The 72,089-nt window shown below is 39.7% G+C and overlaps 1 protein-coding gene and 2 long non-coding RNA genes across 6 annotated transcripts; 1 reads left to right on the top strand and 2 right to left on the bottom strand.

Moving 5' to 3' along the window:
* Positions 1-11,575: 11,575 nt before the first annotated feature.
* LOC135316407 (uncharacterized) lies at positions 11,576-26,916 on the bottom strand. Its single transcript, XR_010375760.1, has 3 exons — positions 26,834-26,916; positions 15,863-15,946; positions 11,576-11,812 (listed from the first exon to the last, which is right to left on the bottom strand). It is a non-coding gene; the product is annotated as an uncharacterized LOC135316407 (long non-coding RNA).
* A 989-nt stretch (positions 26,917-27,905) lies between these two features.
* Positions 27,906-30,640, bottom strand: NR0B1 (nuclear receptor subfamily 0 group B member 1). The gene is made up of 2 exons (XM_064473840.1): positions 29,756-30,640; positions 27,906-28,439 (listed from the first exon to the last, which is right to left on the bottom strand). The coding sequence occupies exons 1-2, from the start codon at positions 30,345-30,347 to the stop codon at positions 28,195-28,197; spliced, it is 837 nt and encodes a 278-aa protein (XP_064329910.1). The 5' UTR covers positions 30,348-30,640; the 3' UTR covers positions 27,906-28,194.
* A 7,557-nt stretch (positions 30,641-38,197) lies between these two features.
* Positions 38,198-70,615, top strand: LOC135317566 (uncharacterized). Of its 4 annotated transcripts, XR_010376380.1 has the most exons (5): positions 38,198-38,281; positions 38,370-38,574; positions 52,325-52,511; positions 65,126-65,435; positions 67,235-70,615. It is a non-coding gene; the product is annotated as an uncharacterized LOC135317566 (long non-coding RNA). The 4 variants fall into 4 exon arrangements; XR_010376379.1 differs by having other exon boundaries at positions 38,370-38,562; positions 65,126-70,615; XR_010376378.1 differs by having other exon boundaries at positions 65,126-70,615.
* Positions 70,616-72,089: the final 1,474 nt, after the last annotated feature.

The following is a 72,089-nucleotide window of genomic DNA, read 5'->3' as shown; positions in this document are numbered from 1 at the left end:
CTTCCTTGTCCAATTTACTTGCTAGCTCTGTATCTCCAGTGAAATTCTGATCAAACATAGGCTGCTGGTTGAAGTAGGGCACATTTGTTTACTTTTATTTCTTTTTCATGTGTGTGTAAATTTATTACTTCATTAATTCATCTATTTGCTCATCAATTGAAAGATTATTTTTATTTTTCTTAAAGAAACACTCAAGTCTTCCTGCTACTGCAAGGTCTGTAAGTTTTTAAAGTGGGGTCCAACAAGCCTTTTTTTTTTAAGAAACAAAGGAATTCCACACTAAATTGGACAGAAAGCAAGGGCTTTAGTCCATTGAACCAGGAAGAGCAATTTTATGAAAACTGTATGAGCAGTCTGATGCAAAAGGTAAGTGAAACATGGCCCATACTGGTCTTTAAAGGTTTAGCAGGATTTTCATTTCTAATACCACATTGAAGGAGAGCTCATTTTTTCTGTTTGTGGCTCAGGATGCGCAAAGTAAACATGTCCCTAGGAGAAAAAATAATGTCTTTAGTACAAACCGGGAGTCATAGCTCACTTGAAAAGAGCACTAGTGAGGGAGCAGTGCCATCTACAGGCTACGTTCCTGTATCCCTGAACAGGGCTAGTTATCACGGTCGTCTCCTTCGGGCACAGCCATGTATAGCTAAAACAGCGTCTCTCAGCAGCCTGCAGTATGTATCTGAATACCTGTTGGGGATGCGCAGAATAAATTTGGTATTTTCCATTATTTTTTCTGGCTATGGGTTCTTTCTAGCATGCCCGACAATCTGAGGGTTTCTCTGAAGGAGTATTTCATTTTGCATTTTTCAATTGAAATCTCTGAAGGGCTGCACAGTGCTCTGAGAGCAAGAGTTTTCCATGTTGAAAAGAAAATAATTCTTTCTGTAATAGAAATTTAAAAAAATATCTTCAGTGGTGAGGAGACTTCAAATCAGTAACATATATCCATGATTTACTACCAGGAGAGAAAAATGTCCCTGTTAGGCACCAAAGAAATTATTACAAAGAGTATTTAAATAAACAAAAAGCACAACTGATTTGTGGAACTTACTGCCAGAGGCTACTGTGGAGCCAGGGTTATATGGGTTCAGAAAGGAGTTAGACCACTGCACAGATGGGAGCAGTTGGTCTCAAACACTATTAAAAAGGGTAGTCTGGATGCAATTTTTTTAAGGAAATCCCTAAATTTCCGAGCTCCATTGTGAATTCTTGTGCACTGTTTCTTGTACACATTCTCTAGACATCTGTATTTGCTGCTAATAGGGATGTGATAACCAAGTACAGTGGACTTTCTCCTGACTCAGTGCACCCATTACACCTGTACTTGTAGAAAAAGTGAGCATGCCTGCAGGAACTAATTCTAACACAATACTAAAATCTCAAATGCAAAGGAATAAATAAAGCCCAACAAAGGTCTAGTAAACCATAATTAGTGTTAAGCAAAATAATGGGCTATGCACAGAATTTTCTCCACCGTAATGTGCAGAAACAGTTTAACTTCCTAGATGTTTCCCAAAAAAAACCCCAAAAGATAGGCATGCAGGCCTGGAGGCTGAGAAGACTGCCACAATAGAAGATATCAGAACATGAGTAAAAAGATTTTTCAGTCACTCTGAATTTATATTGCACAGTGATAAAAGGAATTGATAAACATGATTGCATGAATGAGTCTATTACCTTTTTTTGGGGAACACCCAAATAGATGTCCCTACATATACCCCAACTCTTTGAAGTTGTGAGGAGTCTGTAATTGGCTTTATAAGAGACAGAAATGTAGACACTCCCTCTCACCAAAGTTGTTGGATAGGATTTCTGTATTTTCTTTTATTTCGTTTTATGCCTAAAAGCTAATTCTCATTGTTACTCATGCAATACGTCAGCACAACTCATCATAAAAGTGACTTCATGTTTTTCTCTTATTCAGCTCAGGAATCTTCCATATTCTGAACAGCCACGTGTGTGCTGCCCACCACCAGTGTTTTCCACTTTCTTTTGCTTCTTACTATTACATTTTCCTTTGACCTTTAGAATGGCAGCAGCCCTGAAGTGGTTAGTGACCATCAGATAAGCTGCATGAGATTCGCATGTACCGGTCTGAAGCTATTCCTTTTTCTGCCTTCAAAGGAATGAGAGACCTGATAGCTTCCATTTAAAATATGTTCATTTAAAGGCTATCACATTCCCTCTGGAGTTCTCATACAACTTCCCCTTTTCTCAGATATAATCAGAGGAGACTTACAATGTTAATCCCAGCTCTCTTAATCAAAAGAATGCAAATTTTACTGCCCTATCTCAGTTTGACATCAGCAGGACTGATTACTACTTAGGGACAAGGGTTATGCTAAGCTTGTTCTTCCAGGGTAGAAATATTTTATAGCTTTATGCTGTTTGTAAGATGCCACCCTATCTCCTTTCCTCATTATTATCATCACTGATAATGTTCATGTTTGACTCAACATTATTAGACTGCAAAGTCATAGTACTGAATGACCGTTTTTATTGCAAAGACTATATATATATATATCTCTCTCCTTTTCCCTAACTGTTTTGTCCCCGCTAGGGACTTTAGGAGCAAATTGAAATTTAATGCAAGGTATGTTTTGTATTGTGAACTACATATATCTGGTCTGGAAGTGTTAATCAATAAAGATGATGTGCCACATTGTTCACTGTGTACGGGCTTGTTCAATTCTTGATGTGTGTTTCTGGTTACTTAAAAAGTAACACTGCTTTTTGAGGAAGATATTCTGCCTATATTCTGTTTAGGACCATATCTGCATTTCCTGCTGCTGTCCTTAATATGGTTCACATAGTCTCTTGCTGCTATGAATGGGAGCATAGCAACCATTCTGCATGGGAATGCTAAGTGAAGACAGCTAAAACATGGAGATATGCAAGAGAATCAGCTCTTCAGAAATCAGAATGTGGGGGCAGAATTAGAGGATTAATAGTCTACTGAATTTGACCAAAGTAAAGCTCAGTGTTTTCCTTTATTATTACTTAGACCTTTCCATGTTCATAGTACCATTAGTAGCACCATAAGTAGTCGGTATTATGCAAAGGTAAATCCCTAATATTAGAACTGACAGTAAATAACTTGCGTAAACTCAACTTTTTGTTGATGAATCAGGGGTGTGTTTCAGTGTACTGCAGGAATAAAAATCTGAAATATAACAGGAGCTGTGAATGGATATTCCATTATCTTCAAGTTGACAAATATGCCAGCCACTTTCAAATATGATAGAACCTACTTTATGGGAAGTTTTTACTTATCTAGTAATCTCATCCATGGTGGGACACGCTGGCTCTCATGCAAATTATTCTTTAGAAATACATGATCCACAGACTCAAATTTTAAAGTAAAATTGTTAGAAGAAGTAAAGCGCCCCACCACCTAGTCCATCTAAAAATATGCATGTTTTGAAAAGTCAAATTTCAGAGCAATGGTAGGAGGGAGTTGAACAGACAGCAGGGCTTTGGTTTGGGTATGTTTTAGTTCTATTTTTATTTTTATTAAACAAGAGCAAAAACCAAACCCTATTTCAAAGTTCTGATAGGTTTGTACTGGAACTGAAACTAAAACTGTTGCAGTCACAATTGAACCCAAACTGGAATGGAGAAAAACTGTTTGTTATATAAGCCCCACTTCACAGATGCTGAAGACCAAGAATGTAATCCCAAGAGATTATATATTCACTGATGTTCTGGTCATTTTGTTCTTGTCATTCTCATCTGTCTAATACCTTTCCTTTGACTAGTCCATTTTTATTTTTTTTCCTATAATTTTTTCCTACTAAATTAACTGTAATACCCATTCCTGTGTATGTAAAATTTGCATGAGTGAACTATGAGATGCTAAACTACAGCAGAAGAGAAAATCAATGGAAAAAAAATCGTAGAAAATTTACAGAGTTTACCATCCTCCTGCTGCACTTTTCAGAAAAGCTAACACTAGCCGAAATTACCCTACCCATAAATATTTCATTTTATAATCTCTGTCAGGCTAGAGATAACAGCACTGGATCTGCCTCAGAAAACATTAAAATTTAGAAGTTGGTTCTGCCCCTTTTGAGCCTTTGCAGCACAAGGTGTCATTCAGGGAAGCTCGGATTGAAAGAAAACCCGAGCGTATGGAAGCTGCCTACAGTCAGCTGAAAAAGCCTTGGACAGCCTTCCTTTGAACCTCTTTGGGAATGAGTGGAAGAGTGGGGGAAGAGTGAGAAGAATCACACCAAGTGTTGCAGGACAATTTAAGCTTTTTTGAGGCCTGATTTCTGTCCTGAAATACTTGCTTGGTGCTGTAATTTAGTCAGATGGTTTGTCAGAACAAGAAGCAGAACCTGAAAGTCATGAATTTTATACAATCCTTTATGCTGGTAGATCCAATACGGCCTTTCTCAATAAAATATTTAGAAAAATGCACTTTTACATTGTCACAAACCTTTTAGTTTTAGTCTTTCTGTCACTCCTTTTAATCTGGGTGTGTTTATCAGCATCCTTCTATCATATAATGAATTCTGATCGCATAATGTCTATTCATCTATAATGCTGTTGAGTCAGTTATAGTCATATTTGAACATTTGGTAGTTTAACCTTGAAATAAATGGTAGCTGAATATCCTTTCACCACACTCAAATATGTCCCTGACTATTCATCAGTTTTTACTTCCATTCCCGTGTCATTATTATTACTTCATTTTTACAGCAGAAAATCCCTCTCTTTAAAATGTTGTTCATTATCCAGAAACAAATGACACCATCATCATGCTTAATATACAATAGTTTTGGGAAGGGTGTTTGCAGTGTGTGTGTGGGTCAATGCATGTTCCTTCTGAAATTTTACCTGAACGTTAAGCAGAAAATCTGCTTTTGGTTGCAGACAGGAATGCAGCTGCATTCCTAAGGGAAATAGGGAGCCTAAGAGCTGGCCCTGATGGAGCAAAAGCAGAACAGCTATTTGGCTTCAGCAGCATCAGGATTTTGCCCTCCTTGCACTGGAAACATAAAGATACGAAGGACTGAACAAAGAACTCTTTGTATTTTACAAGGCATATTGTGAATATGGGGTTATACAACTCAATGTTATCTGTCAGTAATTACCTACACCTAGTAGGAACTCAGCGCCATTTTTAGGAAGAACACTTAGGATGAACTCCTAGGAACTACAACTAGTAGGAACACATTCAGAAACACATGATGACTATCCTCACCATCCTTTCTTCTCAAAGGGATGCAGTGGTGCCTCATGTAACCAAGCCCTGTATAAGAGAGCTGAGGAAAGCAGACTGTTCAAAAAGTAGGTTTTAGCCCCCACCTAAGCAGTGGATAATTATTCCCTGGCATGTGCCTATACATCACTTGAAAGTGGAAACTAGGCAGGGGTTAAAGGGTGCAGTTTCACAAGCTCACTATGGTTCACAGGCTAGAAGCTGGGTCATTCTGAATCAGAAAGTAGTGTGAACCCCTGCCAGCCACGAAGAGGTTTTAAATGCACCAGGGAGATGTGCATAAAAAATTGACTGAAGATGAAATTTAAAAAGTACAGGGTCACAGAGACAGGAGTTCCCCTTATTATTACATATCTTTATTGTTAAATTACATATTCCTACACAGCAGTCTTTCCGGATAGCTTAGTAGACTATAATTTATACTTTTTCAATCTACAATAAATTTATATTGCTGATATTGTTCCTTTCTTTTTTTCTCTTTTCTCTTTTTTTTTTTTTTTTGGTAATTTACTATATGAAAAGACTTACCAATGAATCCTGTAAGCCTTTATAATAGGTCAACTGGCAAATAGAGGTCTTGTTATTATAATGATATATACAGTGCAGGCTGTTTATGTTTCTTCTTCAGAAGATTAGGTATTTGACAGTAATTTGCCAAAGGATAGTGGACTTATAAAACTGAAAAGCTAGAGTATCTACAGTTGCCAAAAGACAAGAATTCATTAAATATATGGAGCAATAGGTAATGAAAATCTTTTGTGCGCTGCAGTCTATACAAACAATACAATTGCAATTAACCAATAGTAAAATATTCAGGAACAAAAGTTCAAAGTTCAGATGATGAAAGAAATGTTAATTTTCTTTACAAATCTGTTGTTACTGGGGAAAAAACATAAACTTCCTATTATAAGATTCAGTTTTATTTAGGTCTGTTGCTTATCATATTTCTTCAAATATGCTATCAAACTTTCAGACTTGTCTGTGTAGGTCCCCAGGATCATAGCTACGATTGATTAAATCAGGCTTTTAATTACTTATAGTAAATTATATATAGATATGATTTTTTTAATTATTGAATTTTAATTAATTACAATGGAGTAAATTATTTTGCAAAGTCTTTCAAATGGTCTGTTAAGATTCTTGCAGAAACAAGAAAATTAATCCAATTTTATTATGTATTTGAGTAGATACAGTATTTAAGTAGGGGGTTTTTTTATGCTATATTTGAGCATATTGTGGAGTAGGAAAGGACTCTGAATGAAAAACTCTTTAGCTGAATGACAGTTTCATATACTAAAGCAAGGGACTTACTATACTACTAAATTTTAAGTTCAAAAAAGTTGTTTAAAATAATGTGTATTTTATTACCACACAACCATAATAGCACCTAGAAGCAAAGTGACAGAATCATGTCAATGTTTTCAATTTGTCAGATTGTCTCTGCCCCAGTAACATCTCCTTTATTAGTTTTCCCTGCAGGTATCACTGAATGTTTCAGTATGGCTTTGCATTCTGACAGGGATTTTTCCAGCGTGCTTTTCTCATTGGTGTCTCTTAAATCTAGCATCTAGCAAGGTGATTGCCTTGTGTCATTGCTGTAGGTTGGGTTGCTTCTCTTTCCTTCTAAACGGTAAGCTATTTTTAAGTTTCTGTTACATTTTGACATTTTCCCTCGTTGCTCTGAAGTGCTTGCTTACTGCATTCTGAAAATGTTCCTGGAATGTGCAAGTTCTTTTTTTTGTTTGTTTAAATAAAAATCATAGGCTTAGAAAGTAGATATGGAAACAATATTATCTCAGGGGAAGGAGAGCTTACTAGTATAAACAGGATCACTTTGAGGTAAAGTAATAGAAGTATTCAGCTACCCTAAAAAAATTATAAGGAAGACAATAAAATTACTTGTAATAATTTGCAATAACTGTTTCTTGGAAAATCTGTAAAAAATTATGAGATTAATTAATCAAATGGAAAAAAAAAATACTGAGGATTTAGGAAGCTAATACAAAGCAAAAATTGTCCTGCCTACCCTACAAAATAGATTAAAGCCAGTAATGAGCATAAAATCTGGAGAGTTACCTGTAAGCAGCCAAATATTTTACTGATGCTTGACAAATAATAGCACCTGAATACTATTATATATACTAAATAACATCTTTAAGTCTTAAGATTGGAAAGTCAAAGAGGTGTTTTGTATCCTTCTGAGCATACAGAACTGTTATTTATTGCTGTAGTAAGCCATCTAAAAACATTGAGGAAGGTGAACAGATGAGGTGATGGACAAACAATCCATTTATTAATACCATTTACTGCTGCTGTTGTTCCCATGTGTCTGCAAAATTCTCATTTCCATATGCTAATGAGCATTTCTTGTCAGTCCCCAGTAATTTTCATGTTTCAGGATATATTTGTTTACATCTTTATTTGTTTATCTCAAAATTGTACTTACAGGGCCTTCAAGTACAGTCAAAAGTTGGTACTGCAAATCCTCCCACTCCTTGCCCTGCATTCCAATATTTTAGCAGCACCTCATTGACTCTTTCACCTGCTCAGTTTTCAAAGCACTGCCTAAGGTACAAAATCTGCTTTTTGCCACTTTCACATTTCACATCTGCCACACCGAAGCAGAGGAGAAGAAAATCTGTTTAATTGTTCTCCCCAAAAGCAGTGATCTGTTCTCTCCCCTGCCACCTTCTAATGCGTTTTGTTTTCTTTACTACAAGTGCAGCAAAGATCACTGTACTTTCTCAGTAGGCTACAGATAGCTTACAAGAAAATTAGTGTCTTAAAAGTGGCTTAGTGGTATATTAGTGTCTGAAATTTGGCAAGAAGGCAAAACAATGGAATTTAGATCTGGGATTTGAGAGCACAGTGTCTCATAAGCAGGGAGGCTTTGATAATGATATTAAATGGATGCCAAAGAAGAATGAGTCCTCAGATAGTTTAGGCATAGATTTCAAAGGCATTCTCCAACCACCCCCTCTAACCCCTTCCCATGCACACACAATAAAGTACCCTGCTCCTCAGCAGCTTGTCTGCAGGGAGGTGCCATTCGACAGACCCTTACCAGAACTATGTAGTAAAACTGTGTTACAAAGCCATGGTATTCTACCCTTCTGGTAAATTTGAACACAAACGCCTGTATACATTCAGCTCATTTATACATTTTTGTGAGACCCTCCTGGCTGTGTAAGGCAGCCCCTTTATTCAGAGTAAGACATGAATCAAAATTTTGGATGTGGGTGTACAAAATGAGTGGCTTCGGTTTCCCAAAGCAGGAGATAAGTAAGTTTTGCTCTAGTTTTACTTGCAGAGTAAGTGTTCGGTGACATTATCCTGCATCACCATTTCACAGAACTAAAATGTACGTGATGATCCAGTAAGAAATCAAAGCCAAATTGACACTGCAGCTAAAAGAGAGGTCTCAGACCTTGAAGAGAGTGAGTGGACAGGACCTGGCATATCCTCAGCAATTAAAAGAGGCATGCAGGATGCGCTGCAGTTATACTCCTGTGAGGGGCCAGACCTTCTCATCACAGTGCAGCAGCATGTGGTCAGGGCTGCAAAAGCCAAAACAAGAAGCTCAGCTATTTTACTGTTCCTGCTAGTTACTGTTTCTATGGTATTAGACTCCAAACTGAGTCTGGAATAAAAAGTAACTGCAAGAGTATCATATAAATGTAAATATATGCAAACACATAACTTTATATAAATGTATCTTAATACAGCTATATTTACATAAATTAATTACATATTTGTATTTACAAAAATAAAATAAGTATATAAATATAAATGCTTATCCTGAAATAACTGAACTTTCAGATCTATGTTTTCCATCTACTTTAAAAAAACCAGTACTCCAGAGGACACTTACCAAATGAACTGTATTTGAGGTATTTCCCTGTACTAGAAGCAGGCATGAAAGAACTATTTCATATCTGGTTTGGGCAATTTACAACAGGATAGACAATTAAAACGGAAGTATTCCTAATTCAGGTATGCAGTTTGATTCATTATGTCTTTCACGCCTTTTGTGGTCCACACATCATCATTGGAATAAAAAGAAACATTTCAAGATTTTTTTTATCACAGCGGAAGACTCATACTCCTTATTCCTTTACCAATTAAAAACACAAGTTTTATTTCAAAAATTGAAAGTATTTACTTTAAAAGAAACTATTACAAGCTCTTTGGTTTGCTTATTTTTCTGAAACAGACTGAAGTGCACATTGTCTAATATTTCACTGGAAAGGAAAAGACACACTTCTATGAAATTTAGTGTTCCACTGAAGTAAGGGAAACAGCAGATGTGAAATACTGCATGAGAAAACAGAATAAAAAGTTAAACTCCCTTGGGACAAATTACATTGCTTGAGGAGAAGCCATGCTCATATTGGTTTAAACCCCAACAGCAAAATACCACAAATTTCCTCTGAGGGCAGTGATTGTGTTTAACAAGATGCTCCTCATTTCTTCTGTATCTTTTGATGGCAGCAGCGTATCTTCTTTCACTTACAGGAATATGCCTAATATTCTAAGAAGAGTATATGCAATACAGGGAACCGCTGGATTTATGCATAACTATCAAAACAAAAGAGTTTTCAAAAGGTTTGGGGTTTTTTTTTCACTTCTCCTAGGACATTTAGCCTCAGTGTGCCATACAAAATAGAATCATAGAATCATAGGATGGTTTGGGTTGGAAGTGACATTTAAAGGTCATCTCGTCCAACCCTACTGCAGTGAGCAGGGACATCTTCAACTAGATCAGGTTGCTCAGAGTCCTGTCCAACCTGACCTTGAATGTTTCTAGGGGTGGGGCCTCCACAACCTCCACAACCTCTGGGCAACCAGTTCCAGTGTTTCACCACCCTCATTGTAAAGATTTCATCCTTATATCCAGTCTAACTCTACCCTCCTTTACTTTAAAACCATTACCCCTTGTCCTGTCACAACAGGCCTGGCTAAAGGGATTGCCTCCATCCTTCCTACAGTCCCTCTTTAAATACTGAAAGGCTGCAATAAGGTCTCCCCGCAGCCTTCTCTTCCCCAGGCTGAACAACCCCAACTCTCTCAGCCTGTCCTTATAGGGGAGGTGCTCCAGCCCTCTGATCATTTTTGTGGCCCTCCTCTGGACCAGCTCCAACAGGTCCACGTCCTTTCTGTGCTGAAGGCTCCAGAGCTGGGCGCAGCACTCCCGGTGGGGTCTCACCAGAGCAGAGCAGAGAAGCAGAATCACCTCCCTCGACCTGCTGGCCACGCTTCTTTTGATGCAGCCTAAGTTACGGGTGGCTTTCTGGGCTGCAAGTGCACATTGTTGGCTCATGTCCAGCTTTTTGTTCACCAGTACTCCCAAGTCCTTCTCTGCAAGGATGTTCTTAACCCCTCATCCCCCAGCCTGTATTGATACCGGGGGATACTCCAACCCAGGTGCAGGACCTTGCACTTGGCCTTGTTGAACCTCACGACGTTCTCACAGGCCCAGCTCTCCATCTTGTCTAGGTCTCTCTGGATGACATCCCATCCTTCTGCCATGTCAACTGCACCACTCAGCTTGGTGTCATCTGCAAACTTGCTGAGGGTGCGCTCGATCCCACTGTCTATGTCATCGATGAAGATATTAAACAGTACTGGTCCCAGGACCCTTGAGGGACACCACCCATCACCAGTCTCCATCTGGACATCAAGCCATTGACCACTACCCTCTGGACACGACCATCCAACCAGTTCCTTATCCACTGAACAGTCCACCCACCACATCCAAATCTCCCCTGTTTAGAGAGAAGGATACTGTAGGACACTGTGTCAAAGGCCTTACAGAAGTCCAGATAGATGACATTCTTTGCTGTTCCCTTGTCCACTGATGCAGTCACTCCATCATGGAAGGCCTCTAGGTTGGTCAGGCAGGACTTGCCTTTGGTGAAGCCACGCTGGCTGCCTTGAATCACCTCCTTGTCCTCCACGTGCCTTAGCATAGCTTCTAGGAGTATCTGTTCCATGATCTTCCCAGGCACCGAGGTGAGGCTGACAGGACGGTAGGTCCCCAGGTCCTCCTTTCTACCCTTTTTAAAGATGGTCACAATGTTTCCCTTCTTCCAGTCCCCAGGGACTTCACCTGACTGCCATGACTTTTCAAATATCATGGAGAGTGTCCTGGCAACTATGTCAGCCAATTCCCTCAGGACTCTGAGATGCATCTCATCACTTTCCATTCATCTTGGAGACTGAGTGACCTTCAGTGGACCTCCCAGAGAGGGAATCACTGTGACTCAGCCACTCTGGCTAACGTGGGGTGATCTGCAGGTGACCACTGGCCTTGTCCACATCCATGCCTGCCCTGTAACCCCCAGAACTGGTGGTGCTCAGTTACCAAAAGCTGGGTTCCCTTCCCTCCTTTCCCCAGGACATCCCAGGTTTCCAGGTCACATACCTTATTTATGTATTTCCTGTAGCCCGTAGTTATCTCTTTTAATTTCTTATGGTAATCATGGAAATGTAGATGTCATCTCTTTATGCAGACTTTGTAGTTGCGTTTCCCTGTGGAAGCGTTGGTTTGTTAGTTGGAAGCGTCACCTTCCATCCATCAGGCTAAGATAACAAAATGGAGGAGATCATACCTACACTAAAGGATCAAATTTGCAAGTGCTTTGACCCAGCCTGTTTATAAAGCCAGATGGACCATAGCGTTGTGAAGATTATTCATGGTATCAACCGCAAGATTTGTTCAGTGCATGCACTCTGAGAAGGCAATAGGAAAAGAGAGGGGCAAAGAGTGTCTTCCCTTTCTCACAAAATGGGCATAAGCAAGATCAAAGGATATTTCATTCTCCTTTTCCTTGGTATGGCATCAAAATCAAAGCTGAGAGAGGGAAATAATCTCTACAACCAATGAGTATGTGAAATGTTAGCTTTTCCAAAACGGACTTAGTAAAGCATTAACTTAACCAATTATCACCAGGTTTGGTTTTGTTTGGTTTTCTCCACCAGCTTTCTAGGATTATTGCTGGGGATGGCTGACAAGAGTGTGTCAGGAGAGAACAAAGGCTCCAGGACTGCAGCAAAGCCTGCTTGTTGTAGAAACTAAGACACAGCAGGGTCAAAGACCAAGCCTACACCAGAAGTAGAGCGGCACAGGAGGAACTGTAGAGTGAAACATTGTGCTGAAGAAAGAGCTATTATTCATGCTATAGGCCTTAAAGATATTTTGCTTTGAACTAACTCTAGCCTAGTCCCATGAACTGGATGCCTTCAAGCAGCTGGACCTCACCTCCTGGATTAGTTTAATCTGGAGGGAATCCAGCTCCTGCTCCTCAAGATCAGTCCACAGTGTGAGCCAAGGCATGGTAAATGGGAGTGATTGGAAAATTCACTTCAAAAGTACACTCCCAACAAATGATACTGCTAATGTTGACCACTCTTATGCTGTTTGAAGGCACAGGGACACTTAGATAAAGTTTGGTTTTTTTTTAAATAGGACTGCACATCCAGCACCTCATTGAGAGAAACAGATTTTTAGGTGCAAAGGAAAATGACATCTTTCTTGCATTATCACTTTAGAAACTGCAGATATTTTAAACTAGTCTGAGGATGGACTGAGGGAGGACTTTGTTTGGGTAGGGTATGTCTATATATATGAATTCCACATATCTAATTTAATCCTCCTTTAGGCCTAAAAAATCCAGGAGCTTTGAGTGAAATATGTATGTCATCTGTCTATGTGTTGCCTGGCTCAAGTCAATTCTGTTGGTTCCCAACTTTCCCCCTACCTCCCATCTTTAAAAAAAAAATCAGATCATAACCTAAGAAGGGTTTTTTCCATTACTGATTTTTAAATTAATTAAAAAAAATACTTGGAAGAAAAGAATACAATATACCTGTATAATCACAAAAGCTACAACTTTGTTGTCATTATCTTCTTGTATTTAATTTTGAAGTAAATAAATTTTACACAGGTTACAATGCTGAAGGGGAAAAGAATATGTGCATGTAACAACAACTTTTATTTCTGTTGTGAATATACCTTAAACAGCAGTAAACATTCTAGTGAAATAGCAGCTGAAGCAGTAGAGCATAAAATTAATATGCATCAAATGACAAAAAGGAGATGATCAGTTGATAGGATGTTCCATAAAGTTTGCATGCATAATTCAAATGATGTTTAGCAATTCATGGATCTCAGTTATAGCCCTTTTTTATTGCCAAGTCACAAAGTGTATTTGTTCAGGTAATAATATCACTTTTTTTCATGGCAAAGTTTAAACAGTTCAGATGTCAAGTGCTTTACAAGTGGGGGGTAGGGCTGGGGGGAAATGAGCATAGCAAAGATTTTACTGAATACAAAGACAACAGAGCAACTGCTCACTTCTTTTTTATTCTTGCAATACAACTTCAGCATAACTTCAGCTTATACTAAAACTGAGAAGTATTCCAGTTTTCAAGTCCGTTACTTGAATATTACTGAGACATAAATGCCTGCAAGAGTTGGAAAGTATTGAGATACAATATAGAAAGATTTTATATTTAGTAATGGAGAAAAAGTCTGACATATTCTGCTGTTTGCATTTGATATGCAGACAGGAACTAAATGTTTTTCTTAATATACAAAATCTTGAGTTTTAGTGCTTTGAGCCTAAGAATTATAATACAGGCATAAAGTGATTCTGGCCCTTGAGTCTTCAGGAACAGTCAGCAATGAAATGGCACGGAAATGTAACAGCAACAAAGATATCAAGAAATGGATGTGTTCCTATTATATATCTGAGAATATGGATGGATCTTTAAAAGAGGGAAATGAATGTAACAAAAAAGAGGCATACAGCAGGTTGTTACACAGCCATGCAGTTGTCTGCTAGTCAGTGTAAACAAAGCACTGAAATTATTTAGAGAATTTAGATTTCACTAACAATTTCTTTTTTTATAAATCAGCTGGGTTATTAAATTGAAAATAGCACAGTCAGATGGACTATGAAGAGACAATATAAAGATGGTTATTATTATTTAAGTATTAATACGCCATTGGAAACCTTACCATCATGGGTTTTAAACTAAATAATTTCTCTTGCTGTGGGACTTTGAGGAGTCTCTTCCAAGATCAGAATGCATGAGAGAGGCCAAGGTAAGGTCATATGTAGACTAGGTGGAGAATCATTAGCCAGGAAAGGATATCCAACAGGAAATACTTTCCAAATGTGTCCAAACACAAATTAATGTCACCTGACATTAATTAAAGAGAAATCTAATTATAAAGCTGTACAAAATATGGAAAGTCTGTTTCACAGAGAATTTCAAAGTTGTCCTTATTTTGAATAGCAATGAAACACAGCATTTTTTTACACAATCTGCAAAAGAGCTCATTGAGGGGGGAGGGGAAGAATGCTGTCTGTCAATCAAACCTACTTCTTGCTATTTCATATTGGTGCTCATCAGAGTTAAAATGTAAAGTTACAGACAAAACTAGACAAGCAGTTTGAAAACAAAAATGGATCTTGTTTCAGTGATTTGAGAAGGATGTTTGACTTTCAAAAAAAATCATGGATTTCTTTTCAAATAAAATTACTGCCGAATGCATGCAATTCTTGAAACTTTAATATTGATAGAACTGCACGTTCTCAGAGGATTTATCTCTTCTGACTGAGAAGCTCCATCTTAAGAAAGGTAGCCACTAGGGCCCATATATCAGGAAAAAGCAAAAGTATCAGCTGAGTCACAGGCCTGTGCTGCCTATAGCCGCAGACTGCAGAAGACTTCATGCAGCTGGATTGCTGAATGGGTCCCCTAGAGACATTCTACTCTGGGTAGCCCTGAAAAATACAGTAGATATAGATCATATTTTTTAATCTATTCTCCCTCTCTAGATGCAGGCTATGATTTACATAGTGCTCCAAGTTATGAGTAAGAAAATGTATTAAACTTATTTGGAATTCTTTTTGGACATTTTTAGTCACTTGGGATGAAATCCTAGATATGCTGAATTTGCTGGGAGGCTCAATCATGATTTTGAAGTAGTCATGATTTCTTTCACCTGTTAGTGTCTATTTCAGCATTGCAAACTTGCATGTAGCCTTCTTAGTCATTCAGATTCTCCCCTACCGACTAGAAGAGAATGATTTAATATTGTGAGGATAAAAGTGGAGATCCCAAAGCATTATATAATTTTTTCTTTGATTATGTGCTCTCATTTTCTTGCAATTTTATCCCTTTATCCTCTCCTATTTGATTTTCTTGCTAAGAATCCATTGTAATAAAGTGCCACGTTCAATGGAGTTGCAGTGAGCGATTTAAATAATAGCAGGTATAGATGTGTAGGAATTTTGATTGTAATGCGCTACTGTGAAGAACTCATGCATTTATAGTGCAGTATATTTCTGAAACCATTATGGCAATAAGCCAATCAGCCTGAATGCGCCAGGGGCACTGCTGCAAACCTATAGAGTTGATGGAATTAATTTCAGTCACTTATTCTTGAGGTAGGATTAGAGGAAATTTTGATCAGCTCATGCATCTCCAATTTGGCCTGTAGCTTTGAGCTCTGGCTACAGCAGAGCTCTCAAGCTGAGCACAGATGGGGCTGGATAGTATCTGGGTGAGAAGCTTCCAAAAAAATCTGAATGCTGCAGTGTGTAGGTGTTGGTAACTCACCAGGCAGTATGCTTCCCTCGGATCTGCTCCTTACATCCATGCCTTTCACCACGGTAGCAAATGCTAGCTTGCTAGAGGTATTTCCTTTGAAGACAAGAGATAAGATCAAGTTCCTTATCAGTTGAAAATCCTATTATATGTTCTCCAGTACTAGCCTTGATATCCTGTCTAGCTTCCAGCTCAAGCAATTCCATTATACTCTGCCTGCTTTTTCCCATTTCATTTTCAAAAGGAGCAAATTAGAACTGCTGTCAATGTAAAACAGCCATGACTGCATTTTGCAGAGAATAAGATGAGGCTATCTGCATTAGAAGAGAGGGGGTTTTGTTCTGGGTACTAATCATGACTACATGTCTACTACATGAATACTAGTCATTCACTGCAGCTGGGAACACTTTCAGCATGTTATGTAGGTAAATATAACATGATTTACAGTTTACTATTCTATGAAGCGTTTGCACACCCTCTAGACACAGTGTTGAACAAGAACTAATACGGACTGCTCTGGAGCAGAGTAGAAAAGGCCATTTTTGAGGTCCTTGACAGCATGTCTTACCCATTGCTTTTAACATTACTTTGCAATCTGGGGTAGGTGTCTCTCAGATCCACTTCCAACACATTTGCCACTTAGGAAACTCTGTTAATCTCTTCAAACATGAAGGAGGTTTTTACTGAGTTCTCTCACACCACAGCTGTGCACGGAAGCTGGAAAGTGAGTTTGGTGCTCAGAAGCTATGCTGAAACACACTGAGGATGGGGGGTAGGTGATGTGGAACCATGGCTGTGTGAAATGTTGGTCACGCTGTGGGCCAAGTTCTGCTCAAGTTACTTCCCCTGCCTGTAGAAAAATCAGTGAGTTGCATGAATGTATACTAAGGGTCTCGTCTTAGCCTGAATTTGCTAACCTACTGACAGTGCTTTGAAATTACACAGTGGATCATTGAATTTTTTCTGCTTCACATTGTCTGCTGGTGAAATGAATTGGACAAAGTACAATGGAGGAGGTAAGAATGACACTGAAGTTACATGGAGGAACATACTTTTATGAAGTGCTTAGGAATCAAAAGCTGCCTTTGCACACATTGACACACCATCATCACATCTCCTTAGTAACTCGCCCCCAAAACTAACAAATGTAGACAGGATGATAACTGATGTAATTTTGGTGATTAAATTATCTATGATTTACCAAAATTTATTCAAGAGATGTTGTCATCCTGCACTCTTGCAAAGAAACACAGGAAAAAAATATTTTCTGTAGTGATGGGAGTGCATTTTGAAAGACAGGAGATAATGCAAATTTTATCTTTAATAGAATGGCCATAGCTATCGTATACCACTAAAATAAAAGCATGTGGCTATCAAATTTGTCTCAGAAGGCAGGTGTTTAGGATAGGCTAGCTCTTTTATCCTCTTGCAGATGATGTATTTTTTCAGTCTTACTGAGTTTCTAGTCACTGTTGTTACAAGACAAACTGAATGTGTTAGGTTATCTGATAAAAGCTCATCTGCACACCCGCAGAAGTGCTCAGAGAGACAATGGATCTGGGGAGCCAAAATAATATCCTGCCCAGCCACTGCCAGGCCCATCCCAGGAGCCATCAACCATCGACGCCTAGAGGAGCACAGGGGCACAACAGCAGCCATGGGGAAACCCAAACTGAAGTCTCAAAGGGAAGGGCACCCTGCTTATGTCACTCCGGTGTCCAGGTGTGAAACCCATCACCATGAGTCATGGGGAGCAGCTCTGTGGATCACTTTTTGGACTAAGGGCGGTTGCTGTCTGTGGGAGGGACGCATGATGGGATGCAGGGGAAGAACATTTTAGGATTGCTTTAGGATACTATGGCATGTTTAAGGGAGGAATCAAAGCTGAGAAAAAGGGAGGGATTTAGGCAATCTGGGGAGGAACAAATGGAGAGGTAAGGGAGTAAAAGGGTCCATGTAAGCCAGGGCTGGTGAGTGCAGCTGTCTGGCCCTGCCCTGCACTTGATCATCACAGTCTGCCTATCTCCTTATTAAAGTCCACCTTTAACTGATTTCTAGTAAGGGTCTCTTTACCCTCTGTGTGTGTGTGTCTGTGTCTGGAGTTCTGTGGTGCCAGCAACTGGAGAGGAGCTGCAGGCTTGGGAGCTCATGTGTCCAGGTGCCATCAGCTGGGGAGACTGAGTAAGACTAGTTGCTGAATGGATCCACCTTGTGTGTATGTATATGCACTCCCACTAATGGTCCTCTGTCCTGCCCAGCCAGAGGGGGGACCACGACAAGGCTGTTGGTGCTGTCCCTCTTTTGTGAACGCCCTGAGTGTCCGTCTGTGACCTGCACGGCCAGCTGTCTGTCTGTATATGCATACGTGTGGTGCATGCGTGTGCTCTGTGCGCAGGTACCTGCTGGGAATACATTTTCAGCTTCACTACTAGTTGAACGTGGGAACACAGAGTGGCAGCAGCCTTGCCTCCCTTGAGCTGTCAGATCAGGCATGGTATACTTTATCATGATATATTCGGAACTTCCAATTCATTCCTAACAGAACGAACACCAGTTTTTAACAAGTCTGAGCAGGCCTGCTGCTTAGCTTCCTGAATGCAGTCCTTTCTGTTGACAGGACAGATTTATTTCACTTGTCAGAAGTAATGTCTGCCCCACAAGTCCATTGGTCACCATGATAGCCATGAGATCCTCAATCAGTGCTGGCAACCATAATGTGCAGATTTTAAATTCCCCATTAAAACTACTGAAATACCACCATACATCTTAATACATCCTGCCGCTAAAGTGTTAATTATGAAAGGTCAGACAGAGCTCAGTTACAAACGGAAGGAGGTTCTTCAAGGGGCAAAGACTGCCTTGTATGTCTACCTTTCAAAACTCCATGTGTAAGTAGTGATTGCTCTTCTAAATTAATAGCTAGGCACATTAATGAGGACTTGCTTAGATACACAAAATTTATGTGATTGCATGTGCATATGATAGTACTGGAAAGTGTTGTTCAGCAGGAGTCATTGCATTATATTAATATTCATATGCAAAATACTTTGAGGGAGAAAACTGTTTAAATGAAGAAAAAATAATACATCAACAGAGATCAAAAAAAAGAATCAGATTTCAAGGAATACTAAAGGATGTCACAGAACATAATAGATAAAAATGCTGACTTTCAGGAAGCAGCACTGTAAGATATAGAAGACGATTACTATTCATGGTGCAGATTATTGGAAAAAATCCATAGATATTTAAAAACCTTAAATGGTTATTCCAGTCTCAAGAGAAAGGGAAAATAAGCCTGTTATTGAAAAGTGCATGAGCAAGAAAGAAAGCTTTTGAAAATGTCAGCATGGATCCCAATCACTCTTTCACAGGCACAAGCTGAATATTGATTAGTGTAATTTCCTTGCCTTTTGGGCTATGATTTTTTATATTTCTGTAAGGAAGTTCTGAAACAGGCTTCAGTTGGGGTTTGTTTTCTCATTTCATAGGATGCATACGAACAGTATCGGCTTTCTTCCCCAGCAATAGCAATGATATGCTACTACTGCCTTAGTTTTAACTGGTTTAATGTGCAGAAAAGCAGAGTGTTGCACGATGTCAGCAATTCTGCGGAGCAAAATGTTGATGGAAATGGCAGGCTGCTGTTAGAGGCAGTGATGGGATTACAGGAAGACCAGACTCTCTGTGAAAGGAGTCAGTGAGGGTCTCTGGGAAAATATGGAGCAGCAACATCTGTGTTTCACTGAGCCCTCACGAGAGAAAGCATTCTGGCTGCTTTTTATTACAGGCTTTTGATGAAACTGAGATGGCACCATTTAATGTTTCCAAGATTAGAAATGTTAACATTTCCTTCACCACATTTGGGAGCTGCTTTTGACAGAGTATGGCATAGCAGACACGGAGGGACCTGCTGTGCTGCAGATTTTGCCAGGCTCTATAGCAGCCGTCATATGCTCCTTTAATCTTTCTGCTTTCTTTTTATTTTATTTCATTTTTCCTTTTCTCTAGCAAAATTTCTGATGCACAAAAGCCTGTGTTATTTGTGAAGTAAAAGGTCTGCAGTAATGATAGTGTTTAACTTCTGATGTAAAGCATTCTTCTTTGGGCACGTTGCAAATGACATTAGCTGTTTTCCTTTCATATTCCCTGCATACTAATTCCAGCAGAACTGCTACATTACACAACCACTTGGTTCCCTTTCTCCTTTTCTTTCCCTTCTATTGTTTAAGACAGTTTAAAGAAGTAAATTAAAATACACTGTTAAGTGGAACCTGTTTCTCTCAGGAAAACATAATAACGGTCATTGAGACAATGGCACATACTGATATTGTAATGAACTGATGTCAGGAGCTGCATTTCATAGGCTCAAGGCAATTAGGCACTGAAAATTACCCATCCACCGAGTTTACCCACCCACACTGACAGTTTAAGAACAGTCCCTCTAGGGTATTTCTAAGTGTTTTGACCAGTCTAGTTTTTAAATTTCACAAGTGTCAAGACCACTTTGGGAAAAAAAAATCCAAGAGATATTTCAAATCCATTTCCCTTTAACATCAAATAGTACAACCATGAGGTTAGAAAAGTGTTCTCTTTTACCAAAATGCAATGCGTATCTATGCAGAATGTTTAGAACTGCAGCTGGAAAATATGTTTTAACCCTAGTTATTGACTATCAGAAAGTGCTAGACTGGTACAAAAGAAATGAGTATAAAAATATTATCTATAAAGGATTCACTGTGCTTTTTAAAATATTACGACAAAATAGTGTAAATGAATTGTAAAATAATATAATTCATAAGTTTCTTTTTTTTCCATTCCGATAGAAAATCTATAAGTTGTAGTTCAGGAATGGTATTGGCCAAATGGGTGTCCAGAGGAGGTAAGAGTTCTATGAAACAGGGGTGGTTGAAAGAATCCAGGCAAGTAGCTTTCCACAAAATTCTGTTTAAGATTAATATATTCAAATATGCAAGGATCTTCTGCCATAAAGTTTATCCGTCTGGTTGGTGAATAAGTTAGGAAAACAGGGGATTATGTTACAATACAGAGGGTCAGCTTAGATGCCTTAGGTGCCTGGGCAACTTTTGAATTTTAAGGGTAGTGACACAGAAATAGACTGAATGGGGGTGTCTTAGAGACCCCATCACTGAAACTTTTAAAGACAGGTTAGGCAAGCTCTTGTCAGGTATGACATGTTATATAATTCATCCTTTCAGGGCAGGAGGATGGATTAGAAGACTACTCGAAATCCCTTCCAGCCATATGACTATTTAGAAGAACAGAGTATACACCCACTATAATTTATAGCCTGTTTCAGCTTTACTGCTTCTCTTCATTTTTTTTTTTCTTGTCACCTTTACTGTTCTGTAATAAAATAACTGATAGAAAAGGGGTTTCTTTGTTGAATTACCCTTCTACAGTTTATATTAAGGAAACATTGAGAGCATACCAAGTCCACGCATACTGAGTTCTTTGGGAGCCAGGCAAAACTTTAAGTGCCTACTTTGTGCTATCAGTAACTGCTTTGCATTTATAAAGGCTCCAGGTCTGTCCCATAAATAAGGTAGCAAATACTTTCAAATATTTGTCCCAATATGTGAGGAAGTGACGAAAAGGGAAAGATATGGATAACAGAATCATGTATCACTCAGTACTGAAAAGAGCAGCCATCTGCCCCTTCCACAACGCAACCCGAGTAAGCGGTGCAAGCTGCACCATGTTCCAACGGTCTAGTTTCCCGGCTGTCCAGCTCAGCAACCTAACTGGAAGGAGTCACAACTTACTTTTGGCCCACACATTTGTTGTCCATCCTACAAAAAACACTGTCAGGTAGGGAGGAGGACAGACAGAACTGAAAGAGGAAACTGCTAGCACACATGCTGTGGTTTCACCCCGGAGCAGAGCTGGGCTGTAGTCAGGGTGTGCATCCAGGCACAGGAGCCCAGACACATTCCCCACTCTTCTGACTGCGCTGAAGGCCTAATGTCTGAGCTCTTTCTGAACAGAATTTCTAGATATAACAAGTGGTTCTAGCAGATTCCCATTAAGTATCACGAAGTTCAGTTGGATGATCCACTTACCCCTATGTAAAGAATTACTGCATGTTAACTGGGCTGTATATTTCCTATACTTCCATAGCAAATGACAGTGAAAGTTTTCTGTTTGCAAGTCAGATATCACAGAAGTGATAGACAGAAGCTCTTGCAAATCAGCTTAAAAGTGGCAACTTCTTGAGCTTTGGAACCTCTTTATCAGAGCCTGCTCAGCCATCATTCTTACATCCCTCAATTTCTGCGCAGTTTAGCTTGCCTGGAAATTGGATGGAAATAACTTAGTGCAGGTCATAAAGGCTTCCTCACTCATTTCACCTTGTTTGAGAACAGCTGATGTTCCCAGCCCAGAACAGCTCAGATCCTACCTGCAACAGGATTTTGCTCTCCTTACCTTATTTGAGAGTCAGCTGATAGAGAAGGAGGGTTTCACCCTAATCATTCCAGACATTAGAAATGCAATGCTGCTCCTCAGCTTCCCAGAAGCCCTCCCTAAAGATCACCCCCAGCTCTGGTTCATCAGGACACCAGAGTCCTTGACAAAGGAGTAGCATACCGGATGGCGGCTGCCTGCTACATTGCAACATTTTGAACACAGACTTGTATGTCTTCCTATGGCTTCCTGACCTGGTAAAGATAAGATAGGAAAGGGAAAAAAAAAAAAAAAAAACCCAGAAAAAAAGAAAAAGTGAAAAAAAGCATCCTCACTCCAGTACTGATCATTTTGGTCATTTGGTGACTCAGTCCTAACTGATTATTCCAGTTTCAAAAATAAGAAAAAGATCTATTAACTGAGATGAAAAAAAAAAAAGGATTCTCTCTCTCTTTGAGACATGAATGAATTTTGTTTACCTAATTTTTATTTAAAGTTGGCAGGTATTAGTCTTCTATTTAAAACCTGGAACAGTAGGCCTGCTAGCTCCTGGCATGAATGTGGTTACATACAAGAAAATTCCCTTTCCAAATACCAATCTCTTCTACTTTTTCAGGCTTTACTGACATTTTTGTTATTTCTCTTATCCCAGCCCCACTAGAAAAAGAAGATATGAATTGTCCTGCTATATTTTGCACTGTATGTGTGTGCATACATAGACACCTGTGTATGTGAGAAGCTGGACTACAGCAGCAGCTGAAAGAAGGCGGCTAATGCTTTTCCAGAACTGAGGGTGACTCCAAAGGTTCCAAGTCTCACTTTGCCAAACTGCAGTGACAGACAGTTCATTGTATAACCTGAATCTAGCCATATTCTGCCAAGTACGAACAGCAACTCCACCCTACAAATAGGTATGCTGGGATGAAACGCCACCTGGAGGTCTCTGTGCCTCTCCATTCGCTCCAGACGGAGCCTAGCTGTCGGGACTAGACTGGATATCAAATTTTCAGTCTCCTCAGTTTAAGCGAGGTGAAATTCATCCTATGTGACAAAATAGTGAGTGGTAATATAAAATGAAAGGACAGATTCTTCTTTCTGAAACTAGTTTAATTTTCCTTATATAAAATAAGTAAATAACCTAAGTATAAACAGGTGTCTGTATATCATGAGTGCTTGCATTAACAGCTGTGCAGTTATTTACCTACATCTAGACATGGTGTGAATATCTAAAAGAAGCTGGGCCAATCTGATTGCTGACATAAGCAGTGAAATGACTACTGATTTATATCAACAACATGAATGATTTGTGGATTTGCACACAGTACCATCTAATAAGTTATAGCCCTGTGTCTTCACAGTGCTTGTTGATTTAAGGACATTTTTGTCAAAGTTCCTCTGCCAGTTTCTAGTGGTTTCAGCTATTGAATCTCGCTTGTGTACATTTCAGTTTTAAAATACTAGACTTCCACAATTTAAAATAAATGGTAAGAGTGCTAAGGCAATATGTGCATGCAGATCTCAAGCTGCATCTCAAAATTTCAAAACATCTCCATACAATATTTGCTTACACTGTTTGGGACTTTTTTTCAATGAAGGGAAAACAGCACCAACTGGCTTTCTGACATTTTGTTTTAATTTATTTTATTTTAATTTCTGCCATATATTGCAATGCCCACAAGGTCCACTAGAGGAGTAAGTTCTGTCTGAAGAGAAATTAAAATGACTGACAGTGTAATAAATTCAAGCCAGTATATGAGGCCACTTCAAAACAAGAAAATTTAAGTTGCAGAACCACACCTTTGGGAGCAGAGTTACTGCTTATTAGACATTAACAGCATTCAGAGTCTATCCACAACAGCAAACTGCTGCAAAGTTTAAGATAAACTGTTAGAAAGATTACCCAAGCAAAGGTTATATATTAAATTAGAAAAGTAAGGTTATAAATAAATGCCATGCTTCTTCTTATCTAAAAGAAACACACATAACCATAATAACTAAAAATGAAAGTGGGTTTCTAAATTATCCTTTCTCAGATCTCTCCGGTGAAAAGGATATCACGCAGCAGTAACCTCTGCCGAATGGTGCTTTGTGATTGGAAGCCGGTGTCTGGACTGCTGATGTTGCAGTCCTGACCACAAGCAATAGGCATCTCCGCTGAGGTGGGTGGGAATGGCTTTTCATACAGCACTGCTTCTATCGAGCTGAGACAGTCACTGTGGGGATTACAGGATTAAATTGCCTGGGAGGCTGCTTTTAGTTAAAATGCCTCTAACACCCTGGAGGGCTGAAAAAAACCCAAACCATGCTCATGAGAAGATTCATGCCCAGAACACCAGGGATAGAGAGCAAACAGAGAGAATGCTTAAAAATCATCAGAAATCATGTTAATATCTGAACTGGAAAGCAGACTTTACTGGTACTTTTAAGAGCACGAGGAGAAATGTTATGCTGCGTCTAACAGCGCAGAGCTGACAGCACAGTGCAGCACTGCTCAGCAGAAGACGGGCTGGAAGCAGGCTTTTACCTCCACAGGAGTCCAAAGTAGCTGACAGAGGTCTCATACACTACTCCTTTGGGCACCTGAAGCCGTGGGAGGGTCTCAACCCCCGCTCCTCCTAGTAAAGGCTACATTACCATGGGTGCACCCTTCTCCTATGCCCAGCCTTCCCTTCTCCCCTGCCTGCCTGAGGCCTCCAGCAGGTTGTCCTACCCCTGCTGCCAGGGATGTCCAGAGAGGTCACCTCTTGTGTCAGAGCAGCAGCCATGGCCATGTAGGCTATCCAATTCAGAGTTCACCTACCCTGCACAGGGTAGAGTAGGGGCAGAAAAGGATCTAGCCCAGTACTTCTAGGCAGTGGAAAACTGTGCCGTAGGGCACCCAGGGTCAAAAGTCTGGGGCAACAGAGTAGTTTTGCTTACTTCTGCGAGCGCCATAAGCTCACAAAGGCTGAGCAGCTTGCTCTTTGCGCTTGCACAGCTGCCGCTATCGACCCTTCTTCAGCTGATGCACCAGTGGAGGAGAGAACAAGCCATCCAGCCCCGTCAGGTTGGTGAGGATGCCTGTGTCCTCCTCTGCGTCAGCTTCTGGGGTAGGTTCTTTCCTGCTCTGCAATATTTTCTGGACTTGACACAAAGTACTCCCACAGGCACCGTTTTGCTCAAGCTCTGGCTTGTCCTGTGAGTTACAATCTCTCTCCACCTGCTTCCAGTCAGCTCTTGGCACATTGTCCCCACACTAAAATCAGACCCTTCCCCACCCTGTTCCAGAACCATACTAGTCCCGTTCCTGTGTGGATGTCCAAGTCTTCAGCTTGGTTCTTCCTACAAGTCTCTTTAATTTCTTGCTTTGTCATTCCTGTTCCTGTGACCTATGAAGAGACACTATTTTTGGTAGTTCCCCGCAGAAAGCCTTGATAAATCAGTTTTCCCATTCAGATTTCCAAGTTACTGTACCCAAGTGCTTCCGATTGAGTAGACAACTGCAAAATTACTAACAGTATTGCAGGTCTAAAAGAATATGATGGAGTACAGCAAGTTCAAGGTGGATTCATTGTACACAGAAGCAATACTTTTCATGACAACTTCAGAAAATTGAGCAGAATACAGAACTGGTTCAGAGGGGGATATTCCTGCTTATCAAACCTGGAGATGTAAGCAGGTCCACCTGAGTCAAGAAAACTTTTGTATTCAGTGGCACAATAGATCCAAACTCTCTCAAGGTGACTGCTCAGCTGAAAATCCTCGCCTGTGACCAAGGTTCAGCTACTACAATTCATTGTCAGCATACTGCCAACAAGCCTCTTCTGCCACTCAGCAGAAAAGTCTGAACACTAGCGTGCATATTAACAAATCCGCAGTGGCGATGAAGTTGCTTTAACCTAAGGCTTCCCTAAGATTCACCTTCCACCAGTAACCACTATTTAAATATTTTATCATTGTTCTTTGTACTTTTGTGAAGAGATTTCTTTGTCAGGCATCCTTGAAAACTAACCGCTGTAAGTTCATATGCTGTTTACAGAGAAAGAGCAAAACATATACATATATTTATGTTACCAAGATGTTAGATAAACTCAGAAGCTATTGTAAACTCACAGAACATTTATACATACTCAGTAAATAGTCTCCATATGTATGTTTATATTTGCTATATACGTTTACATGCTTGTGTGTGTACATACAAAAGCATAAAGACTAAGCTTGCTCTACCATGGTCTCAGCTGGTCTGAAGTCTGAACTGGTGGTGAAGAGCACTTTACTGATGCACTTTCTGTTCTCTGGAATTTTTGAGGAGTTCCTCAGGGCACACAACTCTATCCAGTTATGTGAGCACCTGAAGAGTGTGCATTTAAGCTACACCATTGCTTTGCAGGAGGGAGGTTGTGTTTCTTGCTTTGTTTTGTTTGCTTAGTGGCAGTACCCTAGTCCATGATGAGATTCTTTTTGCCACGGCGATTCAGACCTCCGTGATACTACTTATGGATGAACTTGCCCCCCTAGAAAGGTTTGGCTACCTCTCCAAAGGTAGGGTAGGTACAAGACGAGAGTCCCCCCGCTCCTTACCTGAGTGTAGGAGCTGTAATTATCCTTTGCGCAAGGTGGCAGCAGGAGAAAGCTCTTCAAACTCGTTCCTCTCTCCTCTCCACACCTCCTGTTAAGGAAAGTAACTGCCTCAACTTTACTAATTGTGTTTTAAAAAACACCTATTATTGCTAGTGGTTAATATGTATGTGAACGATACATAGAGTTACTGATATCTTTTACTTCGGGAACACTGTCACACTTCCATGCTTTTACCAATATTCCCCAGGGGAACGACTAGAAAACTGCACACAGAAAACGGAACACCATGAAACAAATTCCCTTAAATCACCGATTTTCCCTTTTAAAAGAGCTTTCTTTTTTTTCCCCCGAAATCCCAACTCCTTTGGGAGAAAGCATCAAGTCCAAGACAAAAAAAAAAAAAACAACAAACCACCAAAATCCAATATGTAAGCTTTATCCTTAATTAAGACACCTTCATGTCAGCTGACAAATCCTGATGGATGTACCAAAAGTACACCATGGTTCAGCATAATTTTGTATTTCTATAGGAATAAGTAGCCTGAAAAATCTGGCTTTTGAAATCCTAGCTAGCAATTACCTAAATGAAAAGCAAAGAAAAGTATGGAGTGCACCGCAGTTCTCCTGACCCTATCCAGCATTTGCTGTTTGGATATTTTTAGAGGTTTTTGTTTGCATGTTGTTACTTTATTCTCCTGGAGCCCAACATGTGTTGAACGGAATGTTTTACCCCAAGTCTTAAGAGTTGACCAAGCTACTTTCATTCTCAAAATATTCCTAACACATCTTCCCCCTATGGAAGAAAATCTTAGGTGAATATTTTCTTTAATAGTCTTTACAGAATTCAACTCTGTTAAGGTCAATAGACGTAGCTTGCTGACTGCAGTAAGCCTTTGATAGTTCAAATAATAGCTCTATGAGCAGAACTGGCTACAGTACACTATTTTAATATTACTGAAATTTGTGAAGTAAATGCCTTGTTCATCCCCCCTTCTGTATGGCAATGATGTTTAAAATGCAAACCTAGGCTGCTGCTTATTTTGAAAAAAGAAGGGATTACTCACTTTGAAAGTACAATATAGTAAGTGTGATCTTTATTCAGAGACATGGTAAAAGAATAGCCAGTTGACTTTGGATATGAACATTCTGTACAACCTTAAAGCTTGTTTTGATGATGTAATCTTATTCCAAAACCACTGTGTTTAATAAAAATTAATTTCAGAGCTTGAAGAATCTTTTATTACGCAATACAAAAATACTATCTATGTAAAAACAATAAGTTAGTTTATTTACAGTACTTTACACTATTCTGCTCTAGGCCTTTCTTTGCATTGGATTTATTTTCTTCATTTTACACACCTTTATAATTTTGCACAAAGCATTTCCAAAAGCATGTCATCCATGTTCACTGCTCCAATGATGGGCCTAAAGAATAGTTCGGCAATCACATTAGCATTAATAGATCTTAACAAGGATAGAACAACATTCAGCTTGGCAAATCTGGCTTCGTCACCTCTGTGAATGAGTCTGACGTGTTCATTTAGAGCTTGTTGTGCTTCCCTCTGCAGCCCTTCAATGTACTGTGTACACTGCAGTCCAGGTAGATCTGAAAAGAAAAACAGATTATTTTGTTTACATGGGTTTTGTCACTAAAACAACATTCTTCTTACAGAGCAACTACTAACAGCTTACAGATTGCATTTATCACTCAAGAAATGAAGCAAATGAAATTGCCAGAGGAAGTCTTGTACGCAGAATCAACATGCCAAATTTTATAGGGCAGTTCAGAATCTTATCACGTTGGTGTTCTGGACATTCAGTACTATTCTTCACTACGCAAACTTGAAATACGTTTGCAAACATTCACTGAAGTATTAAATAAATTAGCTGATAAAACAAAAACTTTGCTTGAAGAATGCTCTCCGAAACACCTTTACAGTGACAAACACAATCTGTAAAGGGAGGGGAAGACAATAAAAAACTTGTTAACTTGTTCACTTCTACAAAACGCATCACTCGCGTTTAAGGCATCTGTTGACAACTGTTTCTGAGCGGCTCCAGGTTACAAGTGGCAAGAAGCATTAACTCCAACGTACGACATAGTGTTTCCTGCTGAGCCATAGGAAGGGCGCTGAAGGACAGAGAGTGCAGAATTTCCCCTTGAGAAAGGGAAATTAGGCTGAAAGCCTAAGCAGCAGTTGGCCAGGGCGAGGGCAGGAAGAGCCATGCCCCACCTTCAGGCGGTAGCGGCATACTTAGGAAGTGCCGTACCCAACCGGCCCGCTGCCTTTCCGGTAAGTCACTCGGCAGAGCTGCATGTGTGCAAGTCTCCACGACGAAAGATGGCAAACCTCCCCCGCCCATGATAAATGCCACCCGCAAAGCCCAAACAGCACTTCGCTCCTGGAAGCCCTGAGCCCTGCCTTGTTTTCCTTCCACGGCGTGCAGCCCCGCCGGGGCGGGCAGGCTGAGTCCCGCCGTCCCCGGGGGCCGGGGGCCGCCGCCGGCGGGAGGGTCCCCCCGCTCCGACCGTCTCCCCCTGAGGAGACGCCGCCGCCGCCAGGCGCCCCGCTCGGAAACCAGCAGGGAGGCGCCGCCGACTCCGACCTTCCCCTCAGAGAGTGCCTCGGGCTTGTCGCGTCCGTGACAAACCTCTGCGGAAGGCGCCAGCCCCCGGGACCCCCGATCTGGTGGTAACGGCAGGCGGGGCGGCCGCGCAGGGCTCCCTCCTGCCAGCCGGGGCCCCGAAGAGGGGGACAGCGGGGTGAGACCTTGCTCCGCGTCCCCCTCCTCCATTACCCCCTTCCCCCTGAGGAGAAGACCCAGGTCCGCCCCGCCTGGCTGGGGATTCGGGGAGGATCTCCCCGCCCGCTCCCCCCCCCCCCCCACTCCCCGAGAGAGAGACCCCCGCCGGCCGCTCACCCGGGTTGAAGAGCACCGTCCCCTTGAGGTAAGCGTACTCCTTGGTGCTGATATCCAGGCTCCAGCACTTGGCCAGGAAGCCCTTGATAGCCTGAATCTCGCCGGCCGAGGGCGGGTACGGGCCGCCGCCGCCGCCGCCGGCGGGGCCGTGGTGGGGCCGGCACGGCGCCGGGGGCTGCTCGCCCAGCCGCCGGGTGGTGAGGATCCTCTGCAGCATGCTGGGCTCCGCGCTCTCCACCGTCTCGAAGTGCACCCGGTCCTGCGCCAGCCCCAGCACCAGCAGGGGCGCCCAGCAGCTGCGGACCAGCAGGAGCTGCTCGTCCAGGGGCAGCTCCTGGAAGCAGGGCACGTTCTGGACGAAGCGCAGCGTCTTCACCAGGACGGCCGAGGCCGCCTTGCAGGCCACCTGCGGGCTCCTCAGGGACACCCGCCGCCGCGCCCTGCACGGGCAGCCGTGGGTCGCCTGCCCCCACATCGGCCCCTGCCCCGCCGGCGGCGCCGCCGCCCGCTCCGCGCTCCTCAGGATGCTGTAGAGGATGCTGCCGTGCCGCCTGCCCTCCGCGCAGCAGCGGCACCGCTCCACGCACGCCATGGCGCACCGGGCCGAGCCGCCCGGGAGGCTCGGCGGGGCAGCGGGTGTCCGTGCCGCCTCGGCCCGGCCCGGCCCGGCGGGAGACGCGCACTGTCCGCCCTCTGCCCGGCTCTTAACGTATTTATAGGCGGCGGCGGCGGCAGCCTGTGTGCGTCGCCGCAGGCGCTGTACCGGCAGTTCACGGGGGCAGGCACTCTCCACTGGCTGGAAAAGAGAGAGGGAGAGGAGGGGGGGCGGAAACAGAATAAAAGAAAACCCTCCTCCTTCTCCCTTCGTGAGGCCGCGATGCCTGGAGGGAGGCGGCGCGCCGGCCGCCCCTGCCTATGGGCTGCGGCGTGATGGGCGGCCAAGCTCCCCGCCCCTCGCCCAGCGCGGGGCGGCGGGGCGGCCCTCCTCTCCCGCGCTTCCCGCGACCCCGGCCCGGTTTGTATTATCCCGGGCTCCTTGGGGGAGGCAGGGCGGGAGGAGGAAGGCGGCTGGCGCCGGGCGCTCGTTTTGCCGCTGCCACCGTGCGGGGCCGCTCCCGCCGCCGCCCCCAGAGACCCCCGCAAAATGGCGGCGACCCCGCTGCCCTCCCGATGCGCAGCCGAGCGGCCTGAGGCAGGAGGGAGGGAAGGCGTACTGTGAGCAGGGAGGGCGGAACTGGTCCAAAGAGTAAAATTCCCGCAGGAGGGGAAAAAGGAGGCGCAGCTAATGATACCGAGGGCTTTAGCATGTGCCTGTCCTAAGGGATGCTGGCCCATGTGCCTCATTAACACCTTAGCGCTGCTGTGCGGGGAGGGAGAAGCAGACGTGATCCTGCCCAAACCAGGGTGGATCTGTGAGGTTGGGTGAAAGCAAGGCTCCGTCAGGGTGCCCTGGCGCTGACACCCCTGCAGCATCTATGTAGATCTCCTGTGGAACCACTCCCCATAAATAGTTCCCTTCATCTACTTTGCAATGCATGGCCCATCTTTTTGATTTCATGTTGTTCCATCCATCGGATTAAAACATTTCAATTTTCCTTTAAGGCTCCGTTTGCCCTGAAGTGAATCTTTCCTCCTAGACTTAAGAGATGAGACCCATCTCCTCTGAGTTACATATAGACTCCAAAGCAAGGAAATAATCCGTCCAGGCCTTTTACACAGGAGGGACAAGGGAATAGTGATTGTCCAAATGTGATTTTACTCGAGTGCAAAATAAGCACATTTACTTTCTCAGTTGGACCAACTAAAAGTGGATGCAGCAGAGAGGAGTACTAAATCGCTACAGAAAGTAAAGAGTTAGTTCTGTGTGCACGTGGGCTAAAACAGAAACATTTTACATTTCGTGGGATCTGGAAGAACCTTGGCACAGATTTAGAGAAAATAGCCAGTTGCAGGCAACCTTCTGTACCTGCTCCATCAGTATCTGCTACCAAGGGGTGTCTGAATCACCCCTGGAAAGCCACGTGTTCCTTTAATAAAAGTATGCATGTTTTTTAAGCAAGTACCATTGAGTGCTTTGGATTTCTTAGAAACAAAATCACTTCAGGCTGGATATCAGTCATTTCTTTTCCCTGTGAAGTCAGTCCTACCCTATTAGCTTACATAGGTATAGAGTAATATAGTCATTTCCCGCTAAGTATTTCTTCACAGTTGGACTCAGAAGGGATATTCTTTGCAAACAGCACAAAAGGCATTTTTATATAAAGCTATATAAAGCACTGGTGAGTTATCTGCCTCAAGTAAACCTTGTTTTCCAAATGCATGTTGTCCAAAATCTGGGTTATTATACCTTTGTTTTTAGGTATGAAATGCATTTTTTTTTTTCCACAGACCCAAATATAATAAAGCCCTTTATTGGCTTTGCAGTAGTGGAGAACTGTGACATTGCACCAAAGAAGTGATGTCTGCAGTTTGCAGACGGGTCAGTTGGGTTCCTGGAGTAGAAAACAATGACATTCTACCAAACATCCTTTAGGAAAAAGAATTGCTTAGAATTCCAAAACAAATGTAATAATATCAATTATTAACAAATATTTTATTTGAAAAGTATCACTGCTAATGGGAGAACACTCGTTTATTTGTCAGGAACATTTCCTTGCCATTCTAGATTGTTTCCTTTTATATTCATTGTTCTCTCAACATTGTTATGCCAGGATTTTAGAGGGTTTATTTTTGCCTGTTCAGCATTTTTCCTCCTTAGTTGGTTTTGGTTGGGTTTTTTTTGGGGGGTGTTGGTTTGTGGGTTTTTTTAGGGGGTGGGGATCCACTAATTTCAGAGATGAATCTTGCCAAGTTTTAGAAAGTCAGTGTCCCTAAGCTTTTAGTTGGCTTCAGTAGCACTTCTGTGAGGTACATATACTAGACTGACTGTGGAATCTAACTGGTTTTTATGAGTTAGTAACTTGGAAGGTATCTATGAAAAAGCATGGTACAATTGAGACTCGAGTCATTACCTTCGCAGTTTCAACCTTGGACTCCAATTGTGGAAACGTGCCGCTGCTTATGAGAGGATGCAGCTTACACAGGGCCATAGACAAAGGCAATATTTAACTTTTATACCAGGTCTACAATAGAAATTTTCCCTGGTATAGCAATATTGGTTGCAGGTGTTTGATTTTTCAAGGCATTTCTCTTTCAACAACTCAAATATAGATGCAATCCTACTGTCCTATAATGACTGAGTTCATTTTCTAAGCCAACTTACATGGAAAGGCTTTGTCTTTGATAACTATGTCAATATGGGTATCCCATACTGAAATTGAAACTTCATTTACTATGCAGTGCCAGAAATTACATTACTGTAGTTATAAGCATACCTCCTTCCCTCATAAGTGTATCTCAGCACTCATTTCTCTCTTTCCAACTCTTAATGTATCTCAGTGTATCCTAATGTACATGGCACTTTATTCAGGGTAGATCATCTACTTCCCAGCTAAAACATCAAGAATGTCCTAGAAATATTTATCAGTCTTTTCACTAACTGATGTTTAGCAATTTGAACAGTCTCTATTTTCAAGTCTAAGTTCTGCCTGTCCATAGCATTCAAGCTAGATTAGAGGCAACAAGGCTTTCTATTTAAAATCAAACAGAAAACAAAATCCCTCACAGACAGGTAATTATGTTTTGGTGGAAAATGCATGAAAACACTTTTAGCAAAAAGTGGATGTGTCCAATTTCTGCTAAAAGATCTAACGTTACATGTTACCAAGCTCCCTGTGGTGCAGTCATGAATAGATTTACATGCTTCCAGACAAAGGTTTATTTATTTGTGGCTTTTTTGGTTGTTTTTGTTCTGGGTTTTGTTTTGGGTTTTTTTTCGTGTTTGTTTGGTTGGGTTTTTTTTAACTCAGACAAAAGCCTTGGATATGAAGGTGATACAGTGCAGTCTTGGCAGTCTTACTGTTTCATGTTGCTCTTCAGTGTCTCTGTATCACTCGTCTGGTAGCACATTTGGTTCTCGGCCAGAGGGCAAGACTTCAGTTTCAGAACAAGACCAAACAAGCATTTGGTTTTATGCCATCAGTGCTTTAGTGCATCATTAGCTTGAGAAGGAGCCTTTTTTCTAGTGATGAACTGGATCCTGATATCCTCTAAATACCTACTATTCCTTCCAGTATAAGTGCTGAAAAATAAAGATCTTCAGATGTAAAACTGACTCAGTTTGGTGATCAGCACAGGATAAGGTAACTCCTTCTCTGGAAAAAAAAAAGGGTTGAATGTGGAATATGTTATGAGGATATGATTAGCAAGATGTCTTTTGTGTAAAAGAAATATTCCATTAAAACAAGGTTTGGGAATTTAAGTATATTGCTGGTTTTCATGCATTTCTCATCGTGACTGTCCATTTGTTAGACTGACCACCATTCATAGTTCTATTTTACTGGGCTGTTTACTTGAAAATAAGTGGGTGTTAAGGGAGAAGTATCACCGTGAGAAGCGGTCTACCTATATGCTGTACCATGCATTCCTGATGGCACTTTTGCCTCCTTCCTTGGTGGGCAATGGATTCCTTGGGAGGAGCACACTGAGAGCTTCACTGATGCTGCCTGAGCCAAAGATGGTTGATGTGTATCCCCCCGCCAGGGGATGCCGACCTGAATTTGCAGAGCTTTTGCAGCTGCCCTAAGACTGTGACTTGAATGTCGTTACTGTATTCCATCAGCAGCTCACATAGAAGTATGTGTTTGTTCTGGATCAGGATGAGCATACGGTGGCATTTCTATAGAATTAGCCAGAGTATATAAAGATGAGCTTATAACAGTTTTAGACCTTTCTGCCAGCTGCTTGAAAGTAGGTGATGTCTAATCTAGTATAAACTGTAATGATGAAAAATCAACCCTTCAGCATACCTTAAACAAACCTGAACCTGCAAAAGGGAATTATTTTTTTTTCAGTCAGATCAGTGCTTTGCATCATGTGGCCATGGCATTTTGGATACAGAAGTCGGAATCCTGAATTTAAATTTACTGTTATTGGACCATGCATTTCACTGTCCTATTTCCACTGGCAGATATCCAATTTAAGGATGCCTTCATATACCCCAGACCATTTTTTCTTGCGCCCATATGCTAATTCACCTTAGCTAATGCAACTAGATTTCAGAGTGGCAAAATTAGGGGAAGAGAGCAACACTGTAAGTTTTTTCCAGTTAAAGGCATTCAGCTCCTTACCATTAAAAAAGATTAATTGATCTTTGGCCCAGCAATCTAAAACCAGTTAGGTATGCTTTTGGGGGTTGGCCATTTCAGTGTTTAAAGATAAGAATAATATTTTTTTTTGTCCAAAGTGACTTCATACAGCTCCCAAACACCTGCCAGTGTGGCATGCTTAGGGGTGCAGTCCCATAAGACCAGATGAGCCAATCTAGTAGCCCACCAGAGCTGAATGAGGTGACTCCCACAGACGAACTTGCTGCCACTCCTTTCCTTGTGCCGGCTCTGGCACTCACCTGACTCCTTGGTGAGCCAAACCCTTTTACTAAGCTGGCAGTATTTTTATAACGGTCATTACAAGAGAGGTAGCAGAGAAATGAGATACATTGAAATGTTATTTGCCCCAGGAATGCTTCTGAAGTTTCTGCCCAGCCTGACAAGTTGTAACGCTCATGTGAGATGGCAGAATTCTGCTTGACTGAATCAGCAAAAAAACTCACCCACCAGGAAAGAACATGTCGTTTTCTGCCAGTTTACTGAACAGGACTCATTCAGCTAGGGATCAGATGAGTGCCAGAGCAGGTGGAAAGGAGTGGCCTGACCTCCCTTCCCGCGGTGGGAGGAGAAAGGGGAAAGAGCAGGACCACTGCTGCAAGCCATTGTTCCACTCAGCCACCATGTGGGAATGAATGTTCCCTCAGGGAGGTAAAACCCTAAAGCTTGAGAGGAGAACAACTAGGGGTAGGAGAGAGCTTGTAGCAATCTTTGTTTTTAAATTAATCTTTTAAATACCATCTGAAATTGATCTGTACTCTTGCTAATGACACTTGGATAAGGGAATTGTGTTATAAAATATTAATGTAGAAATAACTTTCAATTCCTGAGCTTGTTACATTTGTTTGCCTTGAGGAATACATTGTTGATACAGAACAACAGATGAATAACAGGCAAAAAGCTGACAAATTAAGCTCTTTCATACACTGTTCAAGGTTGTGGCATAAAGAATAAAACACATCCTTGCACTCTGTGGCAATAGGACACTAAGTATCATTACACCAATTCTTAAGTTGAAATTTCTGTATAAATACATACGTTATTGCAGCTGATTGTCTGAGACTGACAAGTTCACAAATACATTTGTAAGTAATATCATGGGATATGCTGCTAATAAAAAAAATTATATTTAAATAAGCTTATAAGTTAGCATGTATTTTATCTGAAAATCAATGTGAGGGCTTTTAAAATCTGTACATCTTTCCATAGGTTTCAATTCAGACATATTTCATCCAAGCTGAATATTTAAAAATACTCTCCTTCTGGTGAATCAGTGATATAATTTCTCATTAAATCAGGTTCATGTTATGGTATTATAAAATTATTAATTTCCTTTTTACCATTCTTCATGAGTTTGGCAGATGCATAGATGATTTATAGGTTCACCCTAACATCTAAAATCTGTATCTCAAATATTTATGATCTTTAAATAACTTCTGCAGTTCCTTGGCTACATTCTTTGCTTCAGTCACAACCCACCAGGTTTTTAAATGTATATACATTCTGTAGCTAACAGGAAAATCATTTGGCATTCTGTTCTGCTGGCAGACGAGATAGACTACATCTTCACTTTTGACAAAATAATCAGGTTAGCTTACCTCTTTAAAGACGGCATTTTGCTAACCTAGATCATTTCAGCAAAACTGGATTAGGGAGTATCCCGGCAGTTATGTTAGTACATCTAGTGTTCTTGCAGTCATTGATAGCCCAAAGTACAGTGAGACGTGCTAACATCTTAATCTATATCAGCTGCAGCCAGACAACACACTTGGCTAGTCTGAGATTCTGAGAATTTAAGGCTGGCTGGAACCATCAACTCCCTTAGTTGGACTTCCTAAAGGCACTGTTAAACACTGAGCTTTTGTTAACTGAACTGCAACTTCTTCTCATCTCTGTGCCTCTGCAGGAAACCCTTCAATTTTTATTTGAAAATTCAGTCCAAGAGATAAAAGCCTACCACCCCACTAGCTGTTTATCTAGGATTTTATCGCTCTCACTATGTAAAATTAACACCGTGCTACTACTTTCCAGATTCAGTTTATGACTTCTAGGCTCCTGATATACCTTTCCCTACTAATTTAAAAACACAGGAATTATCCCTGTCAATAGTAACTCATTGTTTTAACAAGTAAAACAGATTTTAGCTTATAGACAGAGCTTCTCTTTCTGTAAGTAGCTCTTTGAACATTTTTTTTTCTGTTAAGATGTGTTCCACTGACATCATTTGTGGCCATTCAAACAGTTTTGCCAATTTCTAACACCCTTAGTCGTTCCTCAACTCACATTCATTACTCTAGGCCTCATACATTAAAGGATCATATTAGCCTTTTTGAGTCATTATTGCACTGGGAACTCATGTTAGATTGCTTGTCTGTTCCAACTCCCTAAATGATTTTCTGATCTCCCTCTTTCCACAACAGCTGTTTATTAACAGAGGTAGGTTGTCTTTCTTGTTTCAGTTTTGCATTTGGCTGCATTATAATGCATTTTATATAAACAGGTTCAGCAATCCAAGAGGAGAGCTTTTTTGGCCTAGGATTACTTCCCTTCATCACCATTGATCATCATCATCCAAGAATGCCTAGGCATCCTTTGAGTTCGAGATGGAAATACTCTTCTTGATAAGTGTGATTTGTCCATTTAATTTTTAACTTTGTTAAGGCCTTTATTGGTGTTGCATAATGCTGATGTTTTAACTGTTATGTCACATCACTCAGGAAAATGTCTTACCAGAAATCTAAAGAATGTTGTACCTGAGTGGTTACTTTTGGCTGGACCTAGACAGAGCAGTGTATTATAGTGTACTCCATGATCCCCGTGTTGACCTTGTCCAGATCAGGGGCTTGGCCACAATACCCTCTACTTTTCTTTTAATCCATGTACACAGGGTGCAATGACCCTAAGTGAGGTGTAGAGGTTCTGCAACATCTCTCTCCCCACTGGTAGGGTTTAGCTGCCAGTGCTTCAAGCCATGCATTTGTGTAACCGTAGATCAGAGGTGTGTGAGACAGAGCTGTGAGAAGCCTTGTTGGGGGTCTCTCCCACTTTATTCAGGAGTTGCTTTTGTGCTCAGACCCTTGCTCTTTGAGCTGTGATGCAGATATGCCCGTGCCTGGCCCTGTACTTTGCTCATCCTGATTTTGACCCCTCTGCCTTCACTTCCTGGCTTGACCTTGGACCTGCTACAGGCTTGCCTGCTGATCACTGGACCACAGCTGACCCTGGTCATTGCCACTGGAACTGCTCCGCCCTACTTGTTGAGGTACTGTGGCAGTGCACACATTGTTGATGAGGAAACAGCCCGTCTGCCCTGTTGTGATCCTCAGCTTCTGGCTCACCTTCCCTTGCAGAGAAGGCTGCTCCTGCTGCTTCCTGACACATGGACAGCCAGGTGCAGGAATAAGAAGGGAAGAGGAGGAAGTGCAGCATGCTTGAGGTTCACCCAAATCAAGAGCTGGACATTGCTGGTCAAAGAGCTCAGAAGTACTCTTGGCTCTGACAATTTAGTCATTCTCAGAATCAGCTAAACAAAGATGCAGCTGGGTAGGTTTGCAGGTAGAGTATAAATAAGAAATGTAATGACAAGCAGAATTGCAAGCCTATAGTGAAGCACTTGAATTGTGAATCAGTCTTGTTTGGTAAAGAATGCAGGCAAAGCTGCAAACGTCTTCCCAGTTTGTGCTGGGTATTAAGGTATGGATACTCAAGCCATTTCAGGACCTTAAAGTGGTAATCATCAACTGTTAAACAGGCAATAAGTATTAAGATACTGTGGATAGAATTGCAAAACCATTAACATTGCTTCAACACTTGCCAATTATTTTTCAAAATGCCTCTATGGTGTTGCTAGAACACAGTGACTTACTACAGTAGTCAAATGTATGTCTTCTTTTACAGTAATTTTCTTTCATTTTCTCAAATCTTTCAGTTGTTTGACTTGTAAATTTTTTCTCTAGCTATTATCACCTCCTTCGTATTACTTCTTGGCAATAGCTCTATATGTTTTTTCTCAGATGCCCTCTTTCACTTTTCCAGTAGTACATCGATTTTAGTATAATTCCTCTTGCAAAGCTGTTAAGACACATTGTGTCTTCTACTGTGTAGCTTCTAGTACGTGTGGTTGTAGATATTATTGCACCATGAACTTCCATCTCAGATGTGCACCCCAAGCTTTGAACTGATACTACTTTGCAATGCTCACTCTGTGACCTTGCATCATTAGAGAATATCATAAGCAGTACTTCTGAGGAAAAAAATTAGCCAGGTCAGCAGAGTCACGTGCACAGATAATTTCACTTTTCATTATCACTAGCTGCAAAAGCAATGCAGGAGAAAATGACAGGACTTAGAAGCCTTTGTTTATTCATATCCTGTACATGTTGGACTGCATACACTCCCTTTTCTCTACCGTTTTGTATTAATTAAACATTGGGAGTAAAATTTCAGTAAAATGTGACTATTTCACTATTTCACTGATTTTGCTATCATCTCAAGGCATGTCTTTCAGGTTTTGGCTTTGAAAATGCAGTTACCTTAGAAGAGGGAGATTGAGAATTCCTTCTTTGACATCTTCATCATTTATTTTGCTTACCAGTATGCACCAGGCAGAGGATCTATGTCAGAGAGAGGAAAAAAATACCCTGAAATGTCATTGTTTACACTTCATTGTCTCTTTCTTGCATCCAGAAACATATTCAGGTTAAATCTTTCATTCTCTTCAACGACAAGTTTTTTTCCATACACCTGTAACACAGTAAATCACATAATTACCTTTAATCTCAGAACTCCAGGACCATGATCTGAGAATGAGAAATGAGTATGTTGCTGATTTTAGATGTTAGTATCTAAAACTTCTGGAAATTACATGAGGGATAGTTTGGAGTACAACAGCCATGTTTACTTTTGTTTTGAAGTATGACATCTTACTTTTATTTAGCTGTGTTCTTCTTTACAGTAATAGTTCCCACATAAAGCACAGAAAACTTAATCTGATATCTTGTAGCTTTTTCCTTCTCCTAAAGCAAAACTCTGTGCTTTTCTTTACCAGACTTGACAAGGGTTAGTCCCTACACACACTAATCCCAGAAGTTCCCTGGAGACCTCATTTTCCTCTCAACAGTCGTCTTCCCTTCCACCTCCAAATCCCATAGCAGTTCAGTTCTTACAAAAGTTTCTATGTCATAGCCAGCCTGAATCTTTTCCAGTCTTTCCTGGTAAGCAAAGAGCAGCACTTTGAAGCAGGTCAGGCTATAAAAATTTGGGAAGAGGAGAGAGAAAATTTACCTTACTATAACTGAAACTGGGTGAGTGGGGTTTTCTTCCAAGGTCTCACTTACCAACGGATATGAAGAGTCTGATTCCCTTCCATGGTAGATGCTGAACCCTCCCCTGATTCACGGCATTCTTCTCTGGTTACTGGAATTACACCAGTGGTAGCATTGATGTAAAACTGTGATGCCTCCTACTGTTCAAAGACAGTCCTCTAAGGTTTTATCCACCCCACAAAATTAAACAAGACTAGTTTTAGTAAGCCTAGGCGTAGCAATGACACGATGGAAATGACGGTCACTATCCAAGTCCTCCAGGCTGTCAGTCATATCACCTTCATTCCTATGGCTAAATTAAAGTTACAGTGGTTTCACATCTCTATTTTGATGACCAGACATACTCCTAATATCTTTGATTTGATCCAAGTAATAACCACAGCTCCCTGATGTTATGAAGCAACATAAAAAGGAAATCCCATGTGTTCCTGGCATATGGTGTCTATGCTGTACTGTGAGACTGTAATCTGGGAAGGATGATACACTACCAAAAGAAAATTAACAGTGTTTTCCCAAAACATTTAAAAGCTGAGGTTATGTCGCTGAAACATCATCATTCCATATCTCTGTTGCTGACACAGCTCATGTTGAAACAGTTTTATTAAAGTCATTACAGGGTCAATGGAAAATCTCCATGCATATCGGAAGTACTTTGAGTGATTTATGTGAGTCCATGGATATTCATTATAATGATATTCTTTCATGTTTCCATTGACAGGCAGAACAATGTCACAGGTAATGTCCAAAATAAATTATATCATCATAAAGCTGGACCTTAAATGCAACAAAATTAATTTTAAGATAACTCTTGAAGTTTGACAATTAAGGAAAGTTAAAGGACATATTTCAAGTAGTACTTGTCACCCTAAATTGCCCTGCGCTGAGTAAGTGTTGACATGCAGTAGGCTTTGTGACACAGAAACAGACATATCGTCTGTAATCTGTGCTATAAGTGCAAGGGAAAGAATGTAGTAAGAAAGCCTACTCTAAATTCTCTCACCTTGTCTGGCTTATAGGTACTCTGTATCAATACACTGTTTTCAATGCCATGCATCTCAGAGTACTACACTTTCCTGTATGAGGTGTTTTCTGTTGTCTGTAGCTATCAAAAGATTCTCTTCAGTGAGGGTTCATGTGTAAGTACTCATCATTATCCCCAGCAATTCTGCAACTGGCCCCAGTCGAAATATAGAGTGCTCATGGATTTTCTGATACAGTCTGCTTTTATATTGGCATTTATGTAAGACGACGATAACTAAAGACTAAGATAAGAGTGCCATTGTGCTTAGGAACTCTGTAGCTAGCAGTAAGAGACTGTAACAGTTTGGCACAGGGACTATCACAATTGACTGAAGAGGATCAAAGCCAGAGAGAACAAGCAACAAAAAGGTGAAATTATTTGCCTGAGGTTACTTAGCAAATCAAAAATAGAATTGGGAAACAAAACTACCCATGGAATTGTGGCTTTGTTTAAGCCAGCAGCAAATTTTCCCCTAGATTCAATGAGGCTAAGATTCATCCCATGTATTATGGCTTCCCTGCTTCATTCCCCATTCTACACCAGGCCTAGCATACACCTTAATTTTAAAATATTGCAGGCCATATTCAATAGGGTATGTTTATTTGGCTGAACATACAAAATGCAATTGGAAACTAGGTCCTCTAATCAGCTGAAACGGGTCAGCCAATTTCCTCATCAATGAAGCATTGAGAAATGTGAGCAGTATTCACAAAGGTCAGAATCATGCTGGCTATTAAATGTTCTGGATCAAAGTGTCACTTTCAGAGAAACAGTGGAAGTTAACATCAATGGAGTAATCAGCATTTCTAGTACCACCATTGGGAATATTGGCCTATTTGTCCTCCACTGATGACATGCCAAAGCCCTTTCCACCCAGTAAATATTCCAGGGCAGATGAAATTCTGCAGAACTTCCCCTTCCACTTTCCTTAATCTTTGTTTCCTTGTATGGTGGTTTCATGCAGGTGTTCATTCTCTAAGGCCTGAGTTTTTCTCTGAAAATGCTTCTGTAGCCATTACAGGGTGCCTAACTTCAGGATTCAGTCATACCTGTAGTAGTTTTCTCCAAAACATAGAAGATACTCTCTCACATCCATGACGCACTTATTGAAAACATGCGCTGTTCCTGGAGAAGGGGGGACTGGAGCGAAGAAAATATCATTAGAAAAGCTGGATAGGAGAGCCTGTTGTTTCATAAACCTCTACAGCCATCAGAGCAGTATTCTAGTTCTTTATGTTATGTTGCTTAAGTAAAATGAAAACACAAACAAACAAGAAGATCAAGCAACAGAGATTTTCCAATGCAGAAACCTAGCATTATGCTGAAATTAAGCATATGCGTAATATCCTCAAGGATGCTATCTAGGAAAAAAGCCAACATTGTGAGACTCTAACTTAATACACACCATTTACATGCTATTATCCTTGATTTCACTGCTAAAAATGAGTGAAAACTTCAGTGTTTTAATTCAGTGATAAATAGTGAGTTGATGAAGAAAGAGTGACGTTATTTTCCCAATTTAAATCTGTACCTGCGTGATAACCTTGTTGCATATTGCGTATCCACTATCAGGGCATGTAAAACCACTCAGCCCAGTGATTTTGGTCAGTGAAACAGTACAGCTTAACAGTCCCATAGTGAACTCATGGAAACAGGTATAATAATAATGAACCTTGGAGTCATGTGGAGAGAAACACATTGCTCTTTGCTTTAGCAACTGTACATCTGTTTAGCTTCTTCATTGCAGGCCAAAAGCCATGCAGAAGGGAATGGAAACAACATGCGTAGAATAAGTAGGCAGACCAAAATGTGTATTGTCAAAGCATATCCACAGTTTCCCAGTAGATAAGACTCTTTGCTGAATATCAAAAGATTTATTTGGTACTTAATTGTATGTAAAATATATGTGATTTTTTTTGTTGAACACCAAATAGTCAGAAAAATGTATGCAATTTTTCATTGCATTCCATTCCATTCACCCTTAAATGAGTGCTTTTGATTGAATTCTTTTGTTGACTTTTTTCAGTGAACTGGTACAGTTACGCTCCACTTTAAGTAGCTTCATTACCTCAATGGTCATATGGTCTCACACACTTAGTCTTTTTACCTGGTGCTGAGAATTAAGTACTTAACCCAAAGCAATGGAAAAAAACTAGTCCAAGAAGCAAACCAGCTTTTTCCTTCTGGTTATTGAAAGAGAAAAGAAACAATTTCCATAAATTTCAGGTTTATAAGCCAGGTATGATATCAAATTTGCCTCGGAAATATGTATTCAAATGTATCACCATATGGATGTACTTTAACCATTCTGAAACAATGCAGGTGTTTCTGAGGCAGATCATGACTGTATTAATGAATTGAAAAGATCAAGACCTGATGACTGATGAAAAGTTGTTTGCTTTCTTAAAACACCCTAAGCAATTAGAGCGCAGATCACAGAGCAACACAAATTCATTTGATTCACTATCAGATTGAAAGATTTTCATAGAACCTTCTCTGCCAGCTTGACTTTCTTTTTTATTTAGATCATAGAAGTGTGTAATAAGAATGCAAATCCTTTTCCCAGTGTTACAGGAGTAGTATTCTCGAAAATGAACAGGTAAATGGTTTGAACCAGGAGCTCTATGTTCAATTTACCAGTCTGTGGATGCCCTAAATCTTTTGGTTAAAAAATGAGAACACTGAATCAAATCCATTGATTTGGAAATTGACTGGGGGAAGGGGGAGGAAAAAAAAACCCAAACAAAAAACCAAGAAAAAAAACCCCAAACCCCTAGAAAATGGATTATTTTAGAAAGTGATGGAAAAAAACATTGGGATAACAGGAGTGACTGAAAACTAATTCATGACCTGCAGTATGATTCAGACAAACAGTTGTGCCAGAAAGTTGTTCTGAAAGGTTATGAACACCAAGATTTGCCTCTAGCTCACTTTATTTTGTCTCTGAGAGCCATCCATCATCCATGCATTCACCCACCCACCCATCCACCCACCCACCCATCCATCCATCCATCCATCCATCCATCCATGCATTCAGTCCTTTCCCTCAATATCTAGCATTTTATTTTATGGCTAATGGTTCTGATGTCTTTGAATTATTTTCTACTTAATCCTCTGATTATGTTTTTTTATTCATTTATTCAGAGCCTGTACAGTAAAAAAAGGGCATAGGTAAGCCAAGCCATAAAAGGTGTTCAGCCAATAATCGGGGGAGAGGAGCTTGACCAGTGTTCATATTAATTGCATATTACCTTTATGGGGTCAAGTTAGTCTCTAGTTTTCCATTTCACATTCTGTGTTTTATCATGATTCTTTGCTACATTACTTAAGGCCCAAACCCATGGAAAGTTCTTTCAGAGCTTAACTTTAGGCATAAGATTATTTTCTGTGAATTCAAGAAATCTGGTCTGAGCATAATGTTTGCAAGCTTAGAATGTTGGAGAACATGCCTTTGTGACTTAACTAAATTAAATGAAACGTCTCTCTCTCACTTCACCTCTTTATCATAGCCTTGCAATTTAGTCCTGTAATACCTAAATGCAAACAAAAGATTCAAACAGGTTTGAATATTTGTCCTGGTTTATCCCTAATTTCATAGCTGCATTTCTGCTAACAGACATTTTCACTGGTGAAACAGAGAAAATCTGCCTGTCTTATTGGGCTTTTTCTGCCCTGGCTTCATTCACTGGGAACAGATAGGAATGGCACAAAGGGGATCTTAGAGCAAAAGAAGCTCTAGCAAAAGAATGCAGAAGAGATGTTCTGCATAGCGTGTATACTCATTACAACATTAGACCATTCTTTTACTTAGAATTTGGAACTGTGGAAACACTACAATATGCTGTGTATGAAAAAACCCAAGGTTACTAATAGAGAAACTAGAGATCTAATCAATTTTGCTTTCTCCGCCCCCCCCCCCCCCCCCCCCCCCCATTTATGTGGCACTAGGCTGTGTCTCGTGTATACTAAATAATCTGTGTGCATCTTTACTCTGAGCAGAGTATTAAGTTCATTTTTAAAGAAAGGGTAATTCACTAAAATGAAATAATGTACTTCCTTGTATATTCTCACTTGTTTTAATTGGATGCTCTCCACCCAGATGGTTAGAAGTATTGATTTTTAACTGATAGTAGATGCATTTCTATAGCTGACAGGTTGCAGCACTGGCAGAGACTGGTTTCATGCACACAGTTCTTTTACTACCTACAAAAGTTTATCATCCATATGACATTCAGGCCTGCAGTTACAGAAAGTCTGAAAAACAAATTGCCTTGGTTCTGCCGCACATTGGTCAGATTAGAAATAAGAATGTGATGATAGCTTCAGTAGCTGCACTGGAGATGAGGGGATGATTTAGGGTTGAAACATGTCTTGATACAACTGCATGACATCTTGGATTCAGGGTGCAGCTGGAGTGTGCATCCACACTAAGGACCTTGAAAACACTCTTGACATCTCAAAGTTCAGATGACAAAGCCTACAAGTTTCTCCATGTTCTTTGCTCTTACAGCTTCTTACAGCTTGTTGTTATTAAAGGCAATGTAACTGTCTTATTTTCAGGTTTTGTCCACCTCAGGGTTCAGTCTTGCTTATCCTGCTCTCATTCTGTCTTCACAGCACTTCATTCTTAGAGGATTTTTTGATCAGACTTGATTTTCAATTTTCTAAAATATATTCATATATTTTTTACATTATTATACTTATAGAGATCTATAGATATACATACTTTGTAAATGTGTATAGATTAAATCCATTCAATTTGAGTGTACTTTTTGTCCAGCAGAATTCTCATATTTCAACAAATTAATTTTCCTTTCTCTTTTTTAAGGCTGAGTTTTGTCACATCTAGTAAGCTGTGCTCCATATCTTTCTTCTGAAATCTGTAATACTACTTTTACTGATAAGGACCTAAGGGAGGCAGAAGGTACCCAAGAATCTGTTTATGCTGTTTCATACTCTACCATTAGTATTTAGCTTTTATGTCTACACATACGATTTGTTTTGATCAGCTGATGGTTAAATTGTACCAAGAGGATTCATGAGGCAAATTCACTGTGGTTTTTTGTCTTCTTGGTTTATAATTTTTTTTCCTCATTTTAACCTTCCCTCTGAAGAAACATATGTACTGAGATGAACAAGACTTTGCCATGAAGTATGTAAACAGTAAAACCAGGTTGCTCCTGCATTCAGGTTTGGGGAGGATAAAGGCCGTATGCTTTAGTTAGTCTCCATGCAAAGAGCAAATGAACTAACTTCTCTTTCTTCTCACTGGATATGAATCTCTGGACAAGACTGTTGCATGTCACTGGCCAAAAATGTAGGCAGAGTTATGTGTTTTTTCAATAACAAAGAGTGTTTCTTTCCCTCTGGGTGTCCACATGAGGAAGGGTTTGGCTCTGTCGCAGAGTTCTGTTCTGAGCAAGGACTGTTGTGGTAGTGATGCAGTTGATCATTTTTTCTTGTGGATTTAATAGAAGCCTAGAGGATGTCTTTTCCTTTCCAGCTTTTTTTATATGATGCTTAATTTGTTAAATCTTTTGCTTATATTTAAGTGTGATCCTCTCTACATGCTCAAACAAATAAAAAATAAGTCTGACTCCTCTTTCTTATTGTTAATGCAGTTATTTTCTTGGAAAACCTATAGTGGAACTAAATTTCTTCATTTTTACCGTATCAACTCAGCAAGAATGATGTGTGTCACAAACACTGTTCATAGTCTTTGCAGAAAGTATTGTGAAAAAGCCCCACTTTTTCTTGTGTCTGACACATTTGCTTCCTGGATTTTGACTTCAAATATATACTGATAATCAGAAAAAAAAGCAAGACAGTAACCCTATCTTCAGCCTTCTCTTCCCTTGTGATTCCTAGTTCAGGGCTGTCTGTAGCTTTCACTATTCAAGCTTGCTTTTCCCTACTTTGTTCCAGCCAGGCCTATCTCAACCTAACTCAAACCCATTTGTCTTACCACAATAGGGTGAATTTTTTTTCACTCCTTCAAAAACATTTCATCAGTAAACAAAAATGCTTGGGCCATTTTTCAGTTAGTAGACAGTAATATGTTCCTGTCATTGCTGGGTAAAGAGAAATGCAGACTAGACCATGCGTCACTGTTGAAGTGGGACTACAGCGTGCATTTCACTTCCTGTCTCAAACAACTTAGTGTTGTCATAGGTAGAGAGACTATGAATATCTACATGCAAGGCTTCTAGTGCCCATTTTCCACTGACTATTATTATTATTATTATTGTTGTTGTTACTATTATTATTATTATTCCCTTACTAAATAACGAGCAGTAGAAGCCCTTTCTCCAGAAAATGTGTGAGACGAGACAGTGCAGATATGGTTCAACTGTGTCATTTTAAAATAAACAGGAGGCAATTTTTCCTGATATACAACAGCTGACTGATATCAGTTCTATTTGCTATCATTACTATTAGAAGAATGATTTATTAGGACTTGACTTTTCTTTCTCCCAGAGAACCTTAAGTAAAAGCGCCAAGGACATTTTCAAACAGAATGTAATAGTTCAGACATTCTTATCAGCAGGACATTATGAAACTGTGCTGGCTTTCTCTTCCTTTTCCTACAAGCCTGTAAGGCTTGTTCTCATAACAGCAACAAAGGAAGGGCAAATTCTGTGCATGTAACTACCAAAATGCCTGCCACTAGTGTATAGGCAGCTGTAGATGACTTTGAAACTTTTCTGGGTACCCAGTCTTCTGTACCTATTGTCTGTAAGTTACTTGTTGAAATTCTATTTGTAGAGAATTTGTCCATACTCCAGTGAAAGCTGCAGCTGATTCATTATTCATTATTTGATGATACCAAGCTGGGAGGAGTGGCTGATACACCAGAAGGCTGTGCTGCCACCCAGCAAGACCTGGACAGGCTGGAGAGCTGGGCCAAGGGGAACCTCATGAAATTCAACACAAGCAAGTGCAAGGTCCTGCACCTGGGGAGGAACAACCCCATGCACCGGTACAGGTTGGGGGTTGACATGTTGAAAGGCAGCTCTGTTGAGAAGGACCTGGGAGTGCTGATGGACAACAAGTTGAGCATGAGCCAGCAATGTGCCCTTGTGGCCAGGAAGGCCAACGGTATCCTGGGAGACATTAAAAGGAGTGTGGCCAGCAGGTCGAGAGAGGTTATCCTCCTCCTCTACTCTGCCCTAGTGAGACCACATTTGGAGTACTGTGTCCAGTTTTGGGCCTCTCAGTTTAAGAAGGACAGGGAACTGCTTGAGCAAGTCCAGCAGAGAGCTACGGAGATGATCAGGGGACTGGAGCATCTCCCTTATGAGGAAAGGCTGAGACACTTGGGTTTGTTTAGCCTGGAGAAGAGAAGACTGAGGGGGATTTTATCAATATTTATAAATATCAAAAGGGTGGGTGTCAGGATGATGGGACTAGGCTCTTTTCAATAGTGCCCAATGCCAGGACAAGGGGCGATGGGCACAAGTTGGAACACAGGAAGTTCCACCTGAATATGAGAAAAATCTTCTTTCCTGTGAGGGTGCCAGAGCAGTGGCACAGGCTGCCCAGGGAGGTTGTGGAGTCTCCTTCCCTGGAGACATTCAAAACCCGCCTGGACGTGGTCCTGTGCCCCCAGCTCTAGGTGTGCCTGCTCAAGCACAGGGTTAGACAAGATGATCTCCGGAGGTCCCTTCCAACCCCTACCATTCTGTGATTTTGTGATTAGACTATAATATGCCTCTTAAAATACAATTAGCAACTTGTGGTCTTAGTGATGAGGCTAGTAATATTTAGAAAAACAGTTCAGCGTAGCCACTAGAGGAGAGGTAGTTTAGTATCTGTGTAAAGATAAAATCAGTCTCTCCTTACTCAAACCAACATATCCTGGAATTCTACTCCTCTGTTTTCCTGTTGGGTTTTGTTTGGGTTTTTTTTCCACAGTAAATGAGAGCCTCATTTTACTAATTGGTTGTAATACCTTATTTACGTGTTGTAAATTAGGGACAGACAAAGGCTGTCCTTTTCATTACTGCTTATAATGAATTACAGAAAGAGAAACAGGTACGTGTGGTTTATCTACTGTTCCAAGCAAGTCAATAACAGAATTAAGCATACAGCAGAGTTTCATATTTCTTAGTATGTAAATCCTCCAACTACTCACAAATACTGTTTCAGAGTAGATCATTAAAATCTTAAGTATGCCAAATCCTGCACTGCTAAGACTATAGTCTCTTTTGGCTTTGGAAAATAATAGCAGATAATTTAAACTGTATCTGCTGTAGAATGAGATTAAAATGAAATTTATCCAACAGCTCAGGAGTCAGAATTTAAGCAATAGAATAAAAAAGCAAACTCCTATTATATGTTAGAGCCACTTCTTCAATTTTATGCCCATCCATACTGCATGAACTGTGCATAAAATCACTATTTTTTTCTGATTAGCTTGCACAGCTCTTTGTTGAATCACATAAACGTCTATTGCACAACATCGGTTGTTTTTATGACACAGTTCTTTGAGTGAATTTTTAATTTCTGTTTATTTGAAATTTACCTTTTTGTATACCTGCTTTTGTGATGATCATTGGACAATAGAAGTACAGTGCTTGAGAACTGCACCACAGAGCTTAGAGGCAGGGAAGATAAAGGGAAATGTGTTATAGCTCTAAATTACCTCAACAAGATAATGTTTCAGCACATTAACAATGATATTTTTAGACAGCAGTTTATGGTACACAGTTGTCAGTCTAATGGCTTCAAGTATAGCACACATATATTGTTGTATGCCATTATAACTGTGATGTGCTGTGAAGGTAAAAGAGCAAAGGTGCAGAGATTTAAAGTACAAAATAGACAGATATGCGTGCTTTATGGAAAAGCAATCACTCAAAGCAGAGGCATTTTATGTTTAAAATATGATTCTGTTAATTTGTATTATGTTATGAATTTGTGAGGTATTTCATGGAATTGTAAAAGTGTAGGCTGCTTTCCAGAGGAGCTCATAGCATCTGTTACAGGTGTCCCGGGCTACTCTGAGCTCCATTAGCATTAATGGTGCTTTGCCTGGATGTTGTGCATAACAGTTCCTAAGATCCTGTGGCTTTCAGTAGCTGCATCACCATAACGTATAGCAACAAGAGAGGCTAGGACATTGTTGGTAATATTGTGATTTGCCTTTTTCCTTGTAACTCAGCAGTGCAAAAAGGTATCTTGTATCAGCTTCTTTTATTGTTAAGTTTCCTTGATTTCTTTGACTTAGTGACTGTAATGAGAGTTTTCTGAGTTTATTTTTCTCAGATTTAAAAATTGCTATGGTCAGCTCAAAAACGTAAGCAGAAAAGCTCAGCTTCTATCTCAGTGTCTATGCTTTGACTGTCTGGTAAACAAAAATGAAAAACAAAAATGTTTATGACTGTACACCTAAGTAAGGGGATTTTGACTAAAGTAAATTTTTTTTTATTAAAAGTTCCATGTATGACCTTTAAAAACATGAAATACATTATTCAGAAAGTAAAGAACAGTGACAAGCCAAGTGTTCTCTTCACTAGAAACACTCTTCTGAAATTATTTCATAATAACAAAATCTGAAGATACCAAAGACAATAGAAATATAATGTTCCTCAGAGAAGAAAAAAAAAGGCATTGTTTAACAAAAATGCTGGCACTGCATTGAAGGAATTCCAGAAATTCACAATATAATAGTGAATTAAATTTGTCTATTGTGCTTTCCTAACGGTACCTTTATTTATTTCTGTTTACCACCTGTTTCTTCTGCTTGTCATTAGATGCTGTATTTTTTCCTATGTGTTAATGGTACTCTAGATAATCACCATCTTAAAGCACAAAGTAAGAGATTTTGTCTATTTTTATTTCTGAAGACTTTTCTTAATGCAAAGAAAATGAAAATTATGGATATGCAAACTGAAAGTTCTATAACTGTTACCTTGATTAAAAAGTTCCATACAGTTGCCTTAATGATGTGAATTTGGCAGTATAAATTTCAGATTTTAGACCTAACATATTCTACTGTACTACAGGAATCATGGACCCCTGTGGTATTAGGTGTTTTAACAGCAATGGAATGGAAGACGTGATGCTGCAGAGCTCATGGCAGAATTGCTAAGAATTGAAAAGAAATAACGTGAAACACTATTATATTTCCATTTTAGCACTTCATTTGAAAGTATAGTCTGGAACACAACAAAATGTGATTATTCTCCTGATGAATATTAACTTTGATTAACTTTGTGTTGCTGTACCTCTTAATCCTTGACATTGACCTAGTTTTATCTTTAATTATTTGAAAAAGTTATTGTGTAGAGACTTACGTCCTTGTTGTTTGGAGAAAAAAAAAATCATACTGTTGTGGGCTGTAATTGAAATAACTCGCACTTACTGAAAGTTTTAGCTTCAACCGTGTTAACTCCTTACAGGCTTGCAAGGGGGCTTGCAAGCAGCAGCTTAAGCTGACATCAAGTCTAAATTAAGGTCATATTCAATATAAACATATTGATAGAATTAGATGGGATGTTGGCGTTGTACTGGTGTAGGACAGCGGGGATGTCTGTTCATATCCCAGCTCAGACAGCAGATACTGTGGCTGACCTTGGATAAAACAGTCTGTCTCAGACTTTAATTTCCCGTCTGTGAAAGGGGACTAATATCTTCCTACCACAGAGGGATGTTTTGAAAATGTCTCTTCATGACAGTGAGACAGTTACTCAGTGAGGTTTATATAGACACTAGATAGTTTCACCAGCTGTAATGCCAAGAGGTGACACAAGTTACGAGTAACGTGCCTCAGAAGGAGGTATTCCACCTACTAGGCCAGGTTGCTCCTGTACAGGACCTAAAGAGCATGGCAAAATTCCAGCTTTATCATGTTTATATTCATACTATTTTTTTTCCTTATCCAGTGACTCTAGCACTTTCTGTTCCATGTTTTCCAGTTGTATTTGAATTTACTCTCCCTGATTATTTTCTTTTTAAGCCTACAAATTAAGACTGATTGTTACTGACGAATAAAATCCTGCAGTGGGAGAAGGCTTAGAGGAGATGGGCAAGGAGATGTGCCCATGAAGCTCAGGAAACAATGCAGGGTGTGACTGACCACAGCTTTTGCGAAGAAGCTGGCTTACCTCAACACCAAGGGGACCAGGCAGTGGCCTTTGTTTTAGGTAAGCTGCTATCAGAAGTTGAGTGGATGGACTGGTGTTGTAAATGTTTCTCTGGGTGTTCATTAGAAGAGTGTGAATGTGTCCCTGATTAGCCAGACGAGCCTGGGGGGATATGAAAGCCTGGCTCAGTCTAACATAGAGTATAATACCTGAACAACTAACAAAAGAATTTTGAAGAGAGCAATGGGCCTGAGCTGACTTCAACTGACTTATGCTTTCCTGGCAACTGGGCATACTGGCATCATGATGGTGAGCATATTAGAGACTGGTAATGGGAATCACATTGGTATTGTGATTGAACTGTGTATTGCAATTGCTGTATATACATTTTGCTAAGTGTAACTTGTATTGAATTATACAATATATTTTGTATCACTCTGCTAAATCAGAAATCCCCTGTAATATAATCTTTAAATAAGTAGATTTTATATCAAACATGACACCCTCCATGTGCAGAATATCTAAAAGAAACTGGCTAGACAGTATTGGGCTTTGACACTAATCGCACCCAGCTTCTGAAATACATAAAAGACAGTGGTGGCTAACTCAAGTGACTAAAAATAAGCTTTGGAGTAGGTATTCCTCTGCCTTATAATAGACATCAGTCAAAAATTTTTATCTCTGAACATGACAACTTTTTTAACGTGCAGGGTTTCTCTTGTTTTCAGAGCAGTTCTCTAAGCATCCCAAAGTTTTTAGCTGCTGTGCAGAGTCCATCTTCTGGCAGCTCTGTTTGCTTTTTCTTGTGTTTTGGCTGGCCAGTGTCTTGTAGAACAAGAGCTGCAAGGGGATGGCAGATGCTGTTGTTGGCAGTAAGAAAGTTGTGGTGGTGTACAAAATGTAAATGGTCAGCTGGTACCACACCGTTGTAAACAGGTGTTCTATAAAAATGGATTTAAACCTAAATATTACCACGCTGCAGAATTAGATGGTACTTCAAAAGTTTGTTTATTTTCAGGATGTGTTGCTAGCTCCTGATCACCAAAACAGTTCCAAATAGGATAAGGATTTGCATTATATTTAAAAGAACACGAAAGGGCAACTGTTAACAGTGTCTTGTGGTAACAGTTCATGTGCGGACTTCAAAATATAAAAGTATGTCTTTGTAGAGTACGCTCCAGAGAGGAACTACAAAGTGTTATACTTTGTGTTTGGTTAGTGATTGCCTCCAAACAGTGCTGAAGAATCATCTCTTACTACTAAAGTCTAAGTACATGCAGGTTTGTCAGTATGGTAAGAAATGACCCCCAGTAGAAAGGAAGGAAGGAAGGAGGGAAGGAAGGAAATGCATCTTTTTCAAGATATTTTCCACATTGTTGACATTACATATGAACAGTTACAGTCTTTTCTGTCAATTTTTTCAGACTATGAAATAGAAAGTTTGCTTGCAGCTGGGACTTTGTCTGAAGGCTGATATTCACAGATTTCATAGTGAACAGGTTTCTAACTGGAACTATGATTCCAAGATATGCAGTAGTAATGTCTAAAGAAAAAATATATTAATTATAGAAAATTCAGTTACTGATCTCTACATACATTTGGTTTTCATTAACCTTTCTTTTTAAGCATTACAAGCAAATTTAGGTGGAGTTCATATGTTATCATAGGCAAAGGTAAAAGATATGAGATCTACTACTACTTTAATAGCTCTAGGCATTCCCTAAATTCTTACTATCAGTCTCATAATTCACACCTGTTGACTCTCATGGAAACATGTTGAAAGAAGGCAGTATTTGCACAGCAAACTGTTACGTCGCAGTATCAAAAATATCATTGTTTGCTAATAAAGCTATAGATCTAAGTAAAAAAAAAAAAAGATTAGCAGAGCGTACCAGACTTTGAGCAAAATATCAAACAATGAAAACAATGAAGTGAATAAGATTTTAGGGAAAATCAGATGGAGTTTCTCTGAATCCACCTTGGTTTCAGAATGTACTTTGGAAATTACCCAGAACTGGACAAAATTCGAAACTCGGGTTCCAACTGCTTCCAATAATAGAGTTATGGTTTTCAGTGGGAAATAGTCTACATAGCACAATTTAACACGGGCAGAGCTAATCTGCGCAATGACTTGATTATCTCTGATAGCACTACACTGAGCACTATAATTGTATTGGTATGGCTCAGTCAAGACATGTATTGGAAAACCACTCTATCCAATCTATTACTGATTTCACTGTATAAGGTCAGATACACCCCAAATAGCTCTAGCATTTCTGAAGAGTTTGACCACATTTTCTTCTCAAAATGCAGGGACATATGAATTAAGATCTACACTAATGAAAATGTGTGAAAACTGCTGAGGGAAATGACTTTTTAGTTGGTTAAATTAGTAAACAGCCCAAGTAGATAAGGATTTACATTTTCTAAAAGTTTTCTTGGTTGTCGTTAGTTTAATTCTCTCCATTTCAAAAGTAATTATGATGAAAAGTTAAAAATTTAATTCTTAGTTTCTTTAATTTCTTTAGGGAATTTACAGAGCAAATTGATCCTCATAAAAATAACTTGACATTATTTGGGCCAAATGCAGTTGTAGTCTTTAGTTTTTAAGTATTAAATTTTATGCCGACAAAGAACTTCATTATGGGAAGGACTAGGTCTTTGAATTACACAGCCAGTTTCCCAGCATTCAATAATTTTTTTCTTCAGGAGTTAGTCTACTGTTGCTATGTTTGTTTCACAAATATACTAAAATAGCATGCCTGACCAACCTTAATTTGGCTGTAGATGAGTGAAAACTCCTAGTTAATTGCTTCTTTCTCTCAAGGCCAGGAAAATCTTAATCTGGTTCCATCAAGGGAAAAAGTTTTTCAACCAATAAATTCAACCTATTAGAGTATTCTTAGCCTTACATGACTGAGAGCTTTCAATAGCACAGAAGGGCAAGCTGACCTCATCTTTCTTATGAAAATTTCTTGCCAATTTATACTTTTTATCTGTTTCAGAAATGCATGTGTAGTAACACATTGTGTGTCTGATTTTGGATTTTTTCTGATGTCTGTGTCTTGAATCCCTTTACTTCCTTAGCACAGCCTGTCATGGGTATGCTGATGTCAGCCTGTATTTATGCATATAAAAAAGTGTAGCAGTAAACATGCATCTAAAACTTTAATGAGGTTTTCAAAATTTTGAAATCTGAATTGTCTTCCACATGTTTAAACTACGATACTGCGCAATTTTAAAATTCTAAACTTTTGCTTGGAAATCTTGGATTTTATATGGATTTTGAAAAGGAAAGGTAATGGAGGACAGAAAAATCATAAGTGTAAAATCTCCTGAACTTGAAGCTCTACTGGCTTTTTATAGGTTTAGATATCATGCATACATTCAATAACATATCTCTGCTGGTGTGTCTTCTACATGATCCAAAGGAGGTCTTGCAATGAGTGTTCATGGTTTGTTTTCTTTTTGAGGGAAGAGGAAGACACTGGGGGTTGCAAATTTAAGGCAAGCTACTGCAGTTCAGCCTCATGATGTGTTATTTCCCCCATAAAACACAAACACGTGATACTGCTTCAGCTCAGCTTGACTAAAGCCATGGAAGGAGGGCTTGGACAAGAAGCTGAGGGCCTAGGCTACTGGGGGAAATAACCTGAAAGAAGAAGCAGGCAGCAGCAGGCAGCTGACATGGTTGCAACCAGATGTACGAAAAGGGTTATTTTTTCCTTATGGAAAATGCATCTGCCTTTTTGTTCTCCTTCTGTAGCAGAGCCTTTATGGGCAATATAGAGCCTATCTCTTTAATGACTACCTAGTAGAGTTGGTCAGAGTGCAGGTTGTTTTGGCTTAGGTTTTTTTGGGGTTTTGTTTGTTTGTTTTCACAAAAATGTAGTCAGACTCTTCAGAAATGCTAGAGCACAGGAGAATGAAGTGCTATGCACAGATATACCCCAAAAAGCTCTAAGTGAACTACCTTATATAGTGAAACTGGTAATAGTTTGGATAGTGTGGATTTCCAATCTGCTGCTTGGCTGAGCTGTATCAATACAATTGTACTGCTCAGTCTAGTGCTATCAGAGATAAACAAGTCAGTGCCCAGGTTAGCTCTCTTCCAATAAATGGCATTATTAATAAAAAAACATTTGAAGCATTGTAATAAAACTGGTGACATTTATGAGGGAAAAAAGTAATCAACTTATCAACTTCATTTTTAATTGATTGGTTTGTTCAGAATTTTTTCCAATGACTTGGCCACTTTAGTTGTAGTGTGTCCTGAGATTTTCTTGTGACATTCTCCCTATTGGTTGAGGGCGGTTGAGTGCAGGCGAGATGAAAAGTAAAAGCAGCAGTTCCAGTAAGAACAGCAAACATCTTTCAAGGGCCAGCTTTGATGCCCCTTTTTGAGGCTACAGAGCAGTCTGTTTCTGAAGGAAATATGTTTTTCCATGTGTTTACAGAGTGTTACTTTAAAATTCACCTTTGTCTGTATATTAATTGACATTCCAAGTTTCTGGAACTTCTGAGTGACAAGTTTCAAGTCACACTCACTTCTGTACTTTCTTCTTACCATGTGTGTCAGCTAAAATGCAAATTTTGCTTCATTTGCCTTGCCCAGGATGGCAAACATGTATGAATACGTATCTACCATCTTTGGCTTGCTTTCCTTGTTAAAAAATCTAGCTTCATTTAATAGCTGATGCTATTCCATTCCTTCCTAACTTAATTTTGGTGACAGTTATGGGTTGACTATTTTCCTTTCTTTTTAACTTAGACAGCTCTGCCAGTTTACTTGAATTTATTGATCACATTTCTTAAGAAACAGCTAATTCCCTGATACCAATGAGCAAGACATCCTTAACAGTTCACAAATATTCAGAATAGTATATAGGCACAATAAATATCAAATTTAAATATAGTATTTGAAATATATTTTCCTTTCCTGTATACGTAGTCTTTCACAATGATTTAGCTGTTTTCTTCTAGTCTTTTGTGATATGTCTTTGTGCGATACTTTTAAAAAAAATATTCTTCAAGACAGTGCTGTACTATGTGCTTCTGCAAATATTAAACAGAAAACCAAGAGAGGAAAAGTATAATAGAGCTGAAAATAATATTACCTCAGCTGTTCCTTCCACCATCACAGGTGCTATTGTTAAAGAGATCACTCTATTGATTTATCATAGAGAGCTTGCTTCACACCCAGTTCTGAAGGATAAAATGGGGGGAAGGAGGAAGAAAAGAAGTTCAAGGAAGGAACTTAGTACAGCTGTCTAGTCAGTATTTTGGTTCAGCTCAGATGGACACTTTCAAAATGCATCTCCTCGTTATTCTTGCAGACTGTGTTTTGGTTTGCATTGCAGAGTAATTTTGGACTGTGCAAACTAGATTCTTCTAGGTGGAGCTGAACTGAAAGATTCTTCCCTGATGCTCTCCAACTGCTAATGGGATTGGTTCTGCAGACCAAACTGGAGCTAGCCCAAAGGAAAACCCCTGAAATGCATATAGTATTGATGTTGAATCCTCATCAGTGTTTTATTCTACACATTGGCTCCCACTGTGCTGCTACATTAGCAGTACTTGCTAATGTAGATATAGCCTGATTCTGTTCCTACTTTGTATGTTTCCTATCGATCCCTCACACAGCTGTTGCCTGAGAGCTGTTGTAGCAAAATTCTTCCAGGGGAAGAAAGGTTAAGGCTACATTTCAACAATTAAAATTTCTCAGCGTAGAGGATGCTCTTGGAACTCTATTATATAGAGAACCCAGGGAGAAAAAGAGAGTAAACTGGATTTCTGTAAGAGAAACAAATCAGCAGTGGGAGAGAGCTCTTCAGAAAAGGAGCATTTTTATGTGACCAGGCAGGGTTCAGGAACAGGCTGAGCAGAAAAAAGCATTGATGCCAGCAGAAGCTGGCAACGTCTTTGCTTTCTCCAATATTTTCTATTTTGGGTTTGGAAAGAATAAAGTTGTTAGAGGAAAGAGACAGTCATAGTAGAAGGGCAGTGCTTCTTCCTCTGCATGCAGTTATTCACAGTGGCATCAATCATCATGCATAGTTTCTTATATATTTCTTCAGTGTGTGTTAAAAATAACTTTTAGCTGAGTGAGATTTTGAATTGAAGGCTAGGACAAAAGTATCACCATTTGCAGACAGTCAGTCTGTGTGTAACCTACCAAGCCACAGGTACCACATATGCTGAAATGCTCGTAGCCCAGTCACAGGGCATTTTTGCTACACTCAAGAGCCTCAAGACAGAAACAACATGGAACTGTTCTCCAGGAGAGCAAAGCCAATATCACAAAGACCTTCACAATATCGTCAGTTGACTGCAGTGTGAAATCTAACACTTCTCTTTGGATCTCTCTCTGCTAAGTGCAGTAAATTTTGAAGATATGGAATGGTCAATATGAAGATTACTCTTTTTGCTAGCGTTCCTATTCCTACATGAAGTCAATGATGGTTTGGAACTACATGAATGGAGCATTTCTGTTTACATGGCCTTTGATCCACCACAACATTTTTACCTCTAATTTGGAGAGAGATGGATTTGATGGATGGACTCTTGAATAGGTAAGGAACTGGCTGGATGGCTGCATCCAGAAATGCAGTTAACAGCTGAATGTTAAAGTGGAAACTAGTAATGAGTGGTGTCCCTCAAGGATCCCTACAGGGACCAATACTATTTAGCAACTTCTTTAATGCCACAGGTAGTGGGATTGAGTGCACCCTTAGCAAGTTATAGATGACAGCAAACTGACTGGTGCAGTTGATACACTAGTGGGAGGGGAAAGTGCAAAGGTTGGCTTCCCTGTAAAGAATTAGGTTTCGCATAATACTGTGGTGATATCCAGAGATATGTAATGCTGAAGGATGCAGAAAAGGTCCCTTCCAAGGATTCTCTCTGTCAGGTAGCTTGCTCCTCACCCAAACATCCAGCATGTTCCCCAGACCTACTTCATGTCATCCCAGGTGTTGCAATTTCCATCTTGTTCAAGTCCTGCCTCAAGGTTTGCCTGCTTCATAACTTAGGAGGCAAATAAGATCTCTCTTGGAGGCCAGGTGAAAGAGGGTTGACTTACTTCTGCTTGGGTGATGCACTTGTATCTTACCAGAGAGTAATAAGAAGTCAGTGTTTAATGGCAGAAAATCCTGAAAATGTTTAAAATCCTCCCCCCACTAAGTTTTATATAGTGTGTTTGGTGAAAGCAACTAGCAGAATAGGATACTTGTGATTTGCTAGCTATTCTGAAATCATTAAAACCAGGGAGAGAAGAAAGTGAAGTGAATTGGAGTTTATTTTATCAAAATGCAATAATGAGAAATTAGTCATTATGCCTGGGAAGAAATCAAATTACACAGAGTGGGTCAACATATCGTACAGTTCTCTTTCAGTCTGGTGTGTCTTCAAGGTGATTTCTTTGTTCCACTGACCTTGCAGGCTTTGCAATTCTGCTGACAAAGGAGAGTTTACATAGTCCCCAGACAAGGGACCTGGTCTTTGGATTTTCTTTCCTGAAAGGACATGATGTGCAGTCTTTTGAGTACCCCTTTCTTGAGATGCGCTTTTTAAGATAAATTTTCATCTGTAGACTTTTCTTTATTTAGATCTGATAACTGATTTCATCAGGTCATCAACTCATGTCTCAGTTCCTTTGTCCTGCAATACTGGGCATGTCTGTTACATTAAAATAACTTTGAAATGCTCTTTTCTGCTAGGCAGACTCAACTAAACACAGCAGCTAAATGCACTCTTACTTGACGCTAATGAAAAAAAGTAATTTATTCTAATTTAGACTATCATAAACAAAACATATCTTCTGCAAATAAAATTCTTTCTGCTCCCAAACTGAGAATTAATCTATTTCCGTTCCCATGTATTTATGTAATATTTTGTAACCCATCTATTGAAACCACATTTTACACAAATATAGATAAGGAGGTGAACAGTTACTGCTTATTCATAATGAATCTGCACACAATGGCAAACACAAAGACTGTTTCTTGAGCAGCTTACTGAATTGGGCAGGTATGTTGTCCTGGTTTTGGCTGGGGCAGAGCTGATTTTCTTCACACTAGCTGGTATGGGGCTGTTTTGGATTTGTGCTGAAAACAGTGTTGATAACACAGGGATGTTTCCATTACCACTGAGCAGTGCTTACACAGAGTTAAGCGCTTTTCTGCTCCTCACCCCACCCCACCCCACCAGCGGGCAGGCTGGGGGTGCACAAGAAGCTGGGAGGGGACACAGCCAGGACAGCTGATCCCAAGTGACCGAAGGGATATCCCACACCACATGACGTCATGCTCAGTATATAAAGCTGGGGGAAGGAGAAGGAAGGGGGGGACATTCAGAGTGATGTCGTTTGTCTTCCCAAGTAACCATTACGCGTGATGGAGCCCTGCTGTCCTGCAGGTGGCTGAACATCTGCCTGCCCATGGGAAGGAGTGAATGAATTCCTGGCTTTGCTTTGCTTGTGTGTGTGGCTTTTGCTTTACCTATTAAACTGGCTTTATCTCAACCCACAAGTTTCCCACTTTTACCCTTCCGATTCTCTCCCCCATCCCACTGAGGGGGGAGTGAGCGAGTGGCTGTGTGGGCTTGGTTGCTGGCTGGGGTTAAGCCACGGCATATGTGACATCTGTAATATATGAAGTCAACAAAGATGCTGACACTGTGAAAAGCCTTAACAAACTCTAATTTCAGCAAATCCATGAAGAACCGGACAGTCACATGCATCATTTTCTCCCTCAAGATTCATATACAGTCTGCATTAGGAGTGATTTTCTTGACACTGGCATTGTCCTAACTGCATCCATTAGCAGATACTTATGGATCTGTATAACAATGTTCTCTGCAACAGGAGTGGACAGAGCTCACTGCCTGAGTGATCCCTTCCAGCTGTTTTCCCCAGCATTCCTTATAATGATGAGAACAGAATTAGCCCAGTGCTAGATGGTTTGAAGAACTCCAAACGTCAGCTTAGAGTTTGTTTTTATCTTTCCTAAATTTCATCTACATCCTTCTCTTTATTTTGGGTAGCACGCAAATTTAGGTTCAGCTCTGGAGAAGACAGCAGTGGCAACTCCATCTGCATTCAAACTGAGGACACCCTTAATAGCCTGAAGCACAGATTTTTGTGTCACTTACTATTTTCTCTAAATGGATTCTTCCCCTAGGTTATATTATGCCTCCAATGACTGAACAACAGTCACTAACAGTCTTTGTTATAGAGGCTTCTTATATGAAATAAATCGCAACAAAGTAAATTGCTATTACAGCATGTTGAAGTAGTTTAGTTAAACCTGTGAGCCATTAAAAACTTTTCCAAGAATCAGTTAACAGAGCTTAATTTTAAAAGTTAATAAGCAGGTTAACTCTCAAAGTCACTCTTACACTACCCACACTGTTACTTCTTTGAAACTTTTGATATCCAGCACTGCACATGTGCTCATGCATCCTCACCTGTCCTATTCATCTTTTTATATTTCTTATTGATGTTGTAGAGACCACTGATGAATGCAACACCAACTTCCAATTTCTATTTAAGTAAAATTATTTCTCTTGGCTGTAATACTGTATTGCAAGATGAACATATGTATGATATTTCAAAAAACCCTTCATTGTGTGAAAAGTGGAGAGATACTTAGCTTTCTTGAATTATCCAGGAAATGTAGTCATTGAACAAGTAGTACAAGGAAATGAAACAATGAGTATTAGCCTTACAGTAAATTCTGTAATTTGACTTAGCTGTGCTTATAATCTACTATTTGTAAGAAATTTGCCTTTGTGATAGCACTAAATGGCTCATGAGGCTTTTGAAGAATCCCTCACAGCTGATTGAGTTTCTGATTCCTTCACATCATTTGTCCAAATACTGATGGACTTCTACTGATTTTTTATGAATTTTTATGTGACCAAACTAATTCTACTCCCTCTCAAAATCCTTTAAAGAGAACAGTGAAGTCTTATCAAGAATTGTGATCTTTGTATTGAAGGCAAGAAATGTTTTAATTGTGGATTTGAACAGGAATTCTGTAGTGAAGACAGTTTTGAAATCCATACACGCTTGATCTTTGTAGAGGTGCTGTATGGTCCAAATGTGTTCCAGGGGCCTGTGATGGTGGAGTTCCCAAAGTGCTGCTCCAGTCGTCTTACGCTTCTGAGGGTGGAGTTACAGCGTTGCCTCTAGCTTCTCTAATACTGTGGGTTTAGTTCTGAAATTGCTGTTCTTGGGAATTGCTAAATGAATGCATTAAAGAATCTGTTCAGTAACATAATGAATCTGTCCTGCAAAATGAAATTCTGGATTGCTGCTTCAAAGACTGCCTGAAGAGTTTCTTGGAGGACATCCAGAATACTGCAAAAGCATGTTTAGGGTGATCAGAGAGTGAAGCACTTCTGAAATGTTTGGAGAGACAAAAGCCCCAAGAATAAGTGTTTACATACTTCCTGTTTGTGGCACAAGCATGTGTCCCACACAGTGTTCTCAGTGTGAGCTAAAAATAAAACAAAATCTGCCTTTGGCTCTCAGGAGTAGGTGCCAGTATAGATTTTTCTGATGTCTAAAGAGAGAAAAACACGCAAACTAGCCTTTTTTGAAGCAGGACCATTAATAGCATTCCTTCCCACTGCTCCCACTTATTTACTTCACATATTACAGGAATGTAGTGGTTTTGACTTGTGTCAGCTTCTGTTGAAATTGGACAAACAGTTAAAAGTTACTGAGATGAGGTATTGCCACGCAGACTGGACAGCAAATTTAGGGTGATTGCCTAATTATTTTTTTTCCCTTAGAAAAGCAGGTTAAAATGCAGTTGGAGTGACAGCTGATAATGGACTATCAAATATTTCACACACCTCTGTCCCTGGATAATAGCCAAAATTATTTTACCGTAAAGCATGTTACTGTGTAAGCTCATGGATCTGACGTGTAATGTCCAAGTCCTAATTTGCTTAAAAAATCTGTGTGCTGCCAAGCTGGTTCGGGTCGGACACTCTAGAAGCTGATCATGACAGCTCTGATGTGGAAAGTGCTAGTTATTTCAGCATGGACCAAATAAAAAAAATCCTTGTCTGTTTTCTGTCCTACATACTAGTGATACCAACAATAGTATTCCTTTAAGGAGGAACCAGTGTTAAGAGTCCTTTGATCACAGCTTGGAGTACTTCTGAAGGACAGCAGAGATTAATCATACTTCTTTTTATTCTCATCAGTTAATTGAAATAAATGCTTGTTAACCTGGTGACTGTTTGGCATAAGAGTGTGATAGTGTTAATGCTAAAACCAAAATTATTAGTTTGTCTTTTTCAAGGCCTGAATGCGTACTTATTTTAGTGTTGTAATTGTTTATGTTGTTGATAGGCCATGCACCCATGCAGGTTTTGTCAATAGGATTATGTTGCAGCAATTGTTTTTCTTTCAATCAGTAAATAATGAAGTAATTTTACTTTGCCCAGGCCTTAATCAAAATAGCTCCCATACGTTGCTGTGAAAGGCTTCATATTCTTATCTTTCAATATGTTATATGTGATATAAATATGATATATATGATAAACTATTCCTGCAAGCAGCAGTGTCCTTCAAAAGTCACCTCTCTCTACGTCCATTACCCACATATATAATATCAACAAACACTATAGGATGCATTTTGCCAGGGTCGTACCATTCTCAGAGTGCTAGCCTGATTAGTTTGTGTTATTTATGGTACTGCCTGTTGTTAATTACCTTAAAATAAGTCTTTCTCTGCTGTGGTAGGGTATAAAAGCAGATTACCTTCCATTTTAGGGATAGGAAATATTATTTATTTGAAAGAAATAACATCATGTTATCTCATCATGTAATCTCATTTCATTCTCATTTCAGTTGAAATTGCTTTAGGATCAACAGGAAGCTAACATAGCTTCATTGATTTCGGTGGAAAAACATCAGCTTACAAACAAATGAGAATCTTTTCTTTATACTTTCTTTATACTTTTTTCTTTACACTGTTAGTTTTAGTCAAAAAAGCTTTTCTTAAATTTCTTTCTGCTCTAAGAAGGCAACTAAGCCTCTGCTTCTGCTGTCTTCTCTGAACCAAACTTCTTCTGCAAAAAAAGAAAAAAACAAGAGGTGAGAACTTGTACAATTCTATTTAAAATAAAGGTATCAAGTGTGTGTTCTTTAATATGCTGAGGAAGATGACTGACAACGATATGTAGATATCGAAAAGTTCTGTGAGTGATTCTACAGCTAAGGTTGCATTTCAGAATAGGCTTTCCGTGAAACATAAACCCAGTTCTTTTCTTGAAAAAACCTTTATTGTGAATTTTCACAAAGAATTATGGCATTGGATAGAAAAAGCAGAACATCATTTTAAGTACTTCACAAAGACTTTATATGTAAGACATGATGGTCCATACATCTCCAGAGAGCCATTAAGCTTTTTATCCAAGCTACTCATAGCACCTGCTTTATCCATTCCCATCAGTAGGTCTGAAGTCTTTACCAAGCATTAAAAATGTCTAAAAATTAATATATGAAAAACTGTATTTTGAAGCTTTCAAAATTACTGAGACAAAACCTACCTGCAAAGAGCAGTAATGCCAAAGTCTTATAACAACATGTTTTCGTCGCATACCAATACCAGTCTTAATATGAGCATTAAAATTTTGTTATTTCCTCTCCCTTTCAGTCTTTTCTCAGGTCAACATGCTTCTGTGCCAGATTCCTCAGCAACTGATGAGAATGCCTTGCTAAGGATAGTATGATGAGAAGCCTTTGTAAAAAGAGATATGACTATATGTAGATTATTATTTTCTAAGATAAACCACGTGTTGTGGTCAGAAGAAAGGATATGGTTTAACCAGGTAGTTTAACTTCATTGCTTTGCTTTTGCAAGACTGAATAAATTCTATCAATGTCAATACTGTTTGTATAGAGACTCATAGCCACTGGAGAGAACGAAGAGAGCACCTGCCAATAAAGTTCTCATTAATGTGCAGGTAAATAAAATTACTTCATGTAAAACCCTCTTCTATGATTTTTAATAATAGCCTTGCCATTAGGAAAGTCACTGTCCTAGTGCTTTTATCAAAGTTAAAGCAGAAGTTCAGCCATTCTGCATTTTTCAAGAATTACCTCAAAGCAGATAAAAATTAGCATTGTTTGGCTTCTCCTCCTGTAGTTGAGATCCTGTGAGCAGCAAGAGAGATTTTATTAGAAGTATTATAGGTGAGGGAAGCCGCAGTTTGAGCGAGCTGTAGGGCAGCTGCAGAAAGGACTGGCATCCTATGGAGAACCATTACTGAGCAGCCCTCTGTTTTGAAAGCTAGCAAGAGAAAACTAAGGCTAGACTAAAGAATATGTGGGTTTTCTGGGGCTGAAGAGGTGAGAGAAGCTGCAGTGCCTGAGACAGACAAGCTATCAGTTCCAAAAATAAGTTTATACCTGTTACCTAGACCGTTCCTCCATTATTTGTTATCCTATGAATTAAAGGTCATATTCTAAGTGGAGCTGACAGCTACTGTGAGATATATTACCTGAAGTACATAGACTGAGAAAATGAAACATTCATTTGTCCTTAATAATCACATTGTAAATGAATGGAAAGCTCATTAAATGAATCTATTTCCTGTCAAACCTACTGTGGACGTTTGCATAAGCCGTATCAGGGTTTTCTATGACTTCCATGTGATGTTTATTCAGCAAACAGGCCCAGTATCTTTTCTGCATTATCAGTGGCTGAGATGCATCCAGTCTGTGAAACTCACTTTGTAATCTTCCATCAGTGTGCAGTGTTCCAGGTCTCCTCTGACTGTGGACAGATTTTTGTGCCTGCTTTTAGCTTTGGCCCTCCAACGCTTGCCCTGTTGTAAGCCGAGTTAAATAGGTACAAAAGGTGCCTGAAAAAAAGGAGGAAAACTGCGTAACAAAATTTATTGCCAAAGTGTAAAGGCTGAGCACAAAGCTGCAGTCATCAATGAACAGGTCAAGGAGGTTTAAACTTTTTACAGTTGTCTGAAAAGTGGGTAATATTACAGAGGAGACACTTATGGAAAAGAACTAGGTGTCAGAATATTTCCTGGTTTTATAGGCTACCTGTAGTCAGTGATCTGTCATTGGTTTGGTGAAGATAAAACCAATGGTCACATCGTTAAAGTCACAGACGTTTACATAGGTGAAAACTGCATCATCCTTTTTGAAATATCCACTGAGTTTTATTAATTTTTCAGTTCAGTAGCTCTGAAGCTTTTTGTGGGCTCCAGCTCAGAGGCTTGCAATTCCCTTATATTTTTCTGACAGTTTATTTTGATATTGGTGGTTGTTGATGATTGGCTTTTTGGTTTCAGTCTTTGTTTTTCTTTCTTTAATCCATGAGGTCATTGACAAAGGATTCCAGAGTTTGTGTGAGAACTGAAGATCCTCAGATGCATACAGCTGTAATGGAAATCCCTTTGAATTAAAGGAATTGAAAAAAATAGGTTGCTTAATTGGGTGGGAGTAAAAAAGAATATTAATGATATTACAATAGTCAGGAAACAGGAACAATTGCTGATCTGGAGGGCTGCCCAGCACTTTCCTTAGGTGTTTCCTTCTTTAGGTGACAATATCCAAAACAGCTGTGAAAGTCTAAGGCACAGTCAGTACCTAAGTGGAAGAAAGAAAATTACTTTAAAATCTTATTTTGTAACGTCTTATTTGATTTTTTTTGTCATTGAAAATATTCAGGCTCATCTTCTGAACTTTGTGATTAAAACCAGAGACCATATCTGATTAAGAATTATCTCTTCTCTCTTATCAGTTCTTCTGGGGAAAGAATATATTGAGTTCTCCTTTCCAAACATTGTTTTTTCTTCAAGCCTGGTATCTGAGATCCAGAGGGGATGAATTTCCAGAAGGAAAAGGGAGAAGGAAAGCATAGTGTTTCAATACACTTAAAGATGTTTCATTATCATGATAAAAGCACTCTGTAAACATGAGATTTTCTTGACTCACTCAGACATCTCCAATTAATACATTTTATAGCTGTATTTTGTCTCATTCAGACCAGATGCTGGCACAATACCATGCACTCAGAATCTAACAAAACTGGTCATGGAAGCGGTAGTTCAAATTCTTCAAGCTTTCCTTTATCTTGGAACAAGCCTATAAAATTCCTTTTTCCTCAGTGCCTGATAATACCAGTCAAATTAATATATTTTTTCTTGTATTTATTTTTTTCTCAAATCCATAATTGGCATAAAGGCAGTTAAAATACCTTTTTTTTCTTTCTGAGCAGTACAGTCATTAGCAATTTTAAAGGAATGTATGTTTAACTTCTAAATGTTTCCAGTCTGATATGTTTATTCTCAAGGTTGTAAAAACCCATACTTGTGAAGAGAGAGTTGAATGTTAACAGCTGTCTTAATACCAAAATTCCATTTTTATTACAACATAAGCCTAGTGTTCTGAAACCGAGGCAATCCGTAGAAGAGCAATCCTTCCGCACAAACTCCCGGAGGGGGAGGTTTCTAAAACATGAACCAAAATCATAGGAGGCTCACTGGAATAGGGCAGGCCTGCCCATTGCTCCGTATAAGCAAACAAGGTAGAGACTCGGAGGCTTTATTTGGCAAGGTGCTCATGCCTTGCATTGCTGTTGTTTTCAGCAGAAGTAGTAGATCCTCCACACTGTGTACAGGTGGGATCGTATCACTTAAGAGGCTGAAAATCTATGGAAATTGTTATTGTTTAGTGTGATATTCTACAGACCCATTGCCCAGTCTTCATAGTAGCTCTAGCAACTATGTGAAATGACACGTCTGATAAGTTATTTCCTCAGAATAATATCTTCTGATTTTTTTTCAATGTTCACTTTAGATATTTGGAATTAACATTGCATAGTCATTCCTCATTATTATTGCCACTTCTGTGAAGTATTAGAAAAGGATAAATGCAAGGATGCTGAAAATCTGAAGATCCCTTTTGCTAGACCCTTTATGACTTTCTCATCATTTGCTAGGTTATGAATACCTCTGACTTACAATAATACCTTTACAACACCACCTTTGTCGGTGTTGTCATGATGTTATTTTGACTTTGGTGTGGGGAATTCTTTTTGCTGATGTAAGTGTAGTTTGCGGAGATTGTATGATGAATGTATGCTTTAATGATCCATGCTAATAATATAATGAATTATTGTAAGACAGTATCGCCTCCTTTCTATGTATAACAATCAAACAGTGGAACCCCAAACATCATTTGGCTTTGATTCATGTTAACTGTTCCTTTTCTTAATATAATTTTAATCGCACTATCAGTCTAAGAAATATGGAAATCAAAACTAGGAACTCACATTGCGACAACAATTATGTCTGTTTTAATGAAATATAAAAGAAGAGTGAAGAGTGCAAGAAAACTTGTAAAGCATCCTATTTATATTACCATATATATTATCCCATTTTCAGAAAAGTATGTAAATGCAATTAGGTGCAGTCATTTCACAGATACAAACAGCATAGAGTTGCAGGTGTTTATGGCTGACTATTTCATTGTCAGTCAGAAAATAGGCATGACAAAGTTCTCCTGCTTATAGAAATTAATATAAAAACAGTAGAAATGCCTTTTAGTTGCTAATAACACAGGTAATTAAGATTCTGGAAAATGTCCCAGAGTTCTGGCCAGAACTGTTTTTTTGTGGTAGAATGGAATACACCAGTGAAGTCCTGAACAGCCTGCTCTTCAAGTGAGCTGCTATATAACTCACAATCAAATGGCATCGCTCATAGTTAATTAAAATAAATTGTGTTAGCTTTCTGGCATCTCTTTCTGCACTTCCACATAGGGTTTCTTGTAACTTCAGTGAAACTAAGAGGGGAGCAGTCTGCCAAGGAAACACTAGAAATAAGAAGTTCATAATAATAGTGCTATCTTTATATTTATGAGAGATACCAAGAGAAAAAAAATACAAAAGATAAAGTCTAAAGGAGTAAAAAAATAGTTTAAGCCTGTTTCTGTTTTCAACTAACTTGTTAAAAGCCATAAGCAAAACTGACAAAAGTTGCTGGAGGTATTTGATTGAAAATTGTAAAGATACTGAAATGGAAAATTACAGCACTCCTTTTTTATGTATACAGTTAATCTTTGTTTCTCAGTCAAGTACATGAAAAAAAAAAAAATCCCTGTGATTAAAGCAAACTTTCCAGTGAGATTTTCAGTGTCTGAACCCTGCTGAATGATTTAACTATGGGATCCAATCTTGGTCAAACTCTTCCCATAGTGGTGGGATTTTCTGGAGCTTTTCAAAGATACTGGGTATCCCTGCCAAGAAAAGAATAAATGGTGTTGTTATTAGAGGCCTTTTTTTTCCCTCGTTTTTATCACAAATATATTTTTGAAGCTCTTCATTATCTATTTTGCTAGTACACTGTTTGAATGAGTTATGGCTGAAAGTGCTATCTATAAAGAACTTGTGCTCTCAAAGCAGAGATGACACAGCAGACAAAGGTCCAAATTCTTCTCAAAGGGCTGTAAGAACTCAGTTTTGTAAAGACCTGACAGACAGATTGTACCTGCCTATTACATTACTGCTCATCATCTGGGTCAATATAACTGCATGATACATTCCTTTATTCAGGACAAACCTCTGATACTTAAGTTGAGCAGTACAACAGGGGTGAGCTCACACCTTATGTGAGCATAAGGTGAAATTTATCTCAAATAAAAGGCAGGCCTAATCAAAGTAATTAAGGCTCTCTTCAGAGAGGGTCAGTGCAGAGAGACAGGCACCCTTGCCATCATTCATCTCATCCTAGACTGCTGTCCTAGGATAAGCACGATGAAGTCACTCTGGAAAATTTCATAGTGGGCTACTGTAAGTCATTCATGTGTCTGAGCCCTGAAACAGTTCTTCAGACTGGTCTGCAGCCTGCAGGGTGGATAAATTCCACCGAAACAACTGATCTGTCACACAACTGGTCTGATGCTCTGTTCCCAAAGTGTCCCTTCAACGTTGTATTGGGGTGGGTGGACAGAGGTGGCTTAATGAGTTATTTCTGGCATCTGAAGTTACTTCCTGAGGCCCCTTACCCTGTTATGTCACCAAAAATCTTGCATTTCTGTTAGGCAGTAGATGCAGCCAGACATTTGAAAGGGGATGTTCATCTGCCCAACACACGTGCACTGTCTCATCATGTATCAAGCTTCTGTCTCATCTGTTAGTCTTTGTCTAATTACAATAAGGAAAACAATGTTTTGCCTGCCCACCTCACATCCAGAGTATTTAATCTTTGTCTTTGGCCATTCTTTTTTCCTAATGTATTAGCAGGGCCATTCTGGAAAAGTCACAGGACAAGTTCTGATATTTATCAACCTCCTTTTTAAAGTGAAGAGAAGTAGCTGTTCGCACAGTGAGAAGAGGTGTTGACATATTAGAAAAACTAACTAGAGAGAAAACCCTTCACTCTAAAACACATGACAACAGTGAGAGGTGTAAAGCTTGATGATGATGTTTTACATTGCACAGCAAGTCAAACTACATGATCATTGTGGTCCCTTCAGGACTCCAAATCTATACAGCTTTAGTCTGCTTATTCTTCTCTATCGGAAGTGGATTTCTCTAGAAGTTATTAACCTGCCAGACTAATTGAGGTTTAGGTTAATCAAGGAGTTTAAGCTGTTACTGAAGATGGAAGTAGCCTATATTAGATCAAAGTGATTGTGGCAGCTTTGAGGAATTTACTCTCAGAAAGAAAGAAAACAAAAATATGAAAAACAGCCACCAGGAATACATGAGGGAGAGGGAAAAGAAGCCTAACAATAAAGACAACTGGAAAAGGGAGAGAGCAGATATTTATTTAGCTGTGGGACGGAGCTTTCTGTGTCAGTCGGACTCTATCATGGCTGCACAAGCCTAAAGGAAGCTGATGCTGTGAGTGCTGGACTATTATTTGGATTGTAATTGATATTTGTTATTTCTGTAATTATTATTTCCATAATTATTATGGTTTGGCCTTTATGGAAGGAAGATAGTTTTTTTCCAAACCTGGAAATGTTAGAGATTTTTAGTGTCATACATTTTCTTTTAGTTTCTGAAGATCCAGAAGGCAAGCTGTTAGAAAAGCAATCTATCCTCTGCGTTTAGCTCTGGTTCCCTGTGAAGAAGGTTAGAAATGCCTCATAATCTTTGCTAAGAGTCTAGTGCATGTGTAAGTTCTTTCTGCCACACTGATAGCAAGAATTAACGGCCTTGAGAAGAAGATTTACACATCTCTAAGTCAGTAATTGGCTAATGATAGTCTAAACACTGATACCTGTGCAGCACAGGGGTGCCAAAAACTGGTCTTGTATTGTCAGTTTGAAAAGGGAACACACACTTACAGCTCTCCAAGGACAGGGCTCTGAAGAATACTTGGCAGACACAGGGCAATCATCTGATCATGAGCTAGCACCCTACCTTGTGAGGTTCTCAGCAATTTCTAGCCTCAGCTTCAGGTTGAGTGCATCTAGAAACCATCCTTCCTTATCTTCTACACTCAAGCCTCTTATGCCTGTGCTCATGTGTATCTGCAGTATATTCTCCCTATTTCTCTTTCCTCCATTTATTTCGTCACAATAAATTTGTGGAAAATGTGTTTCTACTGTACACTGCACCAACAAAAATAGAAGGCCTATCAAGC

Source organism: Phalacrocorax carbo, chromosome 1 (genome assembly GCF_963921805.1).
Source record: "Phalacrocorax carbo chromosome 1, bPhaCar2.1, whole genome shotgun sequence".
Lineage (NCBI taxonomy): Eukaryota > Metazoa > Chordata > Aves > Suliformes > Phalacrocoracidae > Phalacrocorax > Phalacrocorax carbo.
This window is presented reverse-complemented; position numbering and strand designations above follow the sequence as displayed.

What these genes read in the sequence shown, in the direction of transcription:
- NR0B1 (XM_064473840.1), bottom strand. Translation starts at nt 30,347, where the DNA reads ATGGCGTGCGTGGAGCGGTGCCGCTGCTGCGCGGAGGGCAGGCGGCAC. An exon ending in GACGGTGCTCTTCAACCCGG is followed by an intron (nt 28,440 to 29,755) that starts GTGAGCGGCCGG and finishes TTTTCTTTTCAG; the next exon opens with ATCTACCTGGACTGCAGTGT.